At 34.9% G+C, this 72,089-nt stretch overlaps 2 protein-coding genes across 8 annotated transcripts in view; one reads left to right on the top strand and one right to left on the bottom strand.

Moving 5' to 3' along the window:
- LOC5569774 (nicotinamide/nicotinic acid mononucleotide adenylyltransferase 1) overlaps window positions 1-5,358 on the bottom strand; it is a 5,418-nt gene extending 60 nt beyond the window's left edge. The window contains exons 1-6 of one of the 5 annotated variants that reach the window (XR_002501056.1): window positions 5,094-5,354; window positions 4,802-5,025; window positions 4,471-4,743; window positions 2,966-3,120; window positions 2,462-2,893; window positions 1-1,038 (exon numbers count right to left, since the gene is read on the bottom strand). The exon at window positions 1-1,038 is cut by the window's left edge and continues 55 nt beyond it. Coding sequence is in view for 3 of the 5 variants with exons in the window: in XM_021848376.1 (XP_021704068.1) it covers window positions 2,075-2,798; window positions 2,966-3,120; window positions 4,471-4,743; window positions 4,802-5,025; window positions 5,094-5,178 (1,461 nt within the window). In the remaining 2 variants the exon portion in view is untranslated. Of the gene's footprint in view, window positions 1,039-2,036; window positions 2,894-2,965; window positions 3,121-4,470; window positions 4,744-4,801; window positions 5,026-5,093 lie in introns of those variants that run through there. The other 4 variants (XM_021848376.1, XM_021848377.1, XR_002501057.1 and 1 more) reach the window with 4 other exon arrangements.
- A 33,864-nt stretch (window positions 5,359-39,222) lies between these two features.
- On the top strand, window positions 39,223-68,982 carry LOC110677254 (homeotic protein spalt-major). Of its 3 annotated transcripts, none has more exons than XR_002501055.1 (5): window positions 39,223-40,142; window positions 62,540-63,458; window positions 63,536-65,727; window positions 65,791-65,949; window positions 67,158-68,982. XR_002501055.1 is itself a non-coding variant. In XM_021848374.1 (5 exons), exons 1-5 carry the CDS (start codon window positions 40,082-40,084, stop codon window positions 67,626-67,628), a joined length of 3,783 nt encoding a protein of 1,260 aa, XP_021704066.1. In that variant the 5' UTR covers window positions 39,224-40,081; the 3' UTR covers window positions 67,629-68,982. The 3 variants fall into 3 exon arrangements, 2 of the variants coding, with proteins under 2 accessions (XP_021704067.1, XP_021704066.1); XM_021848374.1 differs by having other exon boundaries at window positions 39,224-40,142; window positions 65,810-65,949; XM_021848375.1 differs by lacking the exon at window positions 65,791-65,949 and having other exon boundaries at window positions 67,158-67,331.
- Window positions 68,983-72,089: the final 3,107 nt, after the last annotated feature.

Genomic DNA, 72,089 nt, shown 5'->3' with positions numbered 1-72,089 from the left:
AACGGGTCTTTGTTCCGATCAACTTGAGCAGGATTTTTGTTCAAAAATTGCACGCCGTGACCAACGATTTGCTTTGAAACCATTGGGCAATGATGACAAGTTTTTTTTATATGAATACTCTGAATTCGATAGGAAATGTTTGACAAAATTGACAGCTCTTCTATTTAAAACAAGGATTAAATAAAATTAAACAGTTTCAAGCCATAGTTGATACGAAGCCATAAAAATCATAAGATATATGTTATTGTGCAATACTAGAACAGCATATAAGGACCGGCTGTTGAAAATTTTAACTTTGGGGTTTTATTCGTTGCGAAATTGAGTAAAAAAGAAGTAGGTATCACGAATGTTGCTCTTATTCGATCATTATAATCGTTTTTAGGATTTCGAATAAAATCCAAGTATCGCGTCTATTGTTCCCAGATTCGGTATGCCTCTATGGTGGTGTGTGCGCCGTTACTTGTGTCGAATTGACTTAAAATCATTTTTTTTAGTTAACAGTTCTTCAAACCCTTTTCTTAAGACAGCTCTTAACATTTCATTGACAATCCATTTTGTTATCTCAATTTCGAATTCCTAAATCTCACTTGAGGCTTAAACTAATTGGGGTCCAATCAAATTGAACTAAGCGTTATTCGGGATTTTTTTTCTCAAAAACTCAGACTGCAGAACAGGCTTATGGAAATTTAATTTCGCTCAATCCGGTTTGAAGTGAATTTGAATATCACTAAGATAATAAAAAAACGATTCTTCGATTTAATCTAACGATAAATATTTCAATAAGTTAAAGCCAAAAACATAACAATTATGCAATAGGAAACAGGAACAATTAGTCAGAGCTAAAAGTAAACATATATAATAAGTGTATATAGGCGAGATAGAAGGTTTTTCTAAAGATAATTCAAAACGCTAATGACATTCACACTACGCTTAGGTTCCGCTATTCCTCACTGGCTAAAACAGTGCCTAGAATTTGACTTGTGTGTAACAATTGCATTAGACCTGCACCGCAGAAAGTTTCAGCTTCTTGGAAACGACCTATTAGGAGTAAAATAGAACATGCCATTATTAGAAGAAGTGATCTATCACATATTCTACGTTGTTAACAAGCATGCGAAAGGTGCAAAAGCATAACCCTTTGGAATTTAGCGAGGCAAACCGAACATATGTGACAGCGATTCTATCCCAAAACCCCGAATATCATCACCTTGAGCTCCATAACCCCAAATGTACAATTATCTTGAACAACATTGTCCTGTGATAATCGAATTCGGGGTCGTGGGTCGTTCGAGAAACGGGTATCCGTGGGGATGGTTATGGGGTAGAATCGTGACAGCGTATGCCAATGATTTTTACAAAAATAGTGCGGGTAATCCATGTTATGATAAAGCAAATGTGAATGAATCCAACCAGATCAAAGTTTTTCCGCTTCCATTTAGAATCCCAAACAACTATGGAAAACTTAGGCGCGATCGGTTTCGTCTACGATGTGCACATCGCCATTGCACTTGTATGGGATTTTTTTTTTTTTTTTGTATTTTTTGTAAATGTCCAGTTTTTGCGCCATTACGATTCCAATTACTTGATTAACACTTAAGTGCTTTTACTCGTACAAAATGCCACTGTAATAAATTAAAATAACAACTTTTTTCTATAAATTATTTTGACGCCCTGTTGGAAAACAATTATAGGTAATTAGAGAAAGTGAAACATTTTGAGAGTTATCACAAATATATCTAATTTAAGTGAATCCATTCAATAAGCAACTCAAATAGATGGAAATTTTACGAGTTGAATTTTGACAGCAAGGGATAAATTTTATTATAAAACTTGCTACAATTGAAGTTTCTACCAACAACGGAACACGATGAAATGGAAAAGTAAAATTAAGTCTTCATAAGAGCTCCAAATGGAATGACTATCATCGCAAAACAAAACCTATAAGAATATAGATTTCTTGTGTTTCAAAGTAAATAATACAATAGAACATGCAAAACCATCTGATTGAAGAAGAGAAAATGCTATTCGTTAGTTACCAAAAAGTTCCTAGTCTGTAATTGAACGAGAACAACTTCTAAACCACATATTCGCGATCACTAATAACTCTTATGCCATGTTCTGTGAAGACAAATTTTATCATGTCATCGTAGCTTTTCGACGGACTGATCCGACCTGCAGAAGAACTTGCTTTAATTTGGCTGCCGTCATTTGTAGGTTCTTTACAAGCATTTGCACTAACTGAACTAACATTCGCTGTTGCAGCATTGCATTGAACTTGGGAATTCCTGAGCTCAGTGACCGAGAGCTGCAAATCCTTCGCATTTTTCGAGTCTCCTCGTGTGACTGTGCTGATTTGTGAATTTTGTTGGCTTTGTGTTTCAAGTGCCATTGTGCTGCTTGTTTTGGTGCTAGACTCGTGATTATTTGTGCTTTTTTGTACTGAACTTTGCTTGTCACCCACCTTATCATCTGCTGTGTGATGAGAGAGAGAAATTATCCCAGAGTCTGTGCCAGTTGAGCTATTGGAAGTAATCGTAGACGTTGTTATCTTCACGGCACTTCCTGGATGTGTTAAGAATCCTCTTGCATTCTTGGATGATGATTTCGACTCGTTTTCCGTTCCGCAGCAAAATACTCGGTTCAATGTATTACGTGAAAAATCAGTTTCATCCATAGACTCAAGCGAATTCAGTGTGTTCAACTCGTTTTGGCTTTCGACGTAAGAATCATCAATTGTGGGGGAAACGGGAGAAATGCTCATCATTTCCCCACTCATACTCGTAGGCAAAATGTACTTACTGATGGTAGTCCACAAACATAGAAATGCACAGACATGTAAGATGAATGATGTCAAGACATTAGTACTGCGTTTGAAATGGCGATTAGGTTGTCACTGCGTGATTCAATGGAAATATTAAGCATAAATCACTCTGAAAAAGTTATAATAGTATATAACGGAACTTACGTGTTGCTGGTGCCGTAGAGAGCATGCTTTTTAATATATTCTATCAAATAATCGTCGAGCAAATACTTTACTGACATTCCTCGGTTCAGCAAACGACGAACGAGAGTAGAACTGACATCATTCGTTATCCAGTTGGTGACGATTGTTATATTTCGCTAGAACGTGTTCATGATATAAGTAATTAATGTTACTTCAATAAACCCTTATAGTAGGTACCAACAATTTTCAACCGATTTTGATGATCTACCACGAATAGATCACAAATATAATATAATTTTTAGAAAGGTATGAATAAATTTTCAGAGCGTAATGAATGAATTTGTTTCCTGAACTTCTACAACCAATTTTATGTTAAAAAGCTAACTGTTTTCAAAGAAATTAGATTTGAAGGCAAGCATATTCAAAAATGTAGGGGTTTTCATAATCATTAAATATTATTTTTTTCGGCCCAAACATGTTCAACTGACCCAGATAGCTGTAGCGGTAAACGTGCAGCTATTCAGGTTGAGGGTCGTAGGTTCGAATCTCGCCGGTCGAAAATCTTTTCGTAATGGAAATTTTCTCCACTTACTAGGGCATAGAGTATCACCATACCTGCCACACGATATACGAATGCAAAAATGGTCTATTGACAAAGAAAGCTATCAGTTAATAATTGTGGAAGTGCTCATAGGAACCAGTGCTGAAAAAGTTCGCATCACGAAGCAGCTCACGAGTGTATACCAACGCATAACAAACATCACAGACTCGGGATCTGGCTAGGTGTGAGTAAGCCCGCACCCATCTGCTCGGGAGAACATGTCAAAAGAAGTAGCAACAAGCTCGCGAGCGTTTACTCGCGAGTAACCGAGCAAGGTGTGATTTTTTATGGTTTTGACAGACAAATTAATAATTGGGGACGGACCTGGTGTAGTGGTTAGAACACACGCCTCTCACGCCGAGGACCTGGGATCGAATCCCATCCCCGAGATAGTCACTAAAAATTTCAGTGACGACTTCCTTCGGAAGGGAAGTAAAGCCGTTGGTCCCGAGATGAACTAGCCCAGGGCTAAAAATCTCGTTAATAAAGATAGAAAAAAAAAAAAAAAAAAAAAAAGACAAATTAATTGTATAACCATCATATCTATAGTAAACTACTAGTTTGTAGTCAAAAGCCCTTGAAAACCATAAATCTCGGAGGGTAAGCAGCTTTTTTGCTTCAGTTACTCGGGAGTCGACAGATGCGAGTAAGCCAGCGCTCTGACGCTCGGGAGCGTTCGGTTTTGTTTTTGTTCCAGTTCAGATGAAGCGTTCGCCACTTTCCATCACTGATAGGAACACTAGGGTAATAAGAAACCACGACAGCTTTCAAAACTATTATTAAATTACCTTTCTAAGAACTATATTCGATTTGGGATCTAATAGTGATATAATTATCAAAATCGCTAGAGATTTGACAAAATTATTGCAAGTTAAAGAAAAATTCATCGGTTGGTATCGTAAAGGTAATCAAGCAAAATACTTACCCGATAACGGCTCAGCAGATCCGAGTTGAAGATAAATTGTTCGGCATTTGACCCAGCGCGAGATATTACCACAATTCCATGCTGTCCAATAATGGCTTCGATGTCTTCATCTTTCCACAAGCCAGGCGTTGCAAAAGACTCCAGCAGATCTGCCCCACAAAGGAGTTTCAGCTGAACTTGGCTTGCGGTCTTTTTCAGCCCTTCCGGAATCCACGATGGAACATGTTGATCGTTACTATTGTTGGAATCTTTCAGGTAGGAATTTATGCAATTCTAGGGTCAACAATAAGTCAGTGTGATTATAGCAAAAGAATGTTACAACAAATAAAACCTGATGATATTGTAAGGTGAGTCGTGTTCTTGTCCATTCCTCCTGCTGGGTTTCCCATTCCGAAAGCCGAATCCAATCCGAAGACTGAAGTCCGATTTTGATCATATTGCAGCGATGGGTTGCTGAAACTAGTCCATTCTTTCCGTACGAATCGTGGACAGGTGAGATAATTCCTCCGACTACTTGAGCTGATCCCATTTGCTCAAAATGATCTCGTGCAATTTCTGTTCCGACATGAATATTTAAACATCTCAATTTACGTATCTCTTTTATCATTGCACAACAAACTTACCAAACATCCGAAAATGCATTGGAGTTGGAGGGCTGAATGAGCCGCATGCTATTAGCATGATTTTCGACGGAGATGTCATCCTCATTTGGCCCAGATTTTAGTGGCCTTCGATGTATACAGGAAATAATTTTCTTGTGCACAAAACTTGAAAATTTAGAATTTTTTTAGCCACAAATCTACACAGGAAATTTTGCTGTTAGTCACGAAGTCGTGCAAAATTTTCGCGATATCGATGAAATGTTTTGACATTCAAGTTTGTAAGCCGCTGTTTACCAGAGTGTGAGTGTAGATTTTGAAAGGGCGACTGCTGAAAACAGATTGGGCGGCTGGTGGCTGGTAAACGCAAACGTTTAGCACGTTTGAAAAATTTCACACATTGAAAACCTTGTTTGAATCTGGGTACAGCGAACTGAACCACCCAAGTAACCATGGAGCATTATATCATTGCTTATATGAAGCAGCTGCATTGCCGTAAGTCTACCATTAAAGTAGTTTAAAAGAGGGAATAGGCCCTGATATAGCCGAACTAATGCAAAAATATTTATAAAGCAATCAAGCAATTCATAAAGGAATATTAGTGCATTAATACATTTGGGCTCATTCATTTATTTCATAACGCTGAAATTGGCGATTTTTGACACCCACCCACCCCCTTGTAACGTTTTTTGTATGAATATTTTTAAGTTTTTGTATGGGCCGTAACACTGTTAGAACACCCACCCACCCCCTTCAGCGTTATGAACATTGTGAATGGGCCCTTTGTAATGTAGCGTAAATGATCTTTTGCTTGACAGCTCTTGTAATTTGTCGATTAAAAGCAATGTCGCATCAGTATTGTTGATATGCAGTAGAATAGGGGTCATGCACAAATTACGTCACGCTCCAAGGGGGGGAGGGGGTCGAGCCAAGCGTGACAAGCCTTACACAATTTTCGGAGGACTCATACAAAAAGTGTGACAAAGGGGGGGGGGGGGAGGGGGTCAAACAAGTTGAAATTTAGCGTGACATAATTTGTGTACCATCCTATACGTGCAATGTTATAATAAGGCTATCCATGAGGACTTTTCGCGATAGGACTGACAGCTAAAAGTGTACATGTAACCGACACGGCAGGGTAAACAAAGCATGAGAGTGTTGTCGGAGCTTTACATTTTCCTTTGTAATCGAACGATCACTCCGATCGCGAAACGTCAAAACCTCATGATAAACAAAAAACCAGCTGATCGCAGCTGTCTCATGGATTGCCTTATACTTGGTGTTACTTGGGCAACTTTTATTTTCAAGCAAATCTTGAACACTCCGAAACATGGGAAGTCACAGAAGGACTAAATTTTAGTAACTTAGGGGTCATGCACAAATTACGTCACGCTCCAAGGAGGGGAGGGGTTCAAGCCAAGCGTGACAAGCCTTACAAAATTTTCGGAGGACTCATACAAAAAGTGTGACAAAGGTGGGGGGAGGGGGTCGAAAAAGTTGAAATTTAGCGTGACATAATTTGTGTACCATCCCTTATGACTATTTTCTATCTGCCTTCATCCTTCAGGGAATTTTATTTCTGTAGTAGATATAGATTTGTGTTGCATTTCAGAAAAATAAATATAATAAATTGAATAGAAAATTGTAAGCGTGTTGGATTTTATAGCAGAACCTGTTCACGCATGAACGGATATCTCAGCACAGCATGAAAATTTGAGAGCGAAAAGTCCATACGAGAAATTGGCCAGAGGTTCGGTTTCGGCAGTTGACAACGATGCTGGTGGTGCTCGATGGCATGTTACATCGAGAGAGGGTTGAAGAGAAAGAGCGAAGGGAAATGGTTCACACGCATACTACTGATACTGATAGAAGCAGACATCTCAGCTTTCTGATCTTCGGTAGCGAACGGGCGTTGAGGTGTGAGAAAGAGAGTAGACGGGTAGAGAAAATACACGAATGAAAAAAAAAAGAGGACTGAAACCAATAGGCCAGGGGAAGTGGTTCACCTAGAGTGAATTTCTGTCAAAGAAAAAGTAGATTTTGTATGAGATTTGACAGAAAAATGAATGACAAGTTCATCCACTTCTCCTGGCCTATGCGTTCGTTCGGCGAAGGTTCGTAGCCGTTGTGATAGACTAGAAAGATCATTCTGTTGGTAATTGTTGGCACGATCAGACGTGCTTTTAAAAGCCTAGTTTTTTGGGTAGCGGAGTGTGGCGGATAGTCCGATCTGGCAAAATTGCAGATTTAGCAAATGCCGATCGGAACGATACGACAATTTCTATTTGTCAATTGGGTCCTAAAATTTGTAATGAAATCTTGTTTTTATTTAATAACACGAAAAAGCATGATACTGTAATTACTTTAGCAATTTTTCCCGCTCAAATAATGGCTACATCATGTTTAAACTTTAATTTTAAAATTTGGTCCATAAATGAACCTTGACACTTTTGATCATGTTTGACGTTCGCTCAGTCGACAAAAACACCACAGGGGTTTTAGTTCGACCACTGGGGTTGTTCCTATCTGTCATTTCGTAAGGGACACGGAAAACAAAATACACCCAAAATTTGAGTTTAAGCTAAAGGATGTGACAAAATCTAATAAAAATGTTTTTGGGCTTAAATTAACGGAAGACATTAGAAAATTGAGTAAACATGTGTTTTTGGCCTAAACTTAAGCGTTTGGCACTAAAATTGAGACAGGGCTTTAGGACCCAATTCACCTAGGTTGAAGCATCGCTAATGTCGTTTTCGTTTTTAGGAACTGGGTTAGTGATCAACACATAAACAAACAAACAGCTTATGTCGAATTCGTTTTTGAACCCAGGTTGGAACTGGCGCAACCCGTTCTGAATCACAGGGCTCATTCAATTATTTCATAACGCTGAAATTGGCCATTTTTGACACCCACCCACCCCCTTGTAACGCTTTTTGTATGAATATTTTTCAGTTTTTGTATGGGCCGTAACACTGTTAGAACACCCACCCACCCCCTTCAGCGTTATGAAATTTGGGCCCATTCACCCTACGAGGTTTTCCGTTGGTGCTAGTGCTTTGTGGAATCTCTTTTTGTTTCGTAGTCGCGAATGGACTTATCCACGGTCTTCTTTTATTATCGATTCTCTTTTTTTTTCGCTCTAAATGCGGGCCGTGTTTACATAAAATGACATCCGGACCAACATCCAGTGAAGGAATGTTCACCGGATGAACATTGAGTGGATGAATATGCAGCGAAATAATTCATTTTTTGTACACACGGCCCGCAGTAAAGGTTTTCTTCTCGCTGGAAGTTGCCGCGTGACGTCATCGTGGATTAGTTCATTCAATAGCTACTTTTGGGATGAGGGAAAGAGACAGCTCACTGACGGTTGGCATGTTTTCTTGCTTTCTTTATTCCTTGGGTTGCGCACAACGGTCAGATGACCTTATTTTGGTCAAAATCATATTAAACTCACTATGAAAATGATATGAATATAAAATAAATTAATAGAAGTTTGCCAACACACAACTATATATTAATTTTTTTTTAAAATGTAAAATAATCGAAAAACACCCAGAAATTTAAATTATGTTTATTTGAATTTTGTCGGTTTTTCAGGCTCTGCCCTTCGAATGTGTGGTTTTCCAGTGATAGTTGATGACAGGTTCCCTTGAATTTTGGGAGCTCGCAATCTAAGCCAGCTGTCTCCTCTCTCTCAGCTTTTGGTGGTCGATCCTACTGTGCGAGTTGGAAAGGCTGAGAGCAGAATATGCGTCAAAGATATTCAACTTTCCTTTAAAGTCAAGAAATCATCCGAAATGCAAATATCGAAAATGATGGATGTGGAGAAAGGACTGAAAGAAAATGATAGATCTGTATGAAACAATTATAAGGAAGTAACCGAATCTTTACTAGAACTGAAAAGATCAGCAAAGCTAAAGTAAACAAAAACTTAAATTACCGAGTCAATCAGTAGAAAGGAGAACATAATGGGTGATATGAATAAAAAAAAACGTTGAACTTTACTACATGTAGCATCTACTCAAAAACAAAATCCACAAAGTTTACTACACTTTTGGTATGAATAAAAAACTTTTCGAACATGTAGTACTTACTACCGTTACTACTTTCGAACATGAGCAGTGACTGAAGCTGTACGTTAAGAAATTTCCATTCAGAGTGGAGAGTGATTCTGCACGTAAAGAACAATCTATTCAGAGTGACGCTTAAAATTAATACAATCATGTATATGAAGGAAATGCGAGGGGCCTTCCTTAGTCGAGCGGTTAGAATCCGCGGTTACAAAGCAAAGCCATGCTGAAGGTGTCTGGGTTCAATTCCCGGTCGGTCCAGGATCTTTGGGCCCATTCATAACGCTGAAGGGGGTGGGTGGGTGTCCTCGTGAAGTTACGGTCCATATCAAATTTGTAAAATATTCATACAAAAAGCGTTACGAGGGGGTAGGTGGGTGTCAAAAATTGCCATTTTCAGCCCTATGAAATTTGTGAATAAACCCTTTTCGTAATGGAAATTTCCTTGATTTCCTTGGGCATAGAGTATCATCGTACCTGCCACACGATATACGGATGCGAAAATGGCAACTTTGGCAAAGAAAGCTCTCAGTTAATAACTGTGGAAGTGCTCATGAGAACTCTAAGCTGAGAAGGAGGCTCTGTTCCAGTGAGGACATTAATGCCAAAAAGAAGAATGAAGGAAATGCATGGAATCTAATCGGTTACGCACAATTTGCACAAAATCGTGAAGGTGCTGTAATTTGACATGATTTGCAGTGTAATCTTGCGATTAGTCTGGTATTCTCTGTATGCATATGATTTTATGATGATGGTACTGTAGTATTAGTGAGTAAATAAATAAAATATATACATTAGTATATCTATTGCATCGGAAAAGTAATATAAAGATTATACTCGAAACAAAAAAAAAAGAATCAACACTACATATTATAATCGCTAGAGAATTCCCGTCAGTGTAATTGTAAGTGCCAAACCCAGGTTTTCCGACGGCAGAGGGGTTGAGCTGAATGAATGCAGGAGAGAAATACGTGGATTGAGTCGTAGCCGCTGACGCTGAATGGAACGAAGCGAAGTGAAGGAAGAAAAGAGAGAGGATGTTTTTCGGTGTCGGAGTCGGTATCGGTGCGCATCCTCCTCAGTCTAAGAACGATTTTTGACACGGACGGTTCAGTTGGTGCGTGTTTAACTCGGTTTTGATCGGTTTGTGAAAATGGCGAAAAATAGAAAAGAAAATAACGGCTGGTGATGCCATTGAAGAAAAAAATAGTTTTTACTTGTTTGAAAGAATACGACATGGCGCAGCCGGTAGTTTTTGTGACAAATTACAGTAGGAAATATTATTGTGTAAAGTGTCTTTTGTTTTGTACGACGAAGTATTATGTGGAAGGTCAAGTTTGGTGTGGTCTGTAGTGGACAGAGGGGAAGATCGCATGCATGGTGGTCAAAATTCTGAGGTAAGATCCCGGATAAAAACGTATCATTCAGTGAATGGAATAAACCATTAATGTACAATATAACGTATTGGATACAATACAGCGTATTGTAATTGAATGTCGAAGCAATATTATTCTTGTTTGGATAAACAATTCAAAAACAATATAATATATTGTAACAGAACATTGTATTGTTTTTAATTGGTTTTATACCTTACAATTTTGGTCAAATTCCTATTTTCGAGTAAAACAACTGTTGCTTTTTTCTATGTAGCTTTGCTGAAAGAAATAAACAAAACAAGTTCAGAAAGCAAGAAATGTTGGGTGAAAAATATTCAAAAAGTAAAAATAAGTAGTTTTTTAGAAGTCACTTGACATTAGCTGTAACGACGAATGCAATCATGATACAGTTCGTTGAATTGTTTTTGTATTGTACAACAATACACGAATTGCTAATCAAGACAATACATGAACAATATATCGTATTGTATTTTCAAAAAAATTTGTATGAGAAAATATCTATATTTGTATTGTTACGATACTTAACCACCCATACATTATATTGCCAAAATCTCATATACAATACAGTGAACTGTTCAAAACAATATATTGTACTGTAATTGTATTGTCATTGTACAATATACTGTATTGTATTTCCAATATATTGAATGGTACTGTTGCAATACGCTATATTGTTTTTGTATTGTATTTTTTATCCGGGATATTTAGATTGAAACAGATTTAGAGTGAAAAGTAACTGATGATCAGTTGTGAGGTGATAAAGTTTTTATAAAATCAAATGGTATCCTATGGTTTAAAACACCATCAATAAAATGACTGGCGTTTTTGTTTCCAAAGTTGTCGGTAGAATCCATTCAGATTGGAAAATATGCCATTTACGCATTTTGGCTTTGCGTTGGACCGCCAGTGGAGAGTTTTGTTTTGATGTAACACTCATATTTCGGATCCACTTTGATCATTATGAGCAACGACCTACCAACACTTTTAGAAAGAAAATAAACAAATGTTTTGCTTATTTATTGGCACTTAGAGAATTAATCGAAAATTGATTGATTTCAGACTTTGCAATTGAGCAGTGATGGATGACTTCTTACGCACATGGGATTGAAAGTTAAATTGAAGCTTTAATTTGGAAATGTATATATGGAGCATAAAATTACCCCTGTTCAGTTCTTATTCGTGATGTATTTCGACATAATAAAGGTACAAGTCCGTTCGGATTGGTCGGCCATGTTTAGCTAAACATGAATGTATCGCAAATTATCAGAAGAAATTTATGAAAATATCCTTAAATTAAAGAAAACAATGGCTGCAAGAAATTGCTCTAACCTTAAGCCGCTTATCGTTTTTTGATAAGTTTTACATTATGTAGAAAAGCAAGCCTAAAATTGACTTAAACTGTTTTGAAAAATAAAATCAAATTAGCGAATTCGTATGGAATGCCTGGAGATGAATAATTTAAAAAAAAAAGTAATCAGTTCATAGATCGAGCGAGTGGGCTACTTCTAGCATTGCAGACGAGCGAATCTAGCATATTGTTCGGCATATAAGAATTATATGAAGTATCAAAAGATAAAGCAGAGCGAGTGGGCTACTGTTCAGTATGCAGATGAGCGGATTCCTGCATCGTACTTGTCATAAGGAAGAATTAAAAAAAAAAGCGGAGCGTGTGGGCTACTGCTGTCAATGCAGATGAGCGGATTCCTGCATTATGATTGAAAAAAAAATGAATTAAAAAATAGCAGAGCGAGTGGGCTACTGCCAGCAATGCAGATGAGCGGATTCCTGTATGATACTAAAAAAAAAGAAAGAATAATAAAGAGAATTCAAGAAAAAAAACAAAAAGCAGAGCGAGTGGGCTACTGCTAGCAATGCAGAAGGGCGGATTCCTGCATGATGCTTAACAAGAAAGAGAAATGAAGAATATAACAGCAGAGCGAGTGGGCTACAGCTGACAACGCAGATGAGCAGAATTCTGTATATGCTAGAAGGAGGAAGTATGAGAGCTGAAAGACAGAGCGAGTGGGCTACTGTCGCCAATGCTAATGAGATTTCTGTAGTTTGAATAAGAAATCATATGAAGATTTATAAAGTAATGAAGAGAAGCACGTTTACATTTTTAACGATGAAAAAATTTATTGAGATATAGAACATGTAAATTCATTTGTTGAGAAGCAATGATTTTTTTGAGAGCCTTTTGTTACTTATTGAGATATGTAAATTGAGAATATGTAAATTTTACTGGTTGGAAAGTTGATTGAAAATTTTCTGGTTCTGTCACTTAACGGATTTTATAGGAGTCTGGTCGTACAACAACAGTGATGAAGGTGAGCTATAATTACTTATTGAGATATAGAAATGTAGATTTGTTTGTTAAGATAGTTGATTACATATTTTCTGGGTTTTACCTATTTATAGAATAATTTTTCAGGCATCTGGTCAGTTCCACACAGTATAAGTGAAGAAAATCAGTTTACATTGAGATATAGAAAATGTGTTGTTTTATCAATGTTTATTGAAAATTTTCTGGTTATGTTGCTTAAAGGATATTTTAGGAGCCTGGTCAGCTCCATCCAAGAGAAGCGATGAAAATCAGATAGTATTACTTATTAGGATATATAATATGTTAACTCGTTGTGATAGATGATAGATTTTTCAGAATCCTGGTCAGCTCCATCCAAGATAAGTGATAAAAATCAGCTTTATTACTTATTGAGTTATAGAATATGTAAGTTTTATTGGCTGGAAAGTTGATTGAAAATTTTCTAGTTCTGTCACTTAACGGATTTTCTAGGAGTCTGGTCTGCTCCAACCAAGAAAAATGCTGGAAATAAGCTATAATTACTCATTGAGATTTAGAACATGTAGATTTTGTTTGTTAAGATAGTTGATTACATATTTTCTGGGTTTTACCTGACGGATTTGTCAGGCATCTGGTCAGCCTCACCCAAGATAAGTGAAGAAAATCAGTTGGCTTTACTAGTTGAGATAAAGAAAACGTGTTTTTATTAATGCTTATGGTAAATTTCCTGGTTTTGTTGCTTGAAGGACATTTTAAGAGCCTGGTCAGCTCCATCCAAGAGAAGTAATGAAAACCAGCTAGTATGACATACAGAATATGTAAAATTAACAACAATAAGAAAGTTGATTGGAAATTGTCTGGTTTTGTTGCTTTACGGATATTTTGGAGCCTGGTCAGCTTCATCCAAAAGAAGTAATGAAAATCAGCTTGTATGACATACTGAGATATAGAACATGTAAAATTGACAACAATAAGAAAATTGTTTGGAAATTTACTGGTTTTGTTACTTTACGGATATTTTAGGAGCCTACCCGAATAAAAAATACAATACAAAAACAATATAACGTATTGTAACAGTACCATTCAATATATTGGAAATACAATACAGTATATGTAAAATGACAATACAATTACAGTACAATGTATTGTTTTGAACAGTTCACTGTATGGTATATGAGATTTTTGCAATATAATGTATGGGTGGTTAAGTATCGTAACAATACAAATATAGATATTTTCTCATACAAACATTTTGAAAATACAATACGATGTAATGTTCATGTATTGTCTTGATTAGCAATTCGTGCATTGTTGTACAATACAAAACCAATTCAACGAACTGTATCATGGTTGCATTCGTCGTTACAGCTAATGTCAAGTGACTTTTAAAAAACTACTTATTTTAACTTTTTGAATATTTTTCACCCAACATTTCTTGCTTTCTGAACTTGTTTTGTTTATTTCTTTCAGCAAAGCTACATAAAAAAAGCAACAGTTGTTTTACGCGAAAATAGGAATTTGACCAAAATTGTAAGGTATAAAACCAATTAAAAACAATACAATGTTCTGTTACAATATATTATATTGTTTTTGAATTGTATATCCAAACAAGAATAATATTGCTTCGACATTCAATTACAATACGCTGTATTGTATCCAATACGTTATATTGTACATTAATGGTTTATTCCATTCACTGAATGATACGTTTTTATCCGGGTAGTCAGCTCCATCCAATAGAGGTGCTGAAAACCAGATAGTATTACTTATTGGGATATAGCATATGTAAAATTAGTTTGTTGGAAAGTAGATAAGATTTTTTTAGTCGAGCAATAAGACGGATTTTTCAGGAGCCTGGTCAGCTCTATCCAAGATAAATGATGGAAATTAGCTTCGTTTATTGAAATGTTGATTGGACAAATTCTGGTTTTGTTAATTGATGGATTTTTCAGGAGCATGGTTTGGTCCATCCAAGACAAGTAATGATAATCAGCTAGTATTATCTACTGAGATATATTTTATGCAAAATTAGTTTTTCAGGAAACATGATTTGAAATTTTTATGTTAGTTTACATATTTTAAAAAACCTGGTCAGCTTAATATAAGTGATATAACTCAGCTAGTATGTCTTATTGAGATATAGAACCTGTAAATTTTGATCGTAAAAAAGTTGATTAAAGTTTTCTGGATTTGTTGCTTTACAGATATTTTGGGAGCCAGATCGGCTCCAACCAAGAAAAATTACGAAATCAGGTTGTATAACTTATTGCGATATAGAGCAAATAAATTTTGTCTAGAGAGTTGATTGAAAGTTTTATGGTTGCTTGTTGGATGTTTTTAAGAACATGAATCGGAGATTAAAATCATCAAAATCAAATATTTAACATGTAAATTCTTCTGTTGAGAAAGTTAATTGGAACTTTTCTGGTTTTGTTACATGGCATATTTTCAGAACCTGGCCAGCCAGTATATAATAGATGAGATTTGTAAAATTCGGTTGTTGATAGAGTTGGCTGGAAATTGTCTGGTTCTGTTACTAAACGGATTTTTTAATAGCCAGCTTCATTCAAAAAGAAGTGATGGAAATCAGCTAGCATTATAAATTTACGTATATCATTTTAAATTAGATTGTTGAGAAAGTTGCAAGGATTTTTATTTTAGTTTTGTTTCTCAACGATTTTTGAGGAGCCTGGTCAGCTACATCCAAGAAAATTGATGAAAATAAGCTAGAAGCATTCATTTAGATATAGCACAAGTAAAATATGTTTTCTTAGAGAAGTCGATTGAAACATTTCATGACGGATTTTTTTGAAAGCCAGGTCAGCTCCATCCAATAGAAATGATGAAAATTATTTGTTTTGTTTTATTATTTGGCAGATTTTCAGGTCAGTTCCATTCAAATGAAATAATAAAAATCAGCTGGTATTACTTATTAAGATATAGAATATGTAAAATTCGTTTGTTGATTAAATTGATTTGAAGTTTTCTGCTTTTGTAACTCGACGTTTTTTTTTAGATTAGCTCCATCCAAAAGAAGTGATTCTGCTATTATTACTAATTGAGGCACAGAACGTGTAAAATTTATTGATGAAGCTGATTGCAAATTTTCTGGTTTTGTCACTAAGTAAAAAGCCTAGTCAGCTCCTCTCTAGGAAAGTGAAGAAAATCAGTTAGTATTACTTATTGATTATGCTGCCGTTCTACGCATATGTGTCCCGCGGTACAAAAGGTTTAAATAGAACATGGGACATATAGGCGCAGAAGGGCAGTACGTAACTTAAAAAAAAAAAACATTTACTGAGAAAGTCATTTGCAAATTTTGTGTGTTTGTTTCTTGCATAAATAATAGTTTAAAGTGATGATAACACGATAAATACATAATTTGATTTTTTTTCAAGTTGATGTTACAAATAAATTACTTACTAGTTCTATATGGAATATTGAAATGAAGTTTAGTGTTTAAAACATGCAATGTTGAACAACTTTGATACGAACAGTAAGATTAATATGAAGAAAAAAAAATGTTTAAGTATTTAAAGCAAAAGATTTGTTGTGATATAAAATGTAGAGAGTGGATTTAAAAAAATTAACCTATTTTTGTTTAACAAAAGAAAAATAATTATTTGAAGTTTGATCTGAGTTTATAACAATTTAATATAATGTTATGAAATGTCAAAAGAAATCATATCAATCAATCATATAATTATATCATATCATATAAAAAAAAGAAAAACTTTTTTTCATAAAAGAAATCCACCTCACTAAATATATTGAGAGGAATTGAAATATGTAGTCATTCTTAAGTGTTTTTGTTATTTAAAAAGTTAATGGATATCTCACATTATTAGAATCTTTTAATGTAACGCTTAATTAAGAATCATTAGGTTTATACAAAATTTATAACGACAATTCTAAAAAAAAAAATTCCATCATAGTGTTTAAAACATGCAATGGATGTTGGACAACTTTGGTATTAACAGTAAGAATTATATGAAGAAGTAAAAAAAAATATTGTTTTAGTATTTAGCGCAAAACATTTGTAGTGATACAAAATGTAGAAAGTGGATTAAAAAAAACGAATCTGTTTTAATTTAACAAAAGAAAAATATAATGATTTGAAGTTTGTTCTGAGTTTATAACAATTTAATGAAATGTTATAAAATGTCAAAAGAAATATATGTAAGAAAAGAAAAACTTTTTTCATAAAAAAGAAGTTTACCTCACTAAGAATATTGAGAGGAATTGAAATATGTAGTCATTATTGGATGTTTTTATTTAAAAATTTAATAAAAATCTCGCATTACTAGAATCTTTTAATATAAAGCTTAATTATGACTCACAAGGTATATATGAAATTTATAATGACATAAAATGTAAATGTAAAATAATGGAATAACTTGAAAACTTGTAATTAAAGTTCAGCGGTGGAAATAAACAGTTAAAAAAATGATAGCAGTTTATAAATTCAACATTGAAGTTAAATCAATTGTTTCTGTTATTCAAAAGTTAACTTTGAATTCAAACATTTAGCTTAAATTATGCTAAAGGACATTGTTGTTTTAAAAATAACAATCAATTGATGAAAATCTAATATAACCGAATGTAAACATAATATTGAACGTAGTAATTATAATTTCGTACGGAAACCAATATTATTTTAGCATTATTTAACTAATTTGTAAAGTTATTTGTTGGATAGCGATAACGTTCTGATATTATAATACTCAAATAAATATACACACGATGATAAATTTCGAGTTAAAAAGGAAATAACTACGAAACATAACAGGGTATTAGATATGAATTTTACAAGTTCACGTAACTTTAATTTCAGGTACCGGTTTTGTGTATAATATAGTCTATAGAATAAAAAAAAAGTCCTGTAAGCGACGGTCGACGAGATATATAACTAGAACTGCGAGAATTATAATAGATTGAAGCAATAAAAATGATTACATTTCAAATTTTCTAATCAGATTATACATATAGTCAATAATGATCATTATCCTTCACACAGTCTTCTTGAAGATATTTGATACATAACTAATTACACGCATTTCATAACGTTGTGGTTACGATAATTATAACTATGATTGTTTTATACGATAAAATTATGGAAAACTTCATGCGGGGTATTGGCGTAGGAGACGAGGAAAATATATATGTTTTTAGTTAAATGTTGGTTTCAAAAAGTGTTATTATTATACTAAAATTAGTAGATGTAAAAAAAAAAGTTTGTGTTTATTTTGTTACTAAGGAATATGACAGCATATTTTTTATATATATGAAGAGTACAGAAGGGAGCGAATGTAGTATTAGTGAGTAAATAAATAAAATATATACATTAGTATATCTATTGCATCGGAAAAGTAATATAAAGATTATACTCGAAACAAAAAAAAAGAATCAACACTACATATTATAATCGCTAGAGAATTCCCGTCAGTGTAATTGTAAGTGCCAAACCCAGGTTTTCCGACGGCAGAGGGTTTGCTGAATGAATGCAGGAGAGAAATACGTGGATTGAGTCGTAGCCGCTGACGCTGAATGGAACGAAGCGAAGTGAAGGAAGAAAAGAGAGAGGATGTTTTTCGGTGTCGGAGTCGGTATCGGTGCGCATCCTCCTCAGTCTAAGAACGATTTTTGACACGGACGGTTCAGTTGGTGCGTGTTTAACTCGGTTTTGATCGGTTTGTGAAAATGGCGAAAAATAGAAAAGAAAATAACGGCTGGTGATGCCATTGAAGAAAAAAATAGTTTTTACTTGTTTGAAAGAATACGACAGGTACATCAAAGAATTTTCTGGGTGGTTTTCGGTCTTCGCCAACGCCAGTGATTGATGATTTTTAAATATTAGCTTAACATCTATGAAGAGATCTTGAGATTACAGCTATCAAATTAGGAACCACATATTTTCTAGCACCAGTTCTGAGATTCTGGTGAAATTTTGGTAGAATTTTGATGCTCCCCGTGTGTTTTCTTAACAACATCTTGAATTCCGGATGTTCTAAGTGTTTCTGTGATATTCTCGTTATTTTGGTGGGGTTTCTGATAGTATCCTTGGAATTTCTAGAACTTTGACTATAGTGATTTTTATGAGAATTGTAGTGATTCCATTGGTAGTCGTTAGAATTCAATGAGGATCTCCTATAAAATACCATGGTTCCCTTTGAAATCATTAAAATTCTTATGGATTTCACAAAAAATCCCTTTGAAACCTATAAAATATTTACCGACATTCAAATGGTTTTTATTAAAGCTTTGCTTTGAAATTCCAACGGAACTGGAGATCAACGGAATCTTAAAGGTTTTAACAATAATTACAAAGATTGATTTTCAGAATTACAAATATTCACACAATAATTCGCAGGAATCCCACCGCAATCTCATAGATTATTACAGAAATACCGTCTCAAAGATACCCACAGAATTCCAAGAGATTAATATCCGGAATCCCATTCCCACCCCAATTCTAGAGTTTTTACCAGATTTCTAATATTTCCGCAATATTCCTAGAATGGTATTTAAACTTCCAGAATTATCATAACAAATCCGACATCCCTATCGGAATCCCAAAGTTCCTACAGGAATTCCGGAATTCCAAAGGAAATCTGAGAATCTGAGATGTCAGAATTTACACGTAAAATTCAGAATTACATTATAAATATCTGAATTCCTACCGACATCCTGAAATTCCTAGAAAATAACATAATTATCGTAATGCCAGAATTCACACGGATATTACAAATTGCTACTGCCTGTAATCTCACCGGAATTTTAGAATTGGCGGGGTGAATGTTTTCGTAACCTCAGAATTCCTAAGCAAAACACAAAATACCTTCCGAAAAATCAAAACTCATTTCGTTTTCCCATGATTTTTACTCATAAGTAAATTATTCCATTCAATTCCGTAATCTCAAAGCATATGTAGCAACCTCTGAAGCTAACTACCAGTAGCTTTGTAGTAAATGCTACCTTTATTCATAGCAATGCGTTGTTTGTAGTATGTTCGAAAGGTGTAGAAAGGAAAATGCCACAAACATGTTCCACTCGTGTTCCACATATAGCGTTCACTACCGAGAATGTAGTAAACTCAACTTTACTACATTTTATTCATACGGCCCAATGATTAGTGATCAAATCGATATTTTGAAATTGACAGGAGCTTCCGCATTTGCGGAGTGCTCGGTAGTAAAAGAAAATACCGAGTTAACTTTGCTGTTCAAAAAAACCAGTAAAATACTTCCGGTAATCAAAACTAAGTGTGATAAGTTTAAGTTTACCGTCGTTGGTGGTGAGAATAAAGGCTCAAACACAATGATAGCGGAACGGTAACGGAAAGCGGAACCGGTTCGCCAGCATGAATCACACCATCCTGACTGAGCTGTCAACGAAAGAAAGTGAACCAAGTCTGAGTCGACAAGCATGCTATAGTTCATGCTGGCGAACCGGTTCCGCTTTCCGTTGCCGTTCCGCTATCATTCCGTTTGGGCTTTAAGTCAAAAGGGATATGTACGATTTATTTATTGAATAACTATCGCAATTTAACTCCAATAAACTTCAAATTTGGTGTGTGTGTGTACTTTGATGGTACATTAACAACTGTTCAAAAAATTTAAGAAAAATATTAATTCACATCGGCACCACAAGTGAATGAAAAATGACCCAATCTCACCCCATAGAGGGGGTGATATTGGGTCACTGTAATTGAAATAACTTGGTTTTGCGAATATGATTGCAAAACTATTCACAGCTGAAAAATATTGATGAAATACGATGCAAATAAAACGAAAAGATATCTAAGATGTTTTACAAGTATGATAAACCCACTTATAGAACGATTATACCAAAAAATTGAAGAGTCATGAGAAAAAATATGTAAGCCCAACATTTAAGGCCCAAACGCAATGATAGCGGAACGGCAACGGAAAGCGGAACCGGTTTCTGGTTTGAGAAGTAGTCAAAATGCGTTGCATTCCTAAGTAACCATGGAGCATTATATAATTGCATATATAATGCAGCTGCATTGCCGTAAGGCTACCATTAAAGTAGTTTAAAAGTGGAAAAGGGCACTTTTAAAGTTAAATTAATGCAAAAAGGACGATAAAGCAATGAAGCAACTTATAAAGTAATATTAATGCAGCGGTACAATTTATAAAGTGATGTTAGTGCATTGATACATTTGTAATGTAGGGTTAATGCTTTATTGCTTGACAGCTCTTGAAATTTGTTGAATAAAAGCAATGTTGCATCAATGGTGTTGATATGCAGTAGAATACGTGCAATGTTATAATGCTTGTGGTTACTTGGGTTGTTATTCAATGCACGGAATCCTCAACTAGACTTGTTTGATGTTTCAGAGATGCTGTATTTAGAAAGAATAAACACATCTTAATGAAAACAGAGAATACCCGGCACCGTAAAACGTCAAAAAGTGGACTTGCAATTTCATTTACTATCGTTCTTGCTTGACCCAATCTCACCCCCATTTTTAATGTTTTAGACACTGTACCGAAAAAAAAGAAATTTTTGTGGAAAAATCAAATGGATTCCGGAAAATACGTGTGAAGTGCAATGGAAAGACTTTCAACCTTCTACTAATATAACGATAGAGAGTAGTGTTTGATCCTTTGCTCGCGTCACTTGCTCCTGCGGGGGCGGGTGATGTGAGCAGGATCAATCGTGTTGTGCGTCGCTCGCGTGGCATGATAAATTAGTGGCGCGGATCGCGAAGTAGGTTAGTAGTGTTTGATCCTTTGATCGCGTCAAATCATTTATCATGGTCTAATCGCATATCAAAGTGAATCCTGTGACCCAACGATCCTCCCCATTAACAAACTTCCCTCCCAGAAACCTTTGTGGAGATGCAGAGGAAAACACGGTCTCCAAATAGCAAAGGTTACACGCTAACATTCCTTCCTCCAATCCCATCTGACTGCAAGGACGTGGCCGGAGCCGTTATTGACCCTGTATAAATAGAGGCACTGAATTATGCACACTGAAGAAGATTATGGCCAACCCCAGCCGAACTTCTAGTTGATTTTTTGTGCATTTTCACTGACTTCGGTCAATCACGGAATAGCAACCATTGATATGTGTAGTCAGTCTAGCTACTAATATAACGATAGAGGTTAAAGTATATGCTTGATACTTTGCACAGGAGAAATTTTATGTTGTAAATTTTATCTAGTTTCAACATACAAGTTTGTTGATATAGTAAACAAAAACTACTATTTCTAAAAATGTATATTGTGATGAATTATGTGTAATAATATGCTCCCTAACATATGAATTATTAAATTTACTAATATCAAAGTTATTAGCTGAAATATTTCATAAATCATATTTTTCCGTTTTGACCCAATCTCACCCCCTCTAGACCCATTGTCACCCCCATCGACGGTATATCGGATAATATATTTGTTGTTTCCTTATTCGCCGTAGAATGATTATCTGTCAAATACATAAAATATAGGTATTTTTGAAAAAAACATGAGGTTTGTAGATTATTAAAAAAGATTGAATTAATATAACATATACTGATTTAAAAATCTTTGATTGTTATTAAGTAAACAGTGATTTTCTCAAGGTTATATCAAATTTAAAAATAACATTTTTATCCATTTATTTTGCTTACACAACTTTATTGTGTTTGTTTGAAGCATAGTTTTGGTATTTCTTATCTATAAATTTTCTATTTTGGAAGCTAATGCTACAGTTTGTAAGATTTTTCTCCCTAGAAACTCAAAGTACAATGTGGCATTAAGCATATAAGTAACATTACTTAATAAAATATTAGTATCTGATGCAGTTAATCGATTGTCGTTTCCAGACATATCCTTATCCTGTCCAAAATATGTACATGATTTACCTTAGCAAGTGGTTTTCGATGAAATTCGCAGTAACAATAGATTTTTTCCTTACCTCGTACACTCAGAAACACGGGTAGTCACAAAATTACTAAGGGCCTATTTCTTCACCTTGCTTAAGCCGTAAACCAGGTTTACCCATACGATTGAACCAGGTTTAAGGCCTAAGCGGTGGTGAAGAAACCGCGTTTGAAATTACTTTCAAAAACGACACTTTTTTTTGTAAATTAACACTATGTTAAGGTGAATTCAAAAATATTATTTTTTTTTCTTTTTAATTTTTTGTAAGCTGTTTTCGCGCTCATTCCAGCTGTCAATAGGTACACGCAAATAAAAAAGCACGCACATATGCAACATGCACGCTAAAATCAAACATGCGCCAAGACCTTGGCCAAGACGAAACATGCACGCTCAACTAAACACAAGCAATATTTCGTTTGAATATCAAAATACCAGCTCTAGCTACCACATCCGCCTTCTTCTCTACTCTGTAAAATCTTGAAAAATGAATCATCATCATCATCATCATCATCATCATCATCATCATCATCATCATCATCATCATCATCATCATCATCATCATCATCATCATCATCATCATCATCATCATCATCATCATCATCATCATCATCATCATCATCATCATCATCATCATCATCATCATCATCATCATCATCATCATCATCATCATCATCATCATCATCATCATCATCATCATCATCATCATCATCATCATCATCATCATCATCATCATCATCATCATCAATGGTTTCTTTTGTCGTTTATTTTCATCCGCCAGCCTACTCCACTGCCTTTCCGTCAGTGAGCCTACTGGGGAAATTGATTCTCTTTTGTCATTTATTTTTATCCGCCAGCCTACTCCACTGCCCTTCCGTCAGGGAGCCTACTGGGGAAATTGTTTCTTATATTGCCGTTTATTTTTATCCGCCAGCCTACTCCACTACTCTAGGAGCCTAGGCAATTGTCCTTGAGATTTTTTTTTTCTATCATCCGCAACCCTACTCTACTGCCCTTGCGTCAGGGAGCCTACTGGGGACGTTTCGTCTTTCTTTCGTATATCTTTTTCACAATTTTCAAACCTACCAGTCGAGTAACTGCAATAATCCTACCATCTGCGCCATTGTAGTATCCGAAATTTGGTGCCGCACAACTTTCGGCCGATTCGGCCATCAGCCGAACTGAAATTTCCACTGCCGTGTTTTCTCACACCACCTTCATCCACAACAATATTCACTTAACTGAAGAGTCGATCACGAGACAGCCTACAAGCTGTTTTCGCGCTCATTCCAGTTGTCAATAGGTACACGCAAATAAAAATGAAACATGCACGCTAAGACGAAACATGCACGCTCAACTAAACACAAGCAATATTTCGTTTGAATATCAAAATACCAGCTCTAGCTACCACAATTAGTATCATTCCAAACATTACATTCATTTCTTATATCTAGGTGATCACTATCATCCTAATTTGGTAAAACAAATTTAAGATATTATTAACATTTTGTTAACAACATATTACATTTCATTTGCCGTAGCAGTTCAGAATTTTTACAGGTGAGTTGATTTCAGCTGCTTATAAGAGAAAAAAAAAACGCTTTGAATATACTTAACCTAAACAAATAACGTATTAATCGTGGCAATAAAAGATTGTAACGATTTTTGCCTGAAATTATTAATTATTTTATTTGACATTTGTTCCAATGTTTCATCATTGGATATTCTATGTAACTCATTGGTACTATACCAGGGAGGAAGCCTCAGAATCATTTTCAAAATTATTTTGAATTCTCTGCAGATCTTTCTTCCTGGTATTACAACAGCTAGTCCATATTGGTACAGCATACAACATGGCTGGAATGAAAATTTGTTTGAATATCAAAAGCTTGTTCTTAAGACAAAGCTTTGATTTTCTATTAATAAGGGGATAGAGATATTTTACATATTTATTACATTTGGCTTGAATGCCCTCAATGTGATTTTTGAAAGTTAAATTCTTATCTAGCATGAGCCCTTTAGATACTTAACTTCATCTGACCAATTTATTGGAACTCCTCTCATCGTGACAACATATCTTCTTGAAGGTTTCAAATAAAGAGATTTTGGTTTATGTGGAAATATTATTACTTGAGTTTTGGAAGCATTAGGAAAAATATTCCATTTTTGCAATTATGAAGAAAAAATATCCAAACTTTTTTGCAATCGACTACACTGCCCATAACTGCATAACAGTCACATTCGACATTTTTGACAAAATGGAGTTGATACCATAGAGAGTCATCAAATGATAAATACTTTCAATCAACTTACTGAAATCTGTGAGATTGTTCTAGAAAATTCGAAAAAAATACCAAGTTGTTTTGTCACATTGGTAATTATAACCGCATAACAGTCACATTGAGATTTTAAATGAGCCTCGTAATGTGATAGCAATGAAATTTCTATCAGAATTATTTTCTGACAATTCACCTAGTATGCGGTATGAATTATACAAAATATCAGCCTCAAATAAGCACTTTTGAGTTCCTGGTAATTTTTAGAAATTTTAGTTTTTTCCCATACTGCCATGAAATGCACACTTGATATTCCATTTACTCAATGCCTACTTTGGTCGAATGTTACAAATATGCAGTTATGGGCAGTACAGATGACAAGCAGACTTCGTCCTTTGGCAGAGAGGCCTGTGTCATCCGCAAACAAAGATTTTTGACATACCTGAGGTAACTCAGGTAAGTCTGATGTTAAAATATTGTATAATATTGGTCCCAAAATGCTGCCTTGGGGAACACCAGCTCTTACAGGAAGTCTTCCAGATCTGGAGTTCTGATAATTAACCTGAAGTGTACGATTTGACAGGCAACTTTGAATTATTCTAACAATGTATGTTGGCAAATTAAAGTTTTTTAATTTTACGATCAAACCTTCATGCCAAACACTGTCGAATGCTTTTTCTATGTCTAGAAGAGCAAGACCAGTAGGATAGCCTTCAGATTTGTTGGAACGGATCAAATTTGTTACACGTAAGAGTTGATGAGTGGTCGAATGTCCATGGCGGAATCCGAACTGTTCATTGGCAAAAATTGAATTTTCGTTGATGTGGACCATCATTCTGTTCAAAATGACCTTTGGGGTCATGCACAAATTACGTCACGCTTCAAGGGGGGGGGGGGGGGTCGAGTCAAGCGTGACAAGCCTTACAAAATTTTCGTAGCACTCATACAAAAAGTGTGACAAAGGGGGGGGGGTCAAAAAAGTCGAAATTTAGCGTGACATAATTTGTGTACCATCCCTTTTCAAAAAGTTTACTGAAGGAGGAAAGCAAACTGATTGGACGAAAGTTAGACGCTTCTGCAGGATTTTTGTCTGGTTTTAAACAATTACCAAAAATTCGCTGAAGTTTGGAGCAATGGATGCAATTCATGATCAATCACAAGAAACACACATATAAAGCATTACAAAATTATTTTATTGTTTCAGTTGTTTAAGATGGCAATGTCATCATCCTTAGCATAAACATACCATCTATTTGCCATCATCGAATTAAATATGCCATGAAGCCACTCTTAAAAATAATGAAAATTACTCTGGACGTAATTCTGGTTATGACTGAATGACACATGATGTAAGTGATGGAACGACCCAAAAACGTGTCCTTGAAGATGTATTGAACAAAAAATGTAATTTTACATGTTAAAGGACACGAAAACTATGGAACCGTGATCGACATTTCCCGAATCAGACACTAACGTATTTGAAATTGGACACAAATTTACGTCATTCGGCTCGCTTCTTTTATGTGCATCCCAAAAGACGTAAATCACATTATTTTTTGGTACTGTGCAACCAGAAAATAAAAGAAATGCGACCACAATAGCGAATATTTTATTTCCTCCCGCTTTTCACCACACCATAATTTTCTTTCGCGGTTTCGTCTAGGGAGACTGACTTCTATAATCTTTGAAGGTCGTTAAATTTGTCACAATTTGATTCTGCTGGGTTGTCCTTCTTGAACTTAATATTAAATTACTCATATTGGACAACAGCGAAGTCCCCTCGGTCAAATCGCGACATAAATAACGCCATAATGTGAGAGCTCCGCATGGGAGAGATGGATGTGGCACGGATCAAGATCCACGACACGATCGACCATTTTTGATGCTACTAGCTGGGCTATTCATACGTTAAAGCCGGAACGAAAACGTTGAAAGTAAATTTTATATATTTTTTTTTTTCATTTTATTCACACGTCAAAACCCGATACGTTGACGAGAGCTATAGTGAGAGTTATTGCTGCTACAGAGAAGATCAACAGGTCCTATAAAGCAGAATATGGAGATAATTTGGGAGGAGACTCCTCTTAGTGGGCGGTTTGAGGGGAGACCGGCTGGTTGCCTCACGCTGTGTGATAATATTTGGGTACCAGTAAATTCCTCATATATCTCAAATTTTAATGCCCGTTCCAATTCTTTTTCGTTTTGAGCGACACGGTTCTGATTTATTAAATGGCTGATTTATTATTGCTCGTTAAACAGCGAAAAAAAGCAGATTAATCCCATGAAACCCGAACGAGATTCACTCAGTTGACGAGACGATTATAATGAGGATGGGGTTGTTGTTGGATCTGTGAACGAAAACCGAGGAGATTCATGGGGAAGAGTAGATATTTGTAATGTTGTTAAACTTGAACGAAAATGATAGCGTCGATAGAGCAACGCTGCATGACTGCGAACAGAGTTCCGATGCGCAATTGGAAGAACAGAACTATTAATAAAGACTGAATCGAAAATAAGTAATAAACATACATATTTCAGCAAAAGAAACTTTTTTTGTACATTGATTAGTAATAAATTGCATCCCATAATGGTAAGAATACAAAACATACAGTGGCGTAGCCAGAGTTTTGGGGGCCTGGTACGGAGGTAGATATGTGAGCCCCTTAAATAGAGGTTTGCAAAATATGCCCTTTATTACCGAACTCACACGTAACTTCAACATTTTTTTTCAAAAACATTTGGAAGAAAATTTCGTGATTAAAAGGTCCAAAAATGATCTGCCGATAAAAATCCACCCATACGAGGGCGTAGCCAGAAATTCCGCCAGAAAATAGTTTTTGATGATTCGTTATATGGAATCGAAAAAATATATGACTTAATTGCTTCAGAAATTCCTATATATTTCCAAAAAGATCCCTTCTTCTTGGATCTTCGTATTCTTTCTGTATTTTAAGAGGCGAACCAACTGCGAGAGCTAAAGCTAGAAAATAAAGACACAAAGAAACTTTATGTATGTAGTATGCTACGGTTATTCCTAGTTTAACTCTTTGAATACTCGTGAAATCGATTGCAGGAACGATACACAAGATATTTTGGTGAAATCGCAGGACATGTTCTTAACATTCAAGTATTGCGTAAATAATTAATTTTTTTGTTATGGTTTTCGATGCATAGGGAGCCGGATCCTATTCTTGGCACTTTTGATTCACAGATTTTGCAGTGGGGTTTTTTGAAAGCTTCAAAGCTTATATTTGGCCACAATATGCGGCATACTGAAATGCTTCTTATTGCAAAGTTTCAGACAATTTGGCCAACAAAAACCCCCATGCCAAAGTGAATCATGGAAGTGCCCAAGTGGTTCTGCACCCTATTAAGGAGACAATCAAGATAAAGTGTCTGATTTTATTGTAAATATTGTTTAATGAGGAATTCCCAGCACAACTCCTACCTACCTCGAAATAATAAAAAAACAATCAAAGATTGTTCCGAAAAAATATCTTGGAATTCCGTCAAAACGACTTGCAGTAATGGACGAATCCGAGAAGGGCTACCTGAGAAAAAAAACTAAGGACGAATCTAAAAGGATTTTCAATTATCTAAGAAATTCAATCTTCTAAAACCAGAAAAAAATCCTTAGTAAAATAAGTTGAAGTGGAAGTGGAATTTTTAATTGAGGCTTGAATTCCTAGAACGATTCCTGTAGGAATTCTTGAAGAATCCTTGAAAAATCCAAGTAGAAATTTTCGGAAATCATGTGGCAATTTTTTTGAAAATTCCCTTTCTGTATGGAAACGCCAAATTGATTTTCATTAGCAATATTATAATTACTTTTTTTTTTCAAAAATTACAAAAAAAATCTTGTGACTTTGCTTTGTATATTTTATAGAATTCCAACCTGGAACTATTGATAAATCCTGGATTTGCTGCTAATGTTGATTCTGAAGAAATCCAGTCAGAATTTCTGCAAAAATTCCTGATAAAATTTCTGAATAAACTCTAGGAAATATTTTAATAATTTTTACAACGAAATCTTAAAGGAATCTCTGGAAACGTTTAATAAAAAGAATGCTGGAAAAACCCATGGCATAAATTCATGTAAATTACCAGGAGAAATTTTTAAAGAAATATCCCAATGAAATATTATTAATCCGAGAATAAATTTGTATATTTTTCGATAGGTATCATTGAAAAATTTCAAAAACAATACCTGCTGGAGTTTATATTCAATTATTTATCCCATCTTTAGCCTCCAAAGTGGTCTCGGACTTTAAAAAAAAATATTTGCATCAGTCTGAACAGAAACTAAAAAATCTAAATCTTTCGCTTACTAATTCTACAAAATACATGGTTTTGTATATATCTCAAAAGTTGAAATCTAAGAAAATGTACACCTTTAGTTTTTAACTCACGTGTATACTAATGAAAAGGTCTTGGTATAATTTTTAATGACAAACTTGGGTAGGTTTGATTAGAAATCAGAATTCATTTATGAATATTTATGAATCTCACAGCGTTATTAGACTCAAAATCTTCAAATTAGGAATCTGAGCTTAAGTATCTACACAACGGCCGCATTAAGCTATTAGAAGGCTCATACCTCTCATGCGTGCAATCGATTGAACAACAATAAGGAAAATAACTGACAAAACAAAAATTTGCCAAGGTTCCTGAAATGTTCGGTCCCTAGAGACCCTTGGCCCACTCAAAACCTAGCTCTAAAATATTAAAAATAAGGGATAATCGAGGGGCCCCTGTACATCGCTGATGCTTGTCATTCTCAGTTTTTTTTGGGACCTTACAAATTGTCAGTTCTCTTCAAGATATGTCGAATTTAAAATGTTATGAGGAATTCACGCTGCAATTTAGGAGCCCCTATGAGCTCGGGGCCCGGTGCGGACCGCACCGATCGCCCACTCCCCCCCCCTAGCTACGCTACTGAAAACATATTTCCATTGTTTAAAAGGCAAAGTCATTGAAATTGTACGCGTCATCGATAGTTGCGGTTTATGTATCTCATGATTGCAACATCGTATTTTTTCTCTCTGGATGTTAGTATCCGCATATTTTCATAATCGAAGGGTTTTGAAATATTCTACCGGTGAAAATTTTTTCATACATTTCATATGGGCCAAAATGGGTCACAAATAGAGATTTCCCTAGATTTTAGTATATGAATTAGCTAAAAAGTGGAAAAAATAAAATTTGACCGGTAGAATATTTTAAAACCTGAAGTTTATTTTTTAATCATGATAAATTTAGATATTTAACTAAACTACCATTATTTTGATCTAGTCGTGGATAGATTGTTTAGTTATTATTTTGTTATCAATATCTAAATAATAACATATTTTGTTATTTACAGCTGCCTATATTTTTGCTATTATTTTGTTATTACAATGGTAAAATTTGTTAGGGGAACATGGTCCAATTCGGACCTAGTAACAGTTTTTTGGTCATATGTTTTCAGTACGATGAACGGCATGAAAAGTTTTATATTTTCTTGAGCTCCTGATTTAGCGCGCACACTTTTCCCTTAGAGAGTTTTGTGATATCTCCTACCAGGACATGTCTAGACATGTTTGAGCATAATTCTCCAAAAGGTCCGAATTGGACCAACCCTGTTCCGATTCGGACCCCCATGTTCTAACTCGGACCACTCTATATTGTATCATTTTTTGCTATAGTAATTATGAAATATAACTCCGATTTGTTTGGTATCAAAGCTTATTGAACTTCTTCTATAAAGGCAAGCATAAAAAACAAACACAATGCGTAAAAAATTTCAATTTAGTTCGAGTCAGATCTAGCTCAAGTAAAATGTGAATTTCATTAAAAAAAGACGTGTGTGAAATTAGAATCTAGTTCAAAATTAGGTACAATCAACTTTCTCTAACTCGATTTTAAACTGACGATCGTGTATTGGAGATATCGCAATAAAGAACTCATAGTTTTTTAAATGTTGAAGCGTATTATTATTTTGACAAAACACATTATAAAAAAACATTTTAATTTCCGAAAACTTTTTCTTGATCGCAACAAAAACAAAGGCACCATCGATCAATATTACAACTTCTGTGCTTTTCTTCCTAGTCGAAAAGACTTTCACGGGCGGGGCTCATGAAATAGACTGAGTGCTCGTTGAAAATCAAGAGGTCCGTATTGAACCATATCAAAAGGTCCGGATTAGACCAACACACATTTTAAGATTTTTAAACTAATTGAGCACAAACAGTGCAAAGATATATCAAAACCATATGCTCAGATGAAAGCTTAGGCTAAGCGGATTCGATTATAAAATAACACAGAAAAATTGGAGAATTATTGTCACTCACAGAAGCTTGGAAATAATGCTAACCGACTGTACACCAGAGCACTTCAAAACAACAAACTAATATAAAAACCAAATGCATTAACTGAAAGGCGTCAAATTTATTGTGTTAGATCCAAGCCAGACGGTGGGTAGAAAAACGGTTTACACGATTTTTACGGTAGCGTCAGTATTAAGAAATGATTGATAGTCCGAATTAGAACAGGGTCCGAATTGGACTAGCTTCCCCTATTATTTAGTTTTTATGCTATACAGACTCAGTTATTATTTTTGTTATTTTATCTCTTATATCAAACAAACAAAGAACAAACAAATTTTGCTATTCAAACATTCTATTTTAATAGTAAATTTTGTTATTCCTTTGCTATTCTCCTTTACCCGGGTAACCAACAGTTTTTTTAAGTGATGAACTGACCACCCGGGTAGAGGTGAATAACAAAATAAGAACAAATTCTGCAATCATATCTAGTTTAACCATTATTATGTTATAAATATATGACATTGAATATCTCATCAATAGCAAAACATACAATCATAGCCAAATTTGTTATTGATATGTTATACTTGAAAGTCATGTGATAACTATTCAATAACAAAATATACTATCAGGGTAAAATATGTTATTTGTGCAAAAATACTAAAAAACATTAAATATCTAAAGAATAACAAACTTTGCCATCACAGTAAAATATGTCATTATTTTAATGTTTTGAAAACTGTTTAAAAACTCATGAGAACAAACCAATATCAAATTTTGCCATAATAGCTCATTTTACTATTCGTATGGTATTTATTGAAGATTTAAAAAGCAAAAGTTTTTTTTTTTTTGCAGGGAACCAAAAATTTTACTTTTCGATTATGCTAAATTTAGATATTATAGTCAAAGAACTGAAATTATTATTATTTTGATCTACACGTGAATAACTAAATAATAACATATTTTGTCATTTACTGTTGCCTATATTTTTGGTATTATTTTGTTATTACAATGACAAAATATGATATTTTTAGTTTTTATACCATTCAAACTTAGTTATTATTTTTGTTATTTTATGTTTATGTTATTTTGCTATTCAAACATTCTATTTTAATGGTAAATTTTGTTATTCTTTTGCTATTCTCCACTACCCGGGATAGGGTGTAGAGCTTGGGCAGTTCCATGATTCACTTTTGCATGGGGGGTTTTTCTCAGCTGTTTATCTGTAACTTTGCAATAAAAAGCACTTTAATACGACGTATATTGTGCCCAAATATGAGATCAGTAGCTTTAAAAAAACCCACAGCCGAAGTTAATCAAAAGTACCAAGAATAGGATCCGGCTCTCTACTGATCCTTCGCGAGAAAATATGAGATGTACATTCGATTTTTATAATCTCCTGGTTCAGACATAGCGTGAGTTGGTTTTCTTCTGACAAAGTATCAGCATACTTTCTGTATGTAATCGCACATAGTTTCTAAATTTTGCCTGTCAATATCAAATGAAAATACCATACAATTGCATAATTATTGAACATAATCAATGGAACAAATGGAAGAGAGATATGTTTCCAAATATAAGTGAATAGTTGTGATCACAAGTGCTAGGCTAAGGTCGATTCGCTCCGTTCTATGGTACCGTTGTTGTTCGTAACATTTAAACTCAGAATTGAAAAAAAAAATATATTGGCGAACAAATTACACCGCTAGTAGTATACATACACAGTTTTAAATTGATTCGACGATTATTTTACAATGAAAACATAGAAAGGTTAGTTTGTTAAATAATCATTGTTTTTACAAAACCGCTATACAAAGCTTGAATGTACAATCCAAATTATTTTATATTCTATTAAGTACTTAAGTATAACTACTTCATTTGATACCTAAAATTGTAAATATGAATCTAAAGTTCGTTGAATAATTTAATGTGTTTATACTAATGAACGGTAACAGGAATCATACTTATTTAGGGTGGGCCATTCACCGTGCAAACATGTTTTGAACGAAAAATCATAAAAATAACTAAATTTTCATTTTATAATAATTCTCTTGCGACAGAACATATTTAACTGAAAGGGGCTATGGTGGAAATATTTTAAAAATTAAGCAATACTAAATGTTTTATCATCATTGCTAAACATCATTGCTAAACATTCAGCGTTTCTACCAAGAATATTGAAAGTCTGTTGGTATCGACATATGTAGGGGGGCTGGGGGCAAGAAGGACACCTTAAGATTTTTTTTTTTTTTTTTAAATCTTTATTTGAGTGTATTTTAACACACGAGGGCTAAACACCTTAAGATATATAGGTTGAAATCATGGTTGATTAGCACAATTTTTGAAGATTATTCCAGAGTAGGGGCAAGCTCACCTCTTTTTCTAAATGATGTTATCGATAGATGTCAAAAATATAAGAAACACATAATGATTTGAGATTTTTGAAAATGTCCCTTCTTATGAGGTTTTTAAACGAGGCACGGGGCAAGAGTGCCACTCGTATGGGGCAAGAAGACCACCAGAGCAAAATGCCACAAATTTTGTATATTATTATTTCCCCGCCTAAACGATTAATTGTAGAGTAAGCAAAGATAAAAACTGAGGAATAAAAGTTGACTTATAGTTAAAAAGTAATTTTACGAAATTAATTTAGTTTTAATCTTATTTTACTGTAAATAATAATAGTAAAAATTTTCAGAAACCATTTTGAATGTCCAAGATGGTTTATTTTGATTTTATTTAGTAGGAAACATTGATTTAATGCAATATTAAATAAGAAAAATAAAAGTTCATTTGATTTTATATGAGAAAATTGCGGTGTCCTTCTTGCCCCATAAGACATACTGTTATTATATATGTAAAATTTAATGTCGAAAGGACTTTTTCGAAAAAAATTCCTCACAGCTATATTAAACAATTGAAAATCATCAATGCGGTGCGGAAAAATCAATATGTTTTGTATTTATTGGGAGTCAAACCTTGTTTTCCAGTCTTACATTCTTATAATATTTCGCATAATTCACGTTGGTGAGTTAAAGACATTTTTCTAATTTTTTGTACTAAACATTTTTAACTGTAATACTTACACAACCCTTAATTAGTACTCAATTTATATTTATCCTGCGTTAAACATAAAAAAATTGATTTGAACTACGTGAAATTAGAGGTGGCACTGTTACCCCGGGTGTCCTTCTTGCCCCATGTCCCTCTACACGGTGAATGGAGCCCGCACGGTGACACTGTACAGTGGTCCAGGAATCAGTTTTACGCGGAAAGATTCATTTTGAGCTTTAGAATGAAACATTAGACAAAAACGGTCTTCTACAAAGTTGTTTGTATTAATTAAGCCCTTTGTTTGGTGTTATTGAAAATTAGGGTGGACCACATTTTCATAGAAATTGTGTAACTAACTTTCTTATTTGTAAAAATTATATTATACATGCTTCAGCAAAGTTATAGATCGTTCAATTTCAAGCAACTTTGTCAAAAAAAATTTTTTTGTATCTCTTAAATTGACCGATTTAGAGCTTTTTTCCTACGGTGACCTAGGGTGGTCCGAACAAAACTGGTTTTCTGGCTCTAGAGTTTTCAATTCAAATTTCTCATCAAAGTGGTCTATGAAACACTTTTAGAGCTTTAAAAAATGCGTAATTTGGTGAGTGGAGAAACTCGCTATCTCCTTCCGTTTAGGAGTTATTGTTGTTTTTCTCTCAAAAACATGCCTATTTTGATTGTGAATTTCTGTGATTGGGGCAAACATAAAAAATATCTTTTGACGGCATTCAAAAGACAAAATAAAATTGTATATTATATCAAAAAATTACAGATGTGTTATTTTTGTAACTCTAATAAAATGCCTTGAAAAACAAAGGATTTTAAGCAGAAAAACTTTAATAACTTTTGAACTAAAATAGATATCAACAATCTTTTTGCATGAAAATTTGCGTTTTATTAAGTTCTTAAAGTCGTTCATAGACCGCTTTGACGAGAAATCTGAAATAAGAAAGATAGGGCTTTAAAACTATTTTGAAGATTTTCATAGTATGTATTTCTTTATTATTTTGCATTTTGAGCATGAAAATGAAATTTTAGACAAAAATGATCTTCTACAAAATTGTTTCTAAAAATGTAAGCTTTCATACTGTGTCATTTGAAACTAGGGTGGTCCACAATATCACACATATCATATAATCAACTTTTTTATTTGCAAAAATACTGGTATATGCTCTTAGGCAAAGCGGTAGAACTTAAAATTTTGATCAACTTTGCCAAAAAAGTTTTTATGTAGCTTAAAATTTGACCAATCTAGAGCATTTTTTCCTAATCATCGCAGGGTGGTCCAACAAAAATAAGTTTTTTAACTCTAGTTTTTTTAATATTATTTTCTCGTCAAAGTCGTCTATGAACGACTTTTAGAACTTAACAAAACGCAAATTTTCATGCAAAAAGATTGTTGATATCTATTTTAGTTCAAAAGTTATTAAAGTTTTCGTGATAAAAAATATTTGACTTTCAAGACGTTTTATTAGAGTTACAAAAATAACACATCTGTAATTTTTTGATATAATATACAATTTTATTTTGTCTTTTGAATGCCGTCAAAAGATATTTTTTATGTTTGCCCCAATCACAGAAATTCACAATCAAAATAGGCATGTTTTTGAGAGAAAAACAACAATAACTCCTAAACGAAAGGAGATAGCGAGTTTCTCCACTCACCAAATTACGCATTTTTTAAAGCTCTAAAAGTGTTTCATAGACCACTTTGATGAGAAATTTGAATTGAAAACTCTAGAGCCAGAAAACCAGTTTTGTTCGGACCACCCTGGGTCACCGTAGGAAAAAAGCTCTAAATCGGTCAATTTAAGAGACACAAAAAAACTTTTTTTGGCAAAGTTGCTTGAAATCGAATGGTCTACAACTTTGCTGAAGCATGTATAATATAATTTCTACAAATAAGAAAGTTAGTTACACAATTTCTAGGAAAATGTGGTCCACCCTAATTTTCAATAAAACCAAACAAAGGGCTTAACTAATACAAACAACTTTGTAGAAGACCGTTTTTATCTAATGTTTCATTCTAAAGCTCAAAATGCATCTTTCCGCGTAAAACTGATTCCTGGACCATAGTGCACTGGTGATTAGACGGTACTGGTCGCAGCGCTTTTTCCAGAATATTTTTAAGGGCGCCATGACTTTAAAATGTTTGGTTACCACCGCGTTTAATAGTTCGATGATTTATTACATGATAATTGCCGTGAATTGAAATTGGTGAATTGTGAAACATTCTGAAAACGAATCCAGTTACCAGACAAAATCTTGACATATTGTATATAATAATCCGCCCGTGAACCACATGCGAGATGGGGAAGTCTAGTCAAACAACGGCCCATAAAAATGTAGGGTTTTCTTTAATCATTTGTCTGGAAACAAAATAAATTGTTCATAATTATGCAACAATGTCCAACAAATGCCTAGATGTTCTAAAAAGCATACTACATATAAAAACAATATAATATTTATGTCTCTCAGTTAAAATTGGCAAATTCCTTAGGGTGTCCATTAAAAAAATCGTTTTTGCTCCACACCGCATTCGATTCAAGATCAAATTCTGAGTGCCCTCTAAAAATTTGAGCTCATTTGGACAAAAACTGAGACTGCACAAGCCCTTTAAAGTTTATATGGGAATTACTATGGAAAAAGCAGCCAATTCATTAGAGCTATGTTGATACTGTGAGATACAATAATCAGCTACAACTTTGCCGAAGACCGTTGTTAAATCGGACGCCCCAGTAATTTAAATATGTCGACACCTCTGGTGACGAACCATTCAAAGAGATTGTTGCGTTTTGTAAGTGATTCAAATAGTCTCATCAGTCTATGAAAACAACGTCGACACTTCGTGTGTCGAACTATACAAAGCTCTTTTTGTAATTACAAAACAGAAGTACTGGTATGTGTCCTTCAACATGTATTATGTGAAATATTAAAAATATTATGCCAACACTCGGAGTGTCGAACCAAGCATTGTATTTTTTGAAATATATCATAAATGCAATATTCATACCATTTCCACGATAAAGATGTGTGTAAACATATCTCACTCACTGAAAATAGAAGCATGAAACGGAGTCACCAATTCATCGCTGGGTTTTATTTTCCAAATTAAGGTTACTTGAATCGCATCACTCACAAAGGTGGATCCAAATCCTGTAACTATTGATCTTTGTTCACTAACAAAACTCCTTCCCGTGACAACCGTGGAGACGCAGGGGTAAATTCGGTCTCTAGTAATAATACCAAGTAATGTTGGTCCCTGCTCAGGTGACCGTGGCGGGCGTCGTTAATGGTTTCATAATGTTTGAAATACTGGAAAGTGTACATTGAAGATGGCACACTACTCCCAAGCCACTACTGTTGATTCTTTGTGCAATGGCGATCACGGAGTAGCAACTACGAATTGTATGGGCATTAATGCTCATGCTTATGCTCATTCAACATTACCTCAAATTTTACTAGGGTCATAAATGCTCAAATTTCGTGTCGTTCAGAGGTCTGCATAAATTATGTCACGCTCCAAAGAGCAGTAGGTGGTCAGGTATTGTATGATTATTCTTACAAAAAATTTTGAAGCCTCATTCAAAAAGTGTGATAAGAAAGGGATTCGAAAAAGTCTTAATTTAGCGTGACATAATTTGTATTACGTGTTTTGTAGACAGTACCTTTTTGAATATTATTTTTGAACGCAGTTTTTAGTAGTTATCTCAACAGGTTTTTGTCACTTACAACACCCCTCACTTTCGTGTGTACTATAATATTTTCAGAATTAGTGGTTTGCAGAATGGAATTCAAGAACATAACTGCCCTCTACGATATGAGAGAATGCTGCTGGTGCAATTTGTGGAACCACTAAATTAGAATTGATTATTATTTTCATCATATTTATTAACAAGATTGAAGTATAAGCAACGAATGATTTGTATTCAGATTTGGATACGAACAAACAAAATCATAATATTTGCTCATCTAAAACACAATAAACCGCACTTATTCCAACCAATCATATCACAACAACACCACCAACCTCCCCCAAGCCAAATCAATTTGAAAACCACCCCAAAATGCACGCGGCTCGTACGTCTCACTAATACACGATCAAGTCCTGAAGGTCCTCCTTTTCCGATGTGCTTATTAATAATATAACGAAATTATCAAAATGACTCCACCTTTCTGTCATAATAATAAATTGTTTATGATATTTTTCCTTCTATCCCTCTTCCACGACTGCACACACGGCCACATCAAGTATATGAAATTGGAATCGAAAACATAGTATTGGTGCACCTTCTCCGTCTTTGGATCTTCCTTACGAGCCATCGCGAGCAATATGTTGTCTTTTTCTGGTCAATGCGCCATCCGATCCATCCTTTTCACCAGCAGGAGGCCACGGTTTGTCCAATTCCTTGATTATATTTATGTTTATGCTTTATGAAAGATAGGCGAGCAAAAGAAGAACTACGAGGCTTCAATAAATATTATGATTCGTGTATGTTCTATCGCTGAGCACACCGTTGTAGAAACGCCATGCAACAGACAGACAGACAGCTCGAGAGTTTTCCAAGCTCTGATGGTGTGTCGTGGAAAACGTTCGGTTTCTGATGCTGACTGTGCAGTGCTCGAGAGGAATTTTCACGCTCTCATTTGTGCATGTTGCTTTTGGTTCCACTACAGCTAGACATTGATGATGATGTTGGTTTTGGACAATGGTATTGGTGAGCATTTTCGTGTAGCGTTTGTTCAAATACGTCGTATGGCTGGTGGTGGGGATGGACCAAAATTGGGGTGGGGATGAGCCATACTTCGATGCGAAATTCAGGCTTTCAATGTGGTGTTGGTTCAGTGGTCAGACCAGTCTTAGCGCTGTCGTCGTAGAAGTAATTGGTTCCTTTGTCAATATTATGTGGAAGTTTGTTTAGTAATGTTTTGTAGTTTACGGAAACGCGATCTCTGCTAAGAGGAGCCAAGTTAGCGTATTTTTGTAGCGGGAGAGCGGTTTATGATACACGAGAGATTTTCGCCCTTCTTTTATCATAGAAGAAAAACAATATCAAGAGCGAGTAGAAAAAAAGCAAAGAGAATTGCTTTCTCGACCGAGATTTGATCCTCGAACGCTGTGTCAGAGTGAAGTGTAAAATTATTTGTGTTTTTTATCGGCTCGTCCATCATACACAACCGGGTGTATGCTCGCGCGCTCCCTCTCTGTCTATCTAGCTCTATGTATCTCTCCGTCTCGAATTCAATCGATTTTGACTTATCGACCGAATGGCTCGCTTAGCATATAGTTTTAATCAGTAGTACCGCGTTGATTGTTGAATGATGTGGTCGAAAACCGCAAACGTAAGCGAGTGAATTTTTAATAGCATACAAAAAACAATTATTCTCCGAGCACACGGCCGGCATTGGTAGTTCGTAATGGAACGTCAAGCAGAGTGACACGCCGAGAGTGATCCAATGAGTTTTCAATGATCAATCGAGAAGATAAGTTGGCTGAAAGATTTCGGTTTCACGTGCAGTGCTAAAGATGAAGACACCTTTCACAAATAATGCAGCATACATAGAAGTGTGACTAGCGATATTAAAACAAACGAATCAAACTAGTGCAATAAATAGTTAAAAAATACACTACAAGTGATGTACATGTCTAAGATTCGTTTATAATGCCGATAAAAGTGAGATTTTGATAGAATATCAACAACTGGACAGTGCTGAGAAATGATTCAGGTCGACTCTGTTGGATACTCAAGAGTGAAGGATGAATCAAACAATGATGAAGGTGATTTAAAAGCTTATTTTATTGATAATAATAGATGATACCGTAAAATCGGGTGTAATTGATCAGAAGGGTGAAATTGATCATCGTATCACACGATTTTATTTATGCGTAGTGGAGCACAAATATCAATGTAAGCTGCAGTAAATGAACGTTGTTTGTCGTAACTATTGTCGAATTGTGTGTTGTGAAGTTTTTTGCATTAAGGAATGTTTATTACTATGAAAATAATGTAAAATTTCCAAATCATGCACGGTACAGTATTGACAAACACCTAGAAACTTCTATTTTTAAGCAAAGATTTAAACATAGTATGAACCTGAAAGTTTGTGAGGATGCTTGAGATATATCCGCAAAGCAGATTTCATCAAAAAAATTCGTACCAATTAGCTCAAATGGTTGAAATAATTGAATTTCTGTTTGATATCATTGATTTCCTTAGGAAATTGCATACATTTAGGCGTTTTCCGCGTAATTCTTGAAATTTATCTATTCGTTATTTATATAAATATTGCATTGTTAAGATTTTGACAAGCATATTCGGATTCAGGGTGCTCAAATTTATCATGTAGAGTTGTTTTGAAAACTAACAATAATGGCATTGACAAGTGATCAATTTCACCCCGAAATGAGATCCCCTGATTTTTTATTTTAGAGATATTTGTTAACACTAAAATGACATTTGTTAGAAAATTACGGTACATGAGTCAATGGGGCTCACCTTCGTACTTGTTTTCCTGCATTTAGTTGTTTGGCATTGTTAACATTATGGAAAATAGACTAGAAAAACCGTGAAAAATGATCAATTTCACCCGAAATTACGGTACATAGATTAAGAAGCCAATGAACATGCCTAACTATCATGGAACATGCGAGTCTGTTGAAAAAACCATCAATTTGCGTTGATATGGAAATACCGTCGGTACTTTCACATAGTGCTTTGCCAGTGCATAATTTCAACATTAGCCATTTTCTACAAATAATTATACTAATCAGAAGTGTTACTATCGTAATTTGTAATGTCCGGAATGAGGTCCCAAGTGTCATGATTGTATTCTAATAAGTTCGATATTGTCGGAATGTATTTGCACGTGTATATGCAATTATTTCTCATCTGTTCTGAATGCTGCAAATTCTGTTTGTATTCTGGAGCATCATCAAATGTGTTTTGAATTAAACTTTTTTCCCATACAGTGATAATAGTGCCATATGACTAGGAGAGGCAGTCTGCTTTTTAATCACGGCTCTGAATGAACCATTTGCGATTTATTACACGCCGCAGTCATGTTTCGCTCGGTGGACTGTCATCAATAAATCGATTTATAGAGTTTTCCAGTAGTAAATTTATTTTGCTCTTGACGAATCATCCCGTTAGAAACCACCTCATTATATGTTTAAAGTGTATACCAGAGCCGTAGAGCAATCCAGTCGGCTTGAGAACGCGTGAAAATAAGTTAAAAGCACGTTCAATTAAACAGCACCTCATCTGGTACTCGGCTGCTGGGTGCTGTACGTATACGTCTGTTTTTAATATAAATCAGCAACGATCAATTATATTTATAATACACAGAAAGTAAATAAACTATTCATTTGGTTCCGAATGCCGTCGGTTGGATATGTGGCTCATGTCGGTTGAGTTGGAATTGATTATGTGACGACAAATGTTTTTGATCATGATTTTTTTTAATAAATCTGGGATTTGTAGTATCCATCTCAGGTTTGTAAACATACAAATCACAAGATCGGCTGCGTAATGTATGGGACGAATTTAATCACAATTGAGATTATATACATTTGTTCTCATATGGTTTTGCAATCCTCGTGGTTTTATTAACGTGTATTTAAACTCTTAAGATTAGTTTTTCACTTGCTAAAGATAGTCAAAAAGGTTCCTCAAAACAAGAGAAAAAGATTAGACCGAAGAGACCTGCCTTCGAACTAAACCATGGAGTATCGTGTAACATCATTATTCAACAAAATATTTAATAGAGTAAAAATTGACAAACAAAGTGAAAACAAACCACGCTGCTTTTTTTTTTTCTGTGTATTTGAAATATAATTGATCGTTGCCGATTTGCGTTAAAAACAAACGTCTACGTATAGTTGTTCTAAGAACTTCTTTATTTATATTGTTTCAGTTTAGTTTAATACGCTACCTCTCGATTTTTTGCCTTGTATTATTTAATTATGTTGAAAATTCCTTAAACAAAAACTGTCATAGTGCTGTGAACTATGCATTCTTTGCCCTTGATTTTAAGTGAAGCATTTAGGCTGAATATTGAAGAAAAAAAAAAATCTCGAGACCGCATAGCAGATTCATGCATAGAACTGGATTGAAGTTTTATCCAAACAAAAAACGTATTCTTTTACAACTGATTTCTGCTTCAATGTGGAAAACATTTAATATGGATTTCTTCGTGGCATATTCGCTATGGGTTTTATATTACATAAGGATCCCTCCAAATTTCAAATTCGTTGGGCGTTCTAAATTTAGTACACTGTATGCAATATATAATCACTAAAAATATTACGAGGTAGTGGGTAGGTGACAAAATGGCCAAAATCATAATAATAAATATAAAGAACAGATATAAAGAACTGAAAGATATTTTGACGCATGAATGGGTTGTGTCACAAGAAAATAAACACGAACCAATATTAGTATCAGGTGATCTGTCAATTATATCCATAGCAGAACTAGCTATTGAACACAGCGTAACAAATTACATTTTTAGCGTGTCTCAAGGTGCAAATTATATGTGTAAAACACAAGTTTTGTGAATATTTACATAACGTTTAAACTATGGTTTATCAAACTTTAATGTGATTTAATCCACCAAATGTGCAAAATAGGACTCCAACTTTTATTTTGGATATAATTTTAGTTTAAATGACACATGTAAATTAAGTATGAATCGAATTTTAAAACATGCTTGCAGTCTGAATATAAAATTCGTCTTTCTTTCATGTGGCAAAATACATCACTTTTCTAAATCATCCAAAAATAAAACTTTTTAACTTTGAAAATAATGACCTTTGTTTATAAGTACTCTTGAAAGCATAAAGTATGCATGCTGTAGGAAATAAGGCAAATAGAGACTCATACAATCGCCATACAAACTGGTAAACATACATGCAAGTTGACTGAAATCGAGTAATTTTTAACAGCGACTAAATATTGTTTCGAAGTGTAAGCTATTCTATTAGATTTCTTGTGATTGATTATGATTAGTAGTGAAAGTTTCAGGCATATAAAAAAATGTTGAATATTTTTGGTGTTTCTGATTTGGATTCAGTTTTGTAAATGATGTTTCAAATACTACTAAAATACCGCTACTTATTTCAGTCGTATGAAGGCAAACTCTTACAAGTTATTTACATATAAAACAAAATAAAAACATTAATCTGGAAATACGCCTAGAGGTAGGCCGTTTCCGAAGAGAAATTTGTTTATTTTGGGGTCGTTCATGAAGTACGTCACGTTATTAGGTGCAAAGGGGGGGGGGGGGGTCATCAAAGCGAGCAAAAACTTGGTCCACATATCTGTGGATACATGTCAATTGACACTTTCTATAGCTTATTTTAAAGTAAATGAGTTTATCTTTCTTTGTAACATTTACTTGTTACTTTGTAACTTCAAAAATATGTTTTTGATTTATATTTACCTTTACCAGTGGAATACCTTTAAATACATAAAAAGCCGAATTTAGTACTAAACCATTTAACTCCATTAAGGTTTATATCCTTTGACATATACGCGTATTTCGACCTCAACTGTAAGGCCGTCTTCAGTGTCGTGTACTAGACTTGACTTAAAATGAATACATTTCGCAGCATTGAATGGACCAAAATTTAATATATCGTGTACACGGTGCTCCCCTGATCGTTATTATCAGAAAAAAATCTCCATCAAATTTGTGCTCACCAGTCGTTTTCTATAGGTAAGCTGCAAATCGTAGGGCCCGTTTTGAAGCTACGCCCTTTTGATTGCATAAATCCACTAATTTAAAGAAAATCGAAGATATTTAAACGAATTTTCTTTGGCTTGGATTATAAGAAGAAATATGTTATCAAAACTTAGTTGAACGTTGCTTTGCTTAGTTATTTGCAACCTTTTGGTGGAGTTTTGAATGCGAAATTAGACGAGATTTGGAATTAAGGCATTCTAATACCGTTGAGCATGTTTAAATGTCACATTGCACATACACTACCCGCCATAAGTATGGAATCGCATCATCTAGTATTGCAACACCTCAATTGAATATTGCAGCACCCCAAAAAGTTTAGCATCACCCGTAAGCTATTACACTAATGACGCAATATCTTGGAAACCTTACTTTCTAGAAAGCTGCGGTCTTCAGCAAAGTTGTTCAGAAGCCTTACGGCGTTCATCAGCTGACATTTTTAATGCGCCATTTTGCCGCTACGTGGCGCTAGTGTGCATGTAATTTGGTCATATTTTAGACGGCTCTAGCTCATGAACCTGACCACTTAGAATGTTCGTGTCTTCAGCAAAGTTGTTCAGAAGCTTAAAAGCAATCTGAGACAGCACTGATTGGTTAGCAATTTAGCCGCTACGTGGCGCTAGTGTGCATGTCATTTGATCATATTCTAGCAGGCTCTAGCTCATGAACCTGACAACTTAGAATGTTCGTGTTTTCAGCAAAGTTGATCAGAAGCTTAAAAGCAATGTGAAACAGCACTGATTGGTTAGCAATTTTGCCGCTACGTGGCGCTAGTGTGCATGTCATTTGATCATATTCTAGCAGGCTCTAGCTCATGAACCTGACCACTTAGAATGTTCGTGTCTTCAGCAAAGTTGTTCAGAAGCTTAAAAGCAATCTGAGGCAGCACTAATTGGTTAGCAATTTTGCCACTACGTGGCGCTAGTGTGCATGTAAATTGGTTTTATTTTAGACGGCTCTAGCTCATGAACCTGGCCACTTAGAATGTTCGTGTCTTCAGCAAAGTTGTTCAGAAGCTTAAAAGCAATGTGAAACAGCACTGATTGGTTAGCAATTTTGCCACTACGTGGCGCTAGTGTGCATGTAATTTGGTCATATTTTAGACGGCTCTAGCTCATGAACCTGACCACTTAGAATGTTCGTGTCTTCAGCAAAGTTGTTCAGAAGCTTAAAAGCAATCTGAGACAGCACTGATTGGTTAGCAATTTAGCCGCTACGTGGCGCTAGTGTGCATGTCATTTGATCATATTCTAGCAGGCTCTAGCTCATGAACCTGACAACTTAGAATGTTCGTGTTTTCAGCAAAGTTGATCAGAAGCTTAAAAGCAATGTGAAACAGCACTGATTGGTTAGCAATTTTGCCGCTACGTGGCGCTAGTGTGCATGTCATTTGATCATATTCTAGCAGGCTCTAGCTCATGAACCTGACAACTTAGAATGTTCGTGTCTTCAGCAAAGTTGTTCAGAAGCTTAAAAGCAATCTGAGGCAGCACTGATTGGTTAGCAATTTTGCCCTACGTGGCACTACTGTGCATGTGAATTGGTCATATTTTAGACGGGTCTAGCTCATGAACCTGACCACTTAGAATGTTCGTGTCTTCAGCAGAATATTATCATTAGAGTAATCGGACTCCTCGTATTTCCCACAGGAATTCCACTCGAGATATCATTCATAATCCTCCAGATATTTCTTTAACGTGTTTCTCCAATTATTCCTGAAATTATGCTATAAATCGTTCCTAGCTGTACCTCGAATTTCTCCAGAGATTCCTCAACAAAATTTAAAGGTGTTTTCTAAGGGTGATTCTAAAAATTCTTCCATAAAAACTCAATTTAATATGCCAAATATTAAACGAGTTATGTACAGCGATCTCAAGTATCATAAAACTGTGTTTCGTTACTTAGCAACTTGGCAACTCGCTAGTTAAATCATTCTTAAAATAAAAAAAAAACGGGATTCATACAGCCGAGTTTATGACAAAAAAAACATGTGTGTAGGTTCATTCATGAATTCCTCCGAGAATTTCTCTCAATACTATTTCAAAAATTAATTTATGGATTCCTGTTGAAACTTTTCTTTCAAAAATTTCCAAACAATAATTTAATAAATTGTTCCAGAAACATAGTGGGTACACCGAAAGGGTTTTGCGTCTAAATTAAATTGATTTTTGCTTGAACTTGAACTCGACCACAAACTTCACTCAAAATTCTAATAGAATATTTTTATTTTTCAAGTAATTACTCCAATAATTATCTTCTTTTAGTCCTTGTTGAATTCATTCCATTTATATCTTCAGTATGTCTCGAGATAAACTTCAAAATTTGCTCACGAGATTTCAAGGAACTTGACTAGGAATTTCACCAAAATCATTTTGAAGCATTAAATCATCCCTTAGGTATAGGAATAATTTATGAGATTTATTCACAACTTCATGTGATGTAATTTATGAATACTTCTGCGCTAAAAACCCAGCAAAAAAATCCATGAAAACTTACAAAAATTTCTTTGGGTTCATACAGTAAGAAATATTTTTACACACATTCCATTTCCAAACATTGAGTTTTAAAACAATATTTAGGAAAATTATGTGAAAACTCCGTATGAAACATTCTTTGAATTATACTAAAATGAATTCCAAGAAGAGCTTGGAGGCAATTATTTATGCTATTTCGAAGGAGTTTCTAAATCAAGAGGAATTTTAATATGAACCTCTTTAGGAATTTCTGTGTTCTGTGAGAAATTTTTAGATAATTCATCGATCATGTATAACTAGGGGTGGTAGGTCATTTGGCATAAAGTCGTTTGGCATAAAGCCGTTTGGCATAAAGTCGTTTGGCATAATGGTCATTTGGCATAATAGTCGTTTGGCATAATGAGTCTGAATCCAGGAATTTCTAAAGATGACATTCGTTTTTACGTTTCTATTGTATCTTTCTGATGACATCAGGCTTGTTTTGGAGTTAATTGATACAAAATGACACTTTATCCAACAATCATATGCTCTTGAATAAACTAAAGCATATTAAGAAAGTTATTGCCAATAGTATTTCATTATTTATCCAGAAATGGCCCTTCTTTTAAATATTAATTCTTGTTTTGAGTTTCGCAATCGGAATGATTTTTTTACTGAAGATTATTATATATTTAGCACAAATTTATCCTTCTTTCAAAATTCTATGTTTTTTATATGATGTAACCATAATTATAGGAATAAACACTGTTGATTTGAAATTTAAATTTATTTCTCTTCTTTTATACATAGGCTGTTCTTTGGAGCTGTATTTTTTTTAGATATTTTTTTGTTTCCAACTGACAAAAGGGCGGCAATCGATAACATTGATCTGGTCAAGTTATTGGCGAAAAGAGAAACCGATTACTGCAGTTACGATGAGTTATGCGTTACTTTTACCTGGATGTTGTTTCCCTGAACGCCAGTTCCCCGAATGCCACGAATAGCCCACTTCCCCGAAAAGTTTTTGGCACTCACAATTGCCGTAACTTTATGCATTCCAGGGTAATGGATGAACTAACCATTTAATATGCACCCTTCTTTATTTAATTGGCGGTTCTTTCGAATTTTACCGTCCTCAGCATTTTTGTCAACATGTGTATAGCCGCGAATGACAGAATACCTCCTTTTCTGGTAGCTTATCATTCTTTCTTGCTCACTATGCAGTCACTGAAGACTATTATAGCACCTTTTCAAACTGCACCGGGGAACTGGCTTTCGAGGAACCGATGATTCTGAACGATATTTTTGATGTTTTGTTATGCCGCAACAATTTTTGGCGTCCAATCTTCTATTGGTTCAATAATAAATTTTGCCTTCTTTTAAAAAATAGGCTGTTTTTTATATTTATACTGTTTTGAATTATATTTTTCAGTAAAGCTAACCATGTTTTATCAATTCTTGGAAGACGTGCTGTTAGAATGATAATTGCTTTAGAACCTGCCAACATTCAACATATTTTTTTTTGCAAACAAATGATCTCCTTTCAAGATACGCCGAAAAAAAAAATTCAATCACAAATTTTCCCTTCTTTCGATAATAGACGGTGTTTTTGACATACACTTCCAAAATTAAAATTTATTTTGAATCGTTCCAAAGTTTTGCCATACATATTTTCTTAAAAAATGTGTTGTTCATTTGAGTTATGCTGTGGGAAGATTTTTTTCCGGCTAGAGCCTTAAACATTTTAAACGAAAAATAATCTGCTCTCGTATTAGGCTAATTTTGCATTATGCTGCAGTATAAGATCTTTGGAATAAAATCTCCCTTCTTGTAGCAAGTAATTTTCATCAAGTGTTACGTCCAAACTGGGACAGACCTTGATCTGCAGCGAAATGTTCTAGGAGCGTTCCCTTTATTAATAACTGCGAACTTTCTTTGCCAATTTAATATTTTAAATTATGTATATCGCAACAAGCTCAACACTCTATGCTCTGGGATGTAGAGAAAATAATTATTTCGAAAAGATCTTCCACCAGACCCGTCACGAGTTTTATTAAGTTATGCTCTCTAATGCCACAGCAATTTTTGACATTCATAGCTTGAAAAATCTGAACGAACACCACGCTTAGTGAGAACTTACCAATGTTGATCTAGGTAAAAGCTTCAAAACTGCCGATATAGGGGCAATTCATTAATTACGTAAGACAATTTTCGGGGTTTTTCAACCCCCCCTCCCCCCATGGTAAGTATTTTGTATGAAAATTAAAAATAAATTGTATGGCGCGTAAGAAATCTCGAAACCCTCCTCCCCCCATAAACCCTTACATAATTAATGGACAGCCCCATACATTCTAAGTCAATCATTGTGCCAAACGACCATTATGCCAAATGACCATTATGCCAAACGACCATTATGCCAAACGACTTTATGCCAAATGACCTTATGCCAAACGACTTTATGCCAAACGGGGTACAATCATAACTAGGAACTCAGGTTGATTCCATTTATTTTACTGGACAAAGCAAAATTGGCGATCAAAGGGACCACAACGAATCGAATCTTTGGAATTTTTCCAATAGGTAAATCTGCAAGACTTGAAATAGACCCGTCATTCAACATTGAAATAAGACGCGTTTAGGACTTTACTTAGCTTACTATGAAAAAAAAAATACGGTGGGTACCTTGTATAGTTTTATGTTTCATGCAAAAAGAGTGTAATGTATAATGATCGTTTTGTCGTGAAAATCGTGAATGAAATGTTAAGAATCGATCTTCTCAAGCCCCCCCCCCCTGATGAAAAAACCTGGCTAGGCCAATGGTCATCGACCCCTTAGGGACCGTTCAAATATAACGTAACGCAACAGGGGAGGGAGGGGGTCTTACATAGTGTTACGATTCAAAGAAAAATTTAAAATTTTCTATACAAAAGTTGTTACGTGGAGGTGAAAGGGGGTCTAAAATTGACACATTTTGGCTTACGTAATTTTTTAATGAACTCTTAAAAGTCCATGCAAGTTCTTGACGCGGTTCACAAGCAATCATTAACACGTCGAAATTTGAAAAACAGGAACATTATAAAATGACCCGATTTTGTCAGGTTCCCCATTTTGTCAGCCTAAAATTCATCGAGGGGCTGACAAAATCGGGTCCTCACTGTATTATATTCCACAATGTTTTGAATTTTGTCTAAGTAAACAGGTTCTTAGAAAATGCCTTCTTCTAAATATTAGCTGAAGATACGAACATTCTAGGTGGTCAAGATCATGTGCTAGAGCCCGCGAAAATATAACCAAATCTACCTGCACATCTGAGAGAGAGGAGACAGATGGCTTAGATTGCGAGTTCCCAAAAGACAAGGGAACCTGTCATAAACTGACACTGGAAAACCACACATTTGAAGAGCAAAGCGTAAAATACCGTCAGAATTTAGGTAAAGGTAATTATACTTTCTAGGTGTTTTTCGATGACTGCACATTTTAAAAAGTTGAATATCTAAATATAGTCGTGTGTTGGCAAACTGCTATTGATTTTTTATTCATACCTTTTTCACAGTGAACAACAATGAGTGAATGATTTTGACCAAAATAAGATCATTAGACCGTTGTGCACAACCCAAGAACTAAAGATAGAAGTCTAAGAAGGCAAGAAAACATGCCAACTGTCAGTGAGCTGTCTCCTCTCTCAGCTGTACGCTAGCACCACATAGCGGCAAAATTGCTAACCAATCAGTGCTGCCTCACATTGCTTTTAAGCTTCTGAACAACTTTGCTGAAGACACGAACATTCTAAGTGGTCAGGTTCATGAGCTAGAGCCTGCTAGAATATGATCAAATGACATGCACACTAGCGCCACGTAGCGGCAAAATTGCTAACCAATCAGTGCTGTCTCAGATTGCTTTTAAGCTTCTGAACAACTTTGCTGAAGACACGAACATTCTAAGTGGTCAGGTTCATGAGCTAGAGCCGTCTAAAATATGACCAATTTACATGCACACTAGCGCCACGTAGCGGCAAAATTGCTAACCAATCAGTGCTGCCTCACATTGCTTTTAAGCTTCTGACCAACTTTGCTGAAGACACGAACATTCTAAGTGGTCAGGTTCATGAGCTAGAGCCTGCTAGAATATGATCAAATGACATGCACACTAGCGCCACGTAGCGGCAAAATTGCTAACCAATCAGTGCTGTTTCACATTGCTTTTAAGCTTCTGATCAACTTTGCTGAAAACACGAACATTCTAAGTTGTCAGGTTCATGAGCTAGAGCCTGCTAGAATATGATCAAATGACATGCACACTAGCGCCACGTAGCGGCTAAATTGCTAACCAATCAGTGCTGTCTCAGATTGCTTTTAAGCTTCTGAACAACTTTGCTGAAGACACGAACATTCTAAGTGGTCAGGTTCATGAGCTAGAGCCGTCTAAAATATGACCAAATTACATGCACACTAGCGCCACGTAGCGGCAAAATGGCGCATTAAAAATGTCAGCTGATGAACGCCGTAAGGCTTCTGAACAACTTTGCTGAAGACCGCAGCTTTCTAGAAAGTAAGGTTTCCAAGATATTGCGTCATTAGTGTAATAGCTTACGGGTGATGCTAAACTTTTTGGGGGGTGCTGCAATATTCAATTGAGGTGTTGCAATACTAGATGATGCGATTCCATACTTATGGCGGGTAGTGTACATGCCACAAAACTCTTTCACTATCAACTGATTTTCCATGGGCTCAAGTGTTTTAGGGCATTACGGAGCTAATTTCATCATGTAACAAAATTAGTTCTTGTAGCACAATATTCTGGCTAGGTTGGTGAATGCATTCAGATTATTTTACATGCTACTGATTGCTACCTGTTGCATATTGAAGCGAAGCATTGGTCAAGAAGTAGGGTAACTCGGTGTAATACGCCTCAACCAGGCAATACGCCCCTCTTGAATTCACGGGATGGAGGTTTTTTTTTATACGTAAATATGATCACATATCATAAATATTCGCGAAGAAAATGTGTTGCGCATATATGTTCTTTGAGAAATATAAACAATCAATAGACATTCTAAAAATATCGAAAATCAGGTTTTTGATTTAAAATTTTGCTTCTGATAAGCAAGCCTCAGAGTAGATGAAACCCATTCTTTACTATTGCACTTATTACAAAAACTTTTACCGGAAGATGAATGCTAATGGACCCTTTAAAGCTTAGCAGAAGGTGGAATTCTCCTTGGAAATATTTCTACAACGCTGTTGACTTTTTTTTTCTATGGGAGGGGCATATTGCCCGGGTTGTTTTAAAACGTTAACATTGGGACCGTTTACAAGAAAACACACGTGTATGTTTCGATGTATGTGTCGTGCAAATCATATAAACGTTAGTAATGGGCCATATATAATTGTTATAAGATTTTTCAGAGCTTTCTTGTTTTAAGGTCGAATCCATGTCTGAAATTTTCTAACCCAAAGTTATGCTCGGGAGTATAAAAAGTGTTTAATAGGTATTTTTTGCGTGACGTACTCAATGAACGACCCATTTGCTCTAAATTTCATGTTTATTTGGGTGACCCAAAATACCACTTTGCAAGAAAACATGGGGATTCAACTTCCAAATCATAGCTAAGGATGTAACAATCAAACTTTTGTATGAGGAGAGCTCTAAGAAATGACGGTGAGAGGTTGCCCCGTTGAAATTTTTGAAAAAATCTGATTTTCGTGAGTAATGTCAAACAAATATTTGTAGTTCAGCTAAATTTCGTAAAACCTACGGTTTTTATATTTTTTACAGCTATTTTAACTGTATGGTTTGTACGAAAATTTTGTATATTGTTTCGTAAATGTTCAAAAACTATAATTTATTTTCAGCAAATTTTCAATTTTACATCATCAAAAGTAAATATCAATCTTGACGCTTGTGATTTGGGGTTATTCTAGTTTTACTGGGGCAAAACTGACAAAATGTGACTTTTTGATACTTTTTACAGAATATCATACAAATGTGATCCAATTTTCAACATATGTTCCAATAAACCGAATGAAGACAAGTGACGCGCCGTATTTCATTAATAATTGTTGTTAAGGCTGGATTTATTATTTCACGGAGAAAAAATATTAGAAATCGCAACGAAGATTAAGTTTGTTACAACCAAAATATTTGGTTGAATTTTGCACAAACAAAATGAGATGACAAAATGGATTGTTTGAAACAAACTGAACTCTAATGTTAATTTTAATACAGATTTTTATTGAAATTAAATCAAAACTAGCTTGCAACAACTATGCGTTTGGTTGTTTTATTTGACAACAAACAAAATAACAAGCATTCGACGTTGTTTCAAACCATAAAAAAAAGACACAGTTTAAACGAAACGTGTAAATTTCTGAGACATATAATGCACATAATTGGAGCGTGGAATATCATGGATATTTACATGATATGTCATGTAAACTTCAGATCAGGATCCTGAGTGTTACATGACATATAACACATTTTTATATGATTTCAGACTGAAATTTACATGACGTCATGTTTACATCGCATGAATGAAGTTTACATGACGTGTAATCTTCATTATTTTAACAGTGTAGATGGGACTAAAAACAAACTAAATTTCTTGATTGAATTTAATAACAGATTGACTGCTAGCGTTGTTTTTATTTCTTTCATTTATTTCTAATATGTTTATTGTTTCATAAGTCATTTTATATTAGAAATTGTAGATTTATGTTTGGTTAAAAAGTTTATGAATATGTATATGTATTCCAAGTAAAAAAATATATCTATAGGCTCCATCTTATCGGGATTTTCCATTGGTTAGCTTAGCGATAAATTTCTGTTAGCGATAAATTTCTGAACGCCTATATTCCTGGTCTATACATCTATTTCAAAAGAAAACACTTATTAATATTCGCTGATTTTTCACAGAATTAAAAACAATGATACCTGGGGAAGCTATGAATCAATTTCATAATAACTTATTACCTAAATTGACGTTTCAGCGCTTTTGCTACTTTTTCACGATATTTAATAGAAAGAGTTATTGTGGCCGTTTGAACTTAAGTTGTCAAATCAAAATTCAATAACCTAAATATAACTAAAAACAACATATACAGTCGCCTATCCACATATCGATATTGAAGGGACCATCGAGATAGGGAGAGATCGAGACAAAGATACAATTTTTGATGAATTGAAAAACACTCCGTTGCCAAGAAAGTAATACACAAACAAACGTCATTTTGCGCTCCTAATTTGTTTTGAATCCCAAAACTTTGGTCTAGTAACCTTTGATAATGGTCATATCGACATACGGAGAGAAAATTGAGAACGAAAAATCAACAGAAACACATCGAGATATGGAGATATCGAGATAAGGAGGATATCGAGATATGGAGAGTGAAAATGTGTGCAGACTGAAGGGACTTATGAAACCATCGAAATAGGGAGAGATATCGAGATGTAGCACATCGAGATGTGGAGAGTCGACTGTGAATTTATTAGTAACAACTAAGAAATTATTTTTGAAGAACTATTTTTATTGTTATTCATTGTTTAACTTTGGTTCAAAAATACGACTTTGTTTTAGCAACCATTTACGTTTAGAAACAACTAATTTCGATTAAAAATGAACAAATTTCTTTGTTTAAAATAGGTTGAATCAAACTAGGTCGATTTTTTTCGTGGTAGTAGACGGGTTTGAGCTATTTAGATTATTTTTTCTTCCTCATTGCACTCACTAGGGAGACAAGTGGCAAGCGTGTCAATTTCACATAGCTCAGATCGATCTTCTAAAAACTAACTCAGAATAAATATAAATTAGGCTCTAATTGAGGTTTTTTTATACGTATCACGGTAAAAAAAATTAATACAAAAAAATTAAAAATGCCAACCCGAAAATTGCAAAATATAATAAGTTTGTTGGATTGGAAAATAAGGTTTGACTTCCATTTAATCCAAAACATGATGATTTTTCCTCACAGTATTTACAATTTACAATTGGTCGGTGTTCAGACAAACGGAACTTGGATCACATTTGTATGATATTCTGCAAAAAAACACCAAGAATCTCACATTTATGTCCTCAGTTAATCTTGAATAACTCTGAAACGCGTCAAATTAAGGATATGATGTCTTCAGCAATGTTTTTCCATAATCAAAACATCAAGTTAAATACCCATTTTTGACGATCTAAAAAAATGTGTTGGGAAAATATTGGATTTTTCGAAGTTTTGCTGAATTAGAAATATTTGTTTAACATTACTCATAAAAATCGAACTCTTTTCAAAAATTTGAAAAATTTACACATACTCATTTTATGTAAAACCCTGTTAACTTGTAAAACACTGTTTAAGATTTTTAAGCGACACCAATGCAATAAAAATGTTTCAATGCAAAATATTTATTTGAACTTTTCAAATGAAAGGTTATACCGATCAATGTTATGTTCTTCAATGTTTGATTAATTATGATGTTCAATCCTTTTTAGTAACATTATAGACTCTTGCAAACGTTTTCAATATTTTGCAATTTAAAAATATCATTCAATTCGTTTGCCTTTTTTAGTAGCTCCGATAGACCCGGTTCAGATCGATAGCTTACAGTGATTCCCAAAGTGGGCGAATTCGCCCCCCTGAGGGTGATTTTCAGGTCCAGGGGGGCGATAGTTTGTAAAACTTTTTAGGAGAGGAGGGGGCGAAAAAGCTAGATAGGAGGCGAAAGTGATGGTATGGGAGATATTGAAAAACAGAAATAAACTCTTTGTTTGTAAGAGACACTCAATTAATGAAATCACATACATTTGAGAAGTAATTTATTTGACCCCTTACTATTTTATCTGTGCTTGTAAGTACCTCTAAATGCGCTCGATTTTTTTTTAAATAATGTAGACAAATCTGGACGATTGTTTGGATTGTTTAGATTCGGATGGTTTTTGCCAAAGATAACATTGAAAGAAGAAAATATGTGCGAATTTTTGGCGATATTTTATTTCAGATTCTAAAATAACGTTAAGTGTCTTTTTGTTAGGGGATCTGAAAAATAAGGCAGCTTAAGTTTCTTTTATTCCTCACGCATTTGTTACACTACTCGTTTTAATAATTTGTATACACGCAGTCTATTCAGTATTTATAGTGCAAATCAATTTTATAAATCAAAGTATGTGATTTTGGTAAAAAATCGAGTTCCAATGATAAAACCACTAAATAACATAAACGTCAATCACCCTTCTTAAAAACAGGCTTAAGTAAAATCAAATTATAAAGATCAAAGCTTAAGAAAAAATTGCATACAAACTTTGAACGGCTGGCGCTAAAATATAGTTTCTCCGATCGAGCAGAAATTTTGCACATTTTTATGGGTCCTAAATGCAATCCAAAAAGGGGACTGGAGCGAGAATCTAAATTTTTCATATAACCGTGTCCCAGTCTAATGACCAGTCGATCAGTGGCTAGAATCTGGGTTGTAATTTTGGGATTGCCTTGAGTAAACCTTGAATTTTAACAAAGATTTGGAACAATCAACTGGATAACATCATACAAAGAGGACAGTCTACTGTCTAACGGCTGTGCCCTGCAACAATGAGTGGTAACCCTTACATACATGACAGATAGTGCATATTATTTCATGGATATACAAGTAGAAGACATTCTTTCTCAGCGTTAAACTTACGTTGAAGTTTTGATTAATATATCATCATAAGTATACGGAAAATTGGGCAAATTCGAAGGGTTTCAATCATAATGTTTGAATTGAAATATCATTCAAGCATTATGATTGACTACTAAATCCTTTGAATTTGACCAATTTTCGATACACTTATGATGAGATATTAATCAAAACTTCAACGTAAGTTTAACGCTTAATGAAAATGTTTGAATTTCATATCAGGGGGCGAAGGTCTAAATAGTTCGGGAAACACAGGCTTAAAGTTATGCTGTGCGCTTACATAACCTTTTAATTCAACAATCGCGCTTGGGTTTGGGTTGTTAGTAGAATATTCTTTGCTACCTGTGCTGATTTAGATTGCTTCTATTATTTTTTGTCATAATTAAGTAGGATTTAAATCATTATGGCGTGATTTAGTTCTTAGACTTTTGTGCTCGTGATAATAAACAAAAAACTAATTTCAATAATGTGTGAGTTGTAGGACGTTTCTTTTTGAAAATCCACTTCAATACAATGCCGGATTTCGAATATCATTTAAAGTTTTTTGGTATCCCAGTACAATGAAATGAATCAATAAAAATATAACATCCGATATTTTTAAAATAAGGTGATTATGTCAAATTTGTTTATTCTAATGTTATTATGATAACTTGGAACTTGCTTTTCAAACACTTAAATGGACATTATCATCTTATTTCCACTAAAGTTTGTACACTTTGACAGATACGCATATTTCAAACACAACTATAAGGCCGTCTTCAGTGCCACATATTTCATCCTCAACTGTAAGTCCATCTTCAGTGTCGTGCACTAGACTAAATCGCAAGTTGAGTATCGTACACGACACTAAAGACAGCCTCACAGTTCAGGTCGAGATATACCAAGATACAAATTCTAGTGCTTTTGAATGGAATAATACTAAATTCGCTTTTCATTTACTAACAGTAAGTAGTTTCATTTATTCCAGTAAGTAGTTTGAAGACCTATTATCAGCAATTAGCAGTTTACATAACTTTCAATTCATGCTAATTAATAACAAGTTTAGTAGTGGTAACTAGTAACTGACACTTAAGAAGGCTACAAGTGGTAGTGGAAATAGCGTATCTGTCAAAGATAAGCAATTAGGGTGGAATTAAAAGGTACTGTTTATTTTAAATTTGTAAGAACTGTTGTCTTTGGCTACAACCCCCTCTCCTTAGTCACTTATGAAATAGAGCTTACATGGATGACTTCTTTCGGAAGGGAAGTTCATCCGTTGGTCTCGAGATGAACGATTCCAGGGTTAAAATCTCGTGGATAAAGACCGAAAAAAAGTTTTTGTAATGTTTGAATTATTATGATTAAACAACAACAGTAAATCTTACTAACGATTTGATTTAGTTTGGGTTCTTGAAGGAAAAGTTCCTTGTGTTTCCTTCTACACATAGCGAAAAATTTATTTTCAATTCAATCCTGCTTAATTTCATCTATAGTTGCATTACCTTTGTGTCATCAAATCACAACTAAAATGATTAGATGTTTAATAAGCTTCTATTGTTGCCCCACAGGATTGCAAGAAATCTAAAGAGTCGCAGAAATGAGGTTTTAATATGACAGCATAAACATACTTTATTATGTCCAATCATTATATACAAATTCTTACAATTCAATTCATATTATTTTAGGATTTCAAAACTGTCTCAAGGTCAGGCATCTTTCATTTATCACGAAACGCTGAAATTGACTATTTGTAACGTCCACCTTCATAATTTATTTTTGTTTGAGACGTAAATAATAATGACTAGCGACATAATTAGTAGAAGAAGCCTCAGCAAAGCGCATCGTAATGGATCATCCTTTCTTGTATTCTCACAACGAGTGCTGCATAATTTTCGACATTATATTTTCAAATTCGATATACATTTCACTAACACTATTAGAAAATTTCAATAACATCCATTGGAAGGCTGTGATTCCCAAATATAGTCGCACAAAAGCATAATTATCACGTTGTGATCATAATAGAGACTTTTTTTTTACTGGGTTTTAACATTATGGTCATTCACCCAACATAATAGAGACTGTAATACGATTAAAATGTAAGGGTTTCCTATCCTTGCAGTTCAAATGTTCTCGTGTTGCAGTTGTTTAAGTTTATTGTTGGGCTTACAATGTTATCATGGAACTTTTTTTATTATTAGAAAACTAGTGGGCCCGGCAAACTTCGTCTTGCACTCAAGTAGGCTATTGAAAAACGCTATGGGTCGTCCCATACAAAATGACAGTTCCGTTCACGCTCGTTTTTTCTGACTTTCCCGGTGAATATCCTGCGATTTTTATACACACAAACACGTCGGAACACTTGACGAACAAAACGGAAAAACAATCATTCAAATCGGTTGACCCGTTCGGAAGCCATTTCGTGACATACAAACACCACTCCATTTTTATTTATATAGATTACACAAGTTGTTCACCAATCAATCAGATCTTCCGCATTTTTTGCCCATTCGTCCCCAATGTTTTGCGGACTAGGGACATAATGAACACGCGGAGCAAAGTTGACAACTTATTATTCTTTTAGGATATGTACATTTTATCAAATTTGTATACACTGATTAAAATGTTAATTGTATATGAACTATTTAACGGCCTAAAGGTATTTTATTATATTATTTTTTGTTTTGATTGTCCATTGAAATTTGACTTTGACTACTTGATCCCTACTGAAAAGTAAAGAAGTGTTTTCTTGCTAGTATGTTTGGAAAAGCCTTGCATATCAGAGAGATGGACACTCATTAATATATTTAATAATAACGCAATAAGTTGAACGAAAGTGTATTCATTATGCCCCGATACCATTTAAGCAGGCATATTTTCTACCTATTTTTTATCTCGTTTTTCTGACAGTTATTATGATTCTTTCATTACGAATAGATTCAGTACGTCCAAAATATATTAAACTTAAAGACTAACTGAACCATTTAATGTCACTAGAGTTTGTGTCCTTTGATAGATAGACATATATCGACTTCAACTGTAAGGCTGACTCGACTTATAGACTTCATATAGTAGTAATTTTGGTTTTAATTGCATACAGGTATACCGCTGAACAACTAGAAGATTTATTATCACAATGAAAAGTATTGCTTTTTGATAATCTCAAAATAATCATTCGCTTAATGTGTCCATTATGTTTTTAATCTTCTTATATTTAAGTCAAAACAGAAAAATTTAACCAACATTTTGTCGTATTGTAAAATATGCGAAGATAATTAATTGTGTTTGATGTTGAAAACAAAATGATGATGATCAATAATTATGTTATGATAGTAAAAAAAAATGATCATATGAATCAGTCTCTTTCGTGAACAAGTTTTCTTTAAAAATTGAATGTTTTAATTTAAAAATTGAATGTTTTAATTTACGCCTAACATTGATAAACATTCAATGTAAAAATAAATCAGAGTTTCTTTATGACACGTTTGTACTGTATATAGGTAGGGGAAGGCGGGGTAAGCAATTTAATTCATATGTAAAAATCAAGAATCAATAAATTATTTTTCTGTTTGGCATGTCGTTTTTTGAAGCCTTAGGTATGATCAAAAAATATCACAGGTGTTGTATTTGTAAAAATTCATTTATTTCTTGAAGCTTGAAAAAGTGATGTCTTATCACAATTATTTTTAGCGACGTGGTAAAACCGCCCACCCACGGGGTAAAAGCGACCACCACGATTTTCGTACACAATTTTGCAAAATATATATCAGTTCGCTGTGATTCTAAAAAGTATAATGTTTTATGAATTCTACATTGATTAATGTGGATATTGAATCATTTTTAGGGTTAATGAATTCAAAAAACTTAGATATATATTTATCATATCCTTAAAACACCCATATTTTGGAAAAAATATGCGGATTTGGCTTGAATTTTTAACAAAATTGATTTAATTTTACTGGAATAGTAATGTACAACGTAGTTACAACTTTAAAAATGATTCAGACATTTGATTTGGTATAAATTAGGGGTGGCGGTCTTACCCCATCAACAGTGGTCGGTTTTACCCCACTTACGCAAATTTCAGAACTATGGCTTTATTTCAAAGTTAAATTTTTACGATTCAATTTTCACTTCACTAATGCACATTTCTCATTGTTGTTCAAGCATGGACGGGTAATTTGTAATGTTTTTACAAAAAAATCCTTTCCGAAATCCTTAAGTGAGTATCTGTTAAATTTAGATCAAATTCAATACCGACAAGCACAAACTTTGTTTTTGATATTTGTTATGGAAAATTTCATAAAAATATCATTCTAAATGCTTCGGAATGACAAAAATCTTGTTTTTATGCAAAGTGCTTGATAAACTTTCAAGAAAACCGCTATTTTTATGCCAAACTGAAGGTGGTCCGTCTTACCCCGGCGGGCGCTCTTACCCCGTCTTCCCCTACTGTTACACATTCAGTCACATTTAACATTTTGTGCACTGGTCTGAGGCCAGCAAATTAATAAATCAGGCAATTTTCAACAGTAATGAGTTCGTTTATTATTCGGCTGAAATTACCCTTCTTTTCATACGTTGGATCTTATGCATAAATTTGGGTGTTTTTGTCAGCTTATGGTGCAGGTACAGCACACAGCGCACATTACTCACAGTCATCGCAAATGGTAGTTAAAGTCATCAAAAGTCAACAATTGAATGCATAATTTTATCATTTTTAGCAAGGTTAATTCTCTGACATGCTGCAATAAAATTCAAAGCTTTAGCTTTTATCAGCTTATTTTACATTGTTCGTATCAAAAATGAAAACGCACGAGCTGAGTTCAGAATTAATTGCTTTACAGTACATACGACAGCAAAATATGATTGCCAGAAAATTGGGAGTCCATTTTGATTCCTTCGCATAACGATGTCCGAGACCAGAAAAGCGACCATCGATCGATGTTCGACATTCCATTTAGTTGAGTTCTCCTTTTCTCGGTTCATATTCGTTATCATCTTCTTGCCAGACGGGTTGCTCCTTTTTCTGAACGAAATCAGTGACTGCAATTACCAGTTCACTCGTAAGTTTCATCGGAAATTTGCGCTGAACGCAAAGTTTGTTGCCCAACTTAAGATCGCCTCTTCGTAGCTTCGTCCAATCAAGTTCCTGTCTCATCTTCCGTCGCTTTGCTTTCATCTCCTTATGCTTTTACAATTCTTCCTGTGTAAGAATCACACGCATTTCTTGGCATGCGAATTTATTCAAGCGGCTTTTGAATTAAGCTTATAAGTTTCACACAAACACAAGCCAAAACAGATTCAAGTGTATGTATTGATACTTGGCTTAACGTCGGTTGTGCGCTTGTCAAAGACTTCGAAAGCTGCTGTTAATTTATACACGTCATCACTTGCTAAAACCAGTTTTTGTACCAGTATGCACGTTTGCATCTCCTGTAAACTGCCGCTACCTATCTTTATATGCATAATATTAATGTAGAGTGCTCTTCGAGAGCACGGGCACCAATTTTCGAAGATATCTGTGCCATTTATTCAGACGTTGATGCGATTATGATGCTGCTATCATATCATATGAGGTTATATCGAGGTGCAACCACATCCATTAATATTTCAACTTCATTCTTTGCGTCTTTCGCTTGATTGAATTTTCATCAATAGTAGTACACTGGACAAACCTTAGCAAAAAGGTTGACGAGCTCAATACAAAATGCTTATGTATCTTCCTGTCATAAAGTTATAAACCCGATTTCAACTAAATATCTCTAAAAACGTATCTATACATATAATTGTACCTAGAAGATAGATCAGATTCATGAAGAGTCCAAGCATAGCAAGATAAACGGATTGCAGGGTCCTACAACCAGCTACACTCTTCGATCATATAGTGGTAGGCTCGACTGAGCAGTGATTTAAAACCGAGTACATGTCGAATCTGAAGAGATAAAGGTTTAAAACAGATTTAGCACGACTTCAACTTGCCTTGCAGAAAATGTGAACGAAGGCTTTGCGAGGCGAGAAAAATGCAATATAAATGTTGGAAAAGGTATTGCTAAAAATCCTTAAGCGGTGCATATATGTTTCAGCTTGGTTAAAGCGCACTTGGAAGAAGGGCGTAAATCCAAAATGGGTTTATAATAAATATTGGCACACGGGTACATTCATAACCAGTGACGTGCTCGATTGTCTTATTCTCTTGCAGTGTTCTAACATGCATGTATGTTTGGTGGCTTAATCTAGCCTAACCGGTACAGTGCTCAATAAATTGTTATATCAATTTTGATACCGTTTGCCATCATGGTACATGATTACAATAAATGATTCATTTTTTTTCTTTTTTCCTCTCATGCAGATATGAAGGAGAACAGTTGTAGCGATATAGAAAATAAAGTTCAATCGCCGTCGGTAAAATCATTCCCTAGAATGTCGGAAGAATATACCGATCAGGACAGCATCAAGCGAGACAGGCTGAATGATCGTCATCTCTCTACGAGACATCAACAACATCGCGATCGCGAGGAGATCACGCATAACGAGGATAATTTAAGTGACGAAGAGAACAATGATGACGACAGTAGTCGTGCGGGAGACAATGATGGAAACAAAAAATCCGACTATCAGGACCGAAGCACGACACCACATGGTTCATTGGATGGATCTCCGACGGCTAATGTTACTGGTCATACGGCGGCTGCAGTTGCAATTGCAGCCGCCACAGCTGCAGCGGCTGCTGCTGCTGCGAAAAGTCCTGTGACCAATACCAGCTCAGCTCTGCCGAACGAATTCAATCCTGCGGCATTTTTCCCTCCTCCTGGGCAGATGTCAATCCAAGCCTTTCAAAATGCAATTGCTCAATTCACCGCGAATGCTTTGGCGAACAATATGGATAATGATACTGTAGTGAAAAATCTGGCTATTCTACAGTCGGCACTTTTCACATTGCAACAGCAACAGTTTTTACAGTTTCAACTGATTCAACATCTTCAATCTCAGTTAGTGAAAAAACATGCCGAGAAAGATGACACGGTGAATGACTCTGGAAACTCTTCAATTTTTAGTCATAGTCATAATAATAATAACCATAGTAAGAGGAATGAGCCTCAAGACCTTCGCAAACAAGATCGAATAGAAGAAGATGAAGAAATTGAAGAAGAAGGAGTTGAAGACGCGTTTAGTAAAAGCTTTCAAATGGCTAATATAATGGCTGCTGCAGCGGCTGCAAGCACCGAGAATCGCCCATTAATTCATCCAGTCCCGGAAGAGGAGCTAAGGTAAGTCAACATAGCAAGATTTTCCAAATTTACCAGATAAATGACCTTAAATGTTTTCCATTCATTTATTGCGTTAGGAAACCGAAAGCTTCTGAATCTCTCGTTGAGAAGCGACCTATGTTAGAACATCCAATAACGTTACCCGTTTCGACGGCAGCATCTAGCATCGGACCAAACAATTCTACATCCACTCTTTCTTCTATTGCTAGAAGTGTTGGTACATCAGAAAGGGATGAGATTTTACCATATCAAGATTCGAATTTCTCTTCTTTGGCGGCTAATATAATTACTGATCATGCGCCATCAACTATGAGTGAACCAAACTCGTTGGCAATGTTGGAGAAAAAAGCCCAAGAAGTTCTTAACTCAGCCTCGCAGGGGATTCTATCCAATAATTTATTAGACGAACTGGCTTTTGCTAATGACAAATCATCTCCTAATGGGAGAAATGATGCCGCACTTTTCAAACATCGCTGTAGGTACTGCGGAAAAATATTTGGATCAGACTCATCGTTACAAATCCATATTCGATCACACACAGGAGAGAGGCCATACAAATGTAATGTTTGTGGAAGCCGATTTACCACCAAAGGAAACCTAAAAGTACATTTTCAAAGGCATTCTGATAAGTACCCGCACATACCAATGAATCCCAATCCGGTTCCCGAGCATTTGGATAAGTATTTTCCACCATTGATTCCACAAGAGGCACTGAAAGAGCAACAACAGCAGCAACAGCAATCTCAACCTCCTCCTGCACCTATTCCACCGCCAGGACCTCCAACTCAGTTCCCAAATACTTTTCAACCGAGAGGATTCTTCCCTGATTTTTATTTACCTCGACCACCTTTAGATATGTTTTCTAATCCATTGAATGAATCTTCACGAAATCCTGTGGATCTTTCACAAGTCAAAAAACCAGTGGAGCCTCCAAGAGAACCTACTCCTGAAATGAGGCTTTCACCGGAAGTGGTTATTCATGAGTCTCCGAACATTAAACAGGAACCAATGGAAGAGTCGCTAGATCTATCGGACAAGTCAACAAAGACTGTTCATCGGGAAGAAGAAAAAGACGAGATGGAGCAAGAGAAGGAAGATATTTCAATCACAAATAATAGCACTAGTGAAAAAGAGTTTCCACTAAAGTTAAAAAACAATTCTGTCGAAAACTTAGCGACAGTTCCTTCGGTTTCTCCTCCATCGAGTTCATCATCTGGTTCACTGTACCAAGATACGGTACTCGATCCGTCATTCTATTCAGCCCATATGCCTCGTCCAGATAGCAATGACAGCTCGTGGGAAAATTTCATAGAAATTTCTTCAGAAACATCGAAACTTCAAGAGCTGGTTGATAATATCGATAGCAAAACCACCGAGCCAAATCAGTGTTTGGTATGTAAAAAAGTACTTTCCTGCCGAAGTGCACTTCAAATGCATTATCGCGTTCACACTGGTGAACGGCCATTCCGATGTAAAATTTGCGGTCGATCGTTCACAACGAAGGGCAACTTGAAAACACACATGAGTGTTCACAGGATAAAACCGCCTATGAGAACATTGCACCAGTGTCCAGTATGCCATCAGAAGTTCTCCAATATATTCGTTTTGCAGCAGCATATTCGTCTGCATACTGGAGAAATGACGGATCTAACTCCCGATCAAATTAAAGCTGCAGAAATCAAAGAATATGAAGGACCTGATTTACGATTGAATCCCTTTGGTGTACGATTGAATGATTTTCCCCCAAGTAATCAAAATAAAAGGAGTTTGGAGCACTCGGACGAAGAGAACGAGCATGATGCACATGATGAAAAATCTCATAAAATACCAGCAAACGAAAAACTAAAAGTAAGGCCGGGACTTACATCTCCGGCTATTGAAAATCAGGTCGAAGATCTACGTGCAATGAATCTTCAGCGATTGTCTGTACGGTCGCTACCAAACGAGGAATTCTCTCGAGATACTGCATCTGCTAGCCCGAATTCCGCAGACGCTAAGCGTTTACGATCATCCAGCCCAATTGGTTCCGTCTCGTCAGCTATGTCCACGAGGTCACCGATGTCTACGCCACCAACTTCAGGAGGAGAACAAATTGGTGTTGGAGCGGCCGGTAGAGCGGCGGCTGCAGCGGCAGCAGCTGCTGCTTTTCCATATGGACCACCCTTCTTAGGAATGCCCCAATTTCCACCATTCATTAGTAGACCGCCATTTCTGGGGAATGTACCAATAGTGCCACCTGGTTCAAATATGCCTCCATTCGGACTGTTCGGTGAGTGCCATGTTTAGGAGTAGACTTTGCATATATTCTCAGAACATTAGATTTCTATTACAGAAAATTTGATTAATTGTAGGCGTACGTGGAAACACAACAACTTGTAATATTTGCTTTAAAACTTTCGCATGTAATTCCGCGCTTGAAATTCATTATCGAAGCCATACGAAGGAGCGCCCATTCAAATGCACAATCTGCGATCGAGGATTCTCTACAAAGGTAAAAATCTAATTGACTATTTCTTCCTCATTTCTTGGTTCCCTTCCGTTTGTGTTCACCTTTTGTTTCTAAAAACAGTTCATTTTCGTTCCAAATTTTGAACCTGATTAGTTCTGTTTTCGATTCGAAAATCAATATTTTTTCGTATGTTTTTGTAGCGGCACAAGATCCAAAAATATTTTTGAATCCCATGTTGTGTGAAAAGCAGTAGAGAGAGGTCTTTGACTGAGTGTGTTTTTTGTATGGCTCCTTAAAACCGGAAAATAAATTTTATTATTTCAATACAGCATTTAACAAAAACTGAAAACCACCCGCTTCATGTTTCACGTGGGTTGACATTTTTTTCTCATTCAGATGCAGTCCCCTTTTGTTGCGCCGTTAGGGCAAGTCGATAATAAAGGAAATAAAAAATCCGACCAAGAAAACAATTATACGATTGTATGCAATATTTTTATCGATTTGTTTTCCCAATTTTCAAAAATGCAACTTGACACGACATTTGCAGCTGAGACTTTAGAAAGAGAAATTATATGTTAATCCAGTAAATAGAAAACCTACCATTCTGTAGGTAAAACATTGAATAAATATGCTCTTGAGCTATTCATTCATTAAAATGCATCACGCTTTTTGCTTTTCTATCATAAAATGCTTATGTATTGCTTATTTGTAAATCATTTTGTTGTTAATCGTTTATTGTTTATTTGAATTGTCAACATATAACATCTTTATTAGGCATGCCATTCGTGTTTGCGTTTATATTCCATCAAAAATATTAATTCTTAGAGCTGCAAAACTATTACCTTGTTCAAAGAAAGCAATAAAGAAGTATAAATGAAAAAAAAAACTTACCTATGCATCGATTCAATGTACTAGAATGAACGGATAGAATGTGCCAAAATCGTCACATTTTAAGTATCTATTTTCATAGCCGTATGCTTTAACTCTCATTCGTTCACTAACTCAGTATGAAAGTCGGGTGAGATTCGGTTGATGATATTATAGTGTTCTAATTATAAAACTAACTTAAATGTCTTTTATTACATAATTGCCTCTCTGCTTCTTCATGCACAGCAACTAAATGTTTCTATCTCACATACACCTTCTACTGTTAACTATAGAAACTATATAACACATTCTCACACTCTCGAGACATTAGATGGGACTACTAAAAGCTGATTATGTATTTTATTGTGTTCTCTCGATTACAGGGAAATATGAAGCAGCACATGCTCACTCACAAGATCCGTGATATGTTTGGCAGCTCGGGAGGCAATTCCGGAGATGAGTCACGCACACAAACTCCACCGCAAGATCCAAATTCTAATTCCGGCGGTGGAAGTACCGGGGGAGGATCAAGCAGCACTGTCAATAATGGCATTAATCGATTTTCGCAGTCTTATTCTCCTGCTCCTATGGATATGATCGACGATTTTGCCTCGGCAGGTGGAAACAAAAGGGAACGTTCCAATTCTAGTAACTTCGAAAGTACCACGGCACATTACGTCAAACAGGAGAAGGACAACGCCATCGACGAGAATGGCTCTAATAGTTTGCACTCTAGCACATCAGAGAATCAATCGTCTAATAATAACTATCAAGAGTTCATAAACAAAGATGTGGACATCAAAAATTGGTGCCAAAAGCTAAAGGAAATGCCGGAAAATATTGCAGCAAGTTGATAATTTCACGCAAATAATAGTCCAGTACTCGACGAAAAAAAATCATGAGTAACGTGAATAAACTGAGTTTGCTGTTGTGATACAAACATGGTATGTGGAAAACTATGATGCTATGGCTTAGAGGTATTCATAGAAACTGAATTCACTGCGAAACAATTCAAAATAGGAATTTAACTTGTGAAAGGCAGTACAGGAAAAGGAACTAGTAATCAAATGTGCGATCTCAGAAACAATCCCCAACTTCGTTCTATTGATGAAGAAAACCGAATTTGTATTTTAGAAATGAAAATGTCTATTTTTGTAAAAATTGTAACATATCATCTGTTCTATATACTCCCTGGTTGAACATCAGAACTAGTGGCACGTTTTATCGCAAAATTAAAAATCAAATAATATAAAAGCCATGCAAGGACTACGCATGGCCAAAAGGTATTCGTAATGAGACAGAATTGCTAGTATCCTTGTACACTCAATGAGATAAATCGAAAATATAACAAATGCGAATGCTATGAACCAATGAAATGGATTTCTTGAATCCAAGAAAGAATAATACACAGAGACTGTAAAATCCGTGTTATGTTGACGTGATCTTAGATTCAAAGCAGAACAAGCAAAAGACCGATAGATAAGGAACAACTGAAAGTTTGTTTTTGTTTAACTAATGCCTATTTTAAAACCGAACGGAAATAGGAAAAATTGTTTTTGTATAGAAATTATATCGTAGCTATCGCCTGGGCTTAGGAGCTCTTTCAAAAGTACTGTATGTGAGTGTGTCACTGTATGTATGTACCTACAAATATAATAATATAGTAATATATTATGCTTTATGAAAGTCTAAATCAAATATCTATTTAAAGTTATACAACACACCTGAAATGATATTTGTACATGTATAGTTATCGATGAAAATACAAATCGTAGTAAATGAACGATGACAAATGGAAGTGGAATATAACATTCGGACAGACTTTAAAACTTCGATTTGACGAAGACTTGATAACAAAAAAATCAAAGCCAGGCATACCATGTTTCATTTATTTATATTTTACTGAGATATTTTTCATTGACAATAGTACAGAGACTAATAATTGTATATAGACTTGAGGTCGATCAACCTTACTTTTTAATTGTCACGAAGTAAATCGAATCATTTACAGTTTCGTTCATCTTAACATTTTGGAAAGAATACCAGAAACATAAAACTGTAATTTAACAACTTTTTGTGATAATTTATGTTATGAGAATTTATACTTAAGGTATTTATATTCTATTTTATAATACTGTTTTTATTGAAAACTATGTACAGCAGCGGAAAAGAAAACGACAAAATAATACACATCCAAGAAAAATAAAATTTGATCTGCATTTCAACGTATTTATCCGAACTGCTCCCTCATGAATATTATTTATTTACTCAAAATAATTGAATTTTGATTGTAATTGCTATCCCGACTAGAGGCTTGTAACAAAAATATTATACAATTTTATCAGAATATGATATGCATATCATAATTTGATATAATTTTGTTAGGCTCCGTTATCCAAATAACATAATAAAACAAAAATATAACATAATGTGATTTATTTCCCTTTAACCTCTCTACCGGCAGCTTATTTTTTTACCGCAAGAAAAAAATTCAAATTGCGATAACTTTTTTGTTTCTCGGTATTTTTGCACCATTTTTTCACAAGTTCTCAAAAAACTCTTCTAGTTTGAGGATCCGTGTCGATATTGATGATTGGTGATCTGGTTTGAAAGATATTCCAATGTTCCTTGGGCGACCGACATTTTCCATACAAAATGTCTTAGGCGGCCATTTTGTTTTACGTCAACTTATCGAAAAAGTAAAATGTGGGCTATACAATGCTATGTAATAAGGAGCTACTCTGAAAAAATCATACAAATTGGTTAAGAATTCTTAGAGATATCTGAAAATTACGATATGAGGATTCGAGATGAACCAGCCTAGGGCTGAAAATCTCTTAAATAAAGACAATAATAATAATAAATACGATATGAGGTTTTTGAACTTTTCAAGATCTTTATTTGGTCAGCTTGGTACCAGCAACATTACTCAAAGACGGCTGCTCCAAATTGCTTCATATTTTCACAACATACTCTCATTAATGTATTGTTCCAAAGAGTGAACATCTGAATACGTTAAAAAATCTGTAGCCTGAGATATATACGTGGGTTATGAATAAGCGTCGGTCCCCCAAGGAATTTCGGAATATCTCTAGATCCAGATGACCAATGATCAATATCGACACGGATCCTCAAACTAGAAGAGTTTTTTGAGAACTTTTGAAAAAATGGTGCAAAAATACCGAGAAACAAAAAAGTTATCGCGATTTGAATTTTTTCCTGCGGTAATAAATGAAGCTGCCGGTAGAGGGGTTAAGATATTTTTTGTTCATTTTTAACAACTTTATAACAAAACAAATAGATAGTTATGCATCTCAATAATATACAATATTATCGTATATCGAACAGTATTATAATTTTGATACTTTGTATCAAACATTATAACTTGATTTGATATGTTTTTGATAGAATTAAAACACATTTTGTTATGTTTATGTTACTATTCATACACTTTTCGTTATCATTTTAGTTATTTTAACAACATCCTACATCAAGTTTGTAACAACCTATGTTCGAAAAAACCTTATAACATAATAACATGCGCTGATATAATTTTGTTATGTACCCTTAGTCGGGATTCTATCTTGACTGTCACAAAGCTTAGTTTCACACTAAAATTCGAAAATCGACTTGAGTAAACGGATTCGCCGAAAACCGAACAGCTGTTTTCTCGGTATTTAATCGTCGAATCTCTTTAAAACTTTTACCGAGATCTCGGTAAACGTTTATCAAATCTCAGAAACGTTGAGCGAGATCTCGGTTAAAATTTTGGATTGCCGAAAACATGGTAAAATAAGTACCTGTAGCTGTTGGGTTCTTGGCGATTCGTTTTGAAATAATTTAATTTCGTTTCGGTGAAACTGTTTAAGTATACATGTTTTTAATTATGAATCTTGGTTTACGGCTTAACCAGCCGAGTGGAAGTTTATCAACTACCGAATCAATCCAATTGCAAATTATATGTAATGTTTAGCTTTTCGGTAGTTGTTAAACTTCCACTCGGCTGGTTTAGCTGGAAAACCACGATTCATAATTAAAAACATGTATTTATCGAGCAACGGACTCATGTTCCGTAACCGGTCGTTTGAGAACGTCGCGACCCATTGGAAGCCCACACAATAGAAACCTCAGCCAGCGCAGTTGCTGGCTAGTGTAGTGTGCCATTCTTATACCTAAAACACAATGCGCTCTCGGGCTAGGCATTGGATATATATAGAAAGCGTTGTGTTTGGTTGGGCATCTAATTCTTCCGAAAGAGGTGCACTTTGCGAAAAAGGACCACGTGATTATTGAGCTGAAATCGAATTCAGGTTAACTTCTGCGTTCATGAGTCCTCTCATGGCGTAGTGGTAACGCGCCCCAACTAGAGATCGGGGAGTCGTAAGTTCGATTCTCACTGAGAAGACGTGTAACTTTTTCGCAAATCTTCACAACAATTTGTCCATCTAATCCAATTGCAAATTATATGCAATGTTTTTTTCGGTAGTTGTTTAAGTAAGTTTTACTTAAACTCGATTATATTCCGAATCAATTTAGTGTTACTGTCGATTCTCTACCGGCTTATTTTCGACCAATGGATGAATGACAAGTTAACATTACATTGTTATGATGTAACATTATATTAATAACATGAATTGTAGCCTATATCTTATAGGTGGATCTACAGAAACAACTTTAAGGACTGTATGTATAAATAATTTGGAACAGTCCAGAAAAGGTATGTTAAATCTCACAAACAATGATTCCAGGTGCTGTGCGTATTTTCGACAAACGAAGCATGTGTTTTACACACCTTCGTTTGCGAGTAGTATGTGGCTTTTCAATACCTAATAAGGGGTCGTCCATTAATAACATATGAGTCAAAGGGGGCACTATGGGCAGCTTCCATGTAGAATGGCGGCCAAAAATATTTTTGCCATCTTTGTTATTTTTATTAGTTATTTTTTTTTATAGAAATTAGAAATTTTGTTTTCAATGAACAAGTTTTGACAACAAGGGCTTACAGCGAAAAAATGCATTATTTTACTAATGATGCATATAGGCCACTTGTTAATTGCATAAAACACTTGTTGTGAAAACCATTATAAATAATGAAACTTACATTTAATAATGGTGATATTAATTATTTAGCGATATTCAATTATGCCCTGAAATTAACTTTAGCTGATATTGAAGAAAACAGGCAAAAATATTGAAAAAAAAGTCAATGAGCCCTAACTGAAAAAAGTGCAAATATGTGCAGCTAAATTCTTCACGATCCTTTAGCTTACCTCTTTGAATAACCTTGGAATTGGATTTTAGCCTGGGACAACTTG

This window comes from Aedes aegypti, chromosome 2, assembly GCF_002204515.2.
Source record: "Aedes aegypti strain LVP_AGWG chromosome 2, AaegL5.0 Primary Assembly, whole genome shotgun sequence".
Taxonomy (NCBI): Eukaryota; Metazoa; Arthropoda; class Insecta; order Diptera; family Culicidae; genus Aedes; species Aedes aegypti.
The sequence above is the reverse complement of the archived record's forward strand: the minus strand, read 5'-3'. Positions and strand labels throughout refer to the sequence as shown.

Coding starts and splice junctions, on each gene's coding strand:
- LOC110677254 (XM_021848374.1), top strand. CDS start 40,082: ATGATTCAGGTCGACTCTGTTGGATACTCAAGAGTGAAGGATGAATCA. Junction 63,459..63,535: donor GTCCCGGAAGAGGAGCTAAG/GTAAGTCAACAT, acceptor TTATTGCGTTAG/GAAACCGAAAGCTTCTGAAT. Junction 65,728..65,809: donor GCCTCCATTCGGACTGTTCG/GTGAGTGCCATG, acceptor GATTAATTGTAG/GCGTACGTGGAAACACAACA.